This window comes from Diadema antillarum, unplaced genomic scaffold (genome assembly GCF_040938485.1).
Source record: "Diadema antillarum isolate AM-2024a unplaced genomic scaffold, OU_Dant_1.0 scf00000137, whole genome shotgun sequence".
NCBI classification, from domain to species: Eukaryota; Metazoa; Echinodermata; class Echinoidea; order Diadematoida; family Diadematidae; genus Diadema; species Diadema antillarum.
In genome coordinates, this window is record NW_027271026.1 from 2,245,001 (window position 1) to 2,301,702 (window position 56,702).

A 56,702-nucleotide genomic window follows, 5' to 3' on the forward strand; every position below is an offset into this window, starting at 1 on the left:
GACTTATATGCGACCTTATCGACATTTTTTCTAAAATAACGTCATTTGTGAAAGTTAATATGAATGCATCGTGATACTCCCAAACTTGAAGATTTCATGACTTTCTCACAATGCGATTCAATCAACTCACCGTTCACTGGGACATGGTTGACTTTTACCGAGTTTCCTATCACTTTGCTACAGATGGCGCTATACAAAATGAAATACATCACTGGTCACTGAATTTGAACGATGGTAAAGATTTCCCACTTGAATAGTCAATGCCATGTGGTGCTACCGAACTGAGAACAAACAAACCCGAAAAAAATGATCACACACACACACACACACACACACACACACACACACACACACATGCACACACACATGATGTATATATGTATTGTCTATGCATGCATAAACCATGTGCGTTTACTTCTCATTTTTTTCCCCACCCAACGTATTAAACGTACATCGTATTGACCATGAATGTGATTTGTTTTGGTTTTTTTTCGCATCAAGTATGTTTATCATCTGATTATGGACCCTGATAGACGTTTAAATTTCATACGTTGTGTACTCCTGACCAATAGGCCTATACTAGTCTTGTGAAGGTTTGTGAATGATCAATGGGTCTGAGAACCGTGTAACGATGATGGTTCGGCTTCTACGAACTTTAGTCAGGAGATGGCGCTATAGTGTCATTTTTATTATCAGTAGGACAAAGTGAACGTGCCCGAAGTTTTCTATACATTCTTCTATTGCAATGTGTTTTTGAACGTCAATGCTTGCCTCATTATCTTCACCCTATATATTACCAAGAGTACAAGCAAAAAAATTAACGAGCCTTGAAATTAGGACTCAATTCAATGAGAGCGACACCCAAGAATGGGCTATATAGGTCCTGGGGTGTCGGTTTTAAAACATTGTAACTTATCCCGTCGGCTATATAATGCTATAATGAAGGGGGGGGGGGGTGTCTTCAAAATCAAGAAGAAAAGACGTATAAGCGGGTTGTGCAATTCTATAAGTCAGGTGTATTGCTATGCCAGTGCATAAATCAACCATTGTTAGGAGTACTGAAGCCCCCAGTCGGGCTGGAATGGACATTGAAGGCATTATATGCCATTTGCAGATGAAACAAAAACCCAGCTTTAGTGCTTCAAAACAGTTCTAACATTAATGTGAGTTATAGGGATTTAAACGATCAATGTAAAATGTTGATCAGTTTGATCAATGTTAAGTATTGCTAAATAAACAGAATGTAAACAATAGTTATAATAAAACTGTTTTTCACTAAACCGTCTTCAGTTATGGTTTGTTGAGAAAAATGGTGATTTATCTCCTTGTATTTTAGTCTTTATTTCAAAATTATGGTATAAAGGATGTTCTGTGATACAACTGACCTATATACATAATATGCATGAAATGTGATAACTCAAACATTTTTTTTTAAAATCACTGCTCCAAATGGTAAATAGTACCTTTAACATAAAAAAGCAACATCCTAACCGATTGATTCTAGCCCTATATGAATCTCCCTCTCTCATTCACCACCTCCTTTCTGTCTCTCTCTATATTGATGCTGCAGTAAAATAAAGAAAATAACGGAAGACGGGATAGACCAATACAAAACATCCATTCGCTCATCCACATACATACACGTGCGTGGCGACTAGATCAGTTTTTATTCACACACACACACACACACACACACACACACACAAACGAGTATAGACACACACAGGCACCCTCATATCTTACACACAAAGCTCTTGCAGAGATTACGCCTTACAGACACTAGGAATAACAAACAATCTAACAAAAAACAACCACCACACTGACTTTATTCCTTTTGTCTTGTTCCGATGGCCTAAATCGGAACACACGTCGGCGTGCGGAACTTCCGTCAAGCACGAAGCAGTGCAGAGGATGATACGCTTTGTTCACGTCGGACGTACGAACAGCCCAGAACGTACGCCAAAGTGAAAGGTACACCCATCAAAGGAGACAGGCGGAAGATAAAGGACACGGATGGTATACTGGTAGCAGACTATAATTTCACACCAAGCTCAACACGCGCGAGAATACCGGCATATTCGAGACGATGTATACGGACATAAATTAGCTCAAACGAGTCACTACGTCCAAGGATTGGTAACCAGACACTTCATATTGCTGGATAAGCCTTATATCAACTCAGAAGTTCCAAGTAGAATTCTACAAGGAAACGGCCAATGAACAGACACTCCCAGTAAAGGTTCATAGAGCTGTGAAGGTAAGAAAATTGACATGATTAAATACCTGTGCGTGGTTGATGATAACAAATTGTGTACTAAGTATCCGTTTTGAAAGCGTTAATCAAAACTCCCTGACGATGTTGTATACGTTTGGATACATTATGTTAGTGCGAGAGAAATAAAAAAATACCAAAGGAATATTGATTACTATAATTGTCTTCTTATTACATATATTCGTGTATATATTATACTTATATAAAATATAGTCATGTACCACACAAACCATCTATAGATTGTGAAAAAAAAAGAACATACTGAGATGTATATTGTTGGCTTTTGCATTATTATTATTATATATTATAGTATCCACACGTTTTATTCGAAACACACAGGCCGTAAGAAAGGAGGCATGTTTGTGGAATATGCTGACTAAAATGAAATGACTAAACCCGGAACCCCAGAACCAGACTATATTATAGAAGTTTTTACTTGCACCCTACATGTATTGTGTATGTGAATAGGAAAACCTGCAAACCTATTCTGGCAGAATCTTCACGAATAAAAGAAACAAATTATGAAGAAGAAGGAAACTACTTAACCACTTTAACTACTATATTACTTAAAGCGAAAATGAAAATGTGTGCCCTGTCCTTAGTCTTCCCTGTTTTGGTGATGTGCCTCTCACTACAATAAAGATAAACACATTTCTTATAAACATAAATTATGTATATTTTTCTATCTCGTCGTGTTAGATTGATGTACATGTACTGCATTTATTGTGTTAAACCAAATACGTAAAGCGAAACTTCGCGATCATTTTCACTTTATAAAATGCGTGATAGTCCTGAATTAAAATCAGTTTACCACACTGAGTTCAGTCTTTTTTTAAAAACTCGAATATAATCCCGAAGACGCTTTATGTCATCACCGTCTCTGTTAGTCATCAGTGTCTTCTCTTCAAGCTGCTGATTTCGTAAGACTACCAATTCTTCGGCTTTTCTTATATTATAACAGCCGCTTTTGTCATGACACAAATTCAGCCAATAACATGTCAGGATTTTCCGTCACCATTATACAGAATTGGTATCAAATTAAGAAAGGGGGACGCAAGGGATGGGAAGGCTTTGCGCAAATTAGGATAAAACCACGGAGGTGAGCCTCACCTACTCCCCTATAAACGTTCAAACCCCGTTATATACTTCTTACTGTCATCTCTTTCTCGAAACTGCTATAAATACCGTTCCTTAAGTTCAATGAAATCGACGGTATATTGATCAGCTGGAACACCGAGGACAGAAGCTTAGGAAAGACCATGGATTAGAGCAGATACAGTCGCCAGCCTGTTGTAGTGGTCTGTGCGGCCGTGATGCGTTTGATAACTCTACTCATCCTTTGTTATCATGCTCAGCTGATCCGTCCAGCATCCTTTGTTGTTGAATAAAGAAATCGCTGCCCGCATCACACAGCCGTATATAGCGCTATGCATACAAAACTGGAGATTCACACTCGTCTCAGACATCCCATACACTTTTGTACAACGTATATCTCCATGCATACCCAAATGATATTCACTGGTATTCTGTGACTTGATCCTGTATACCACTTGAAATGACAGATAACACTCAGCTGTATACTCGTAAACCGGATTGAGGAGTTCCACCGTATAGCTGCATGCTTTTGTCAGTTGCATTTTATGTTTCTCGTGTATAGTTTGGTCTGGAGAATAATCCTATAGCTTATACATGTAATAGGACACAAACGTACATTATAATATATACCTTTACAATATTGTTGTTGAATAGAAGTGACAATGATGATAGTGATATCAGTAGTACTGGCAGTAATACGTAAGTACAGACAAATATATTATAATCAGATGCACATAATCATGGTTGGTTAGGCCTTCGCACGTGCATGCGTTTTTGCTTTAGATTATTGTATAAGAAGCAATTAGTTGACATCGAGGAAAAAAGAGAGAGAGAGATAAGTTAAAGGGAAGGAAGTCGTCAATACCAGTTTGAACTCACGTCTTGGGGTCATAGATAAGACCAGGCTATTCCAGGATATATAATTATACCACTTATCGTACTCTGAAAGGGGAGCCATGCATTCCCAGTGAGGTCTTGTTCACATCCCGCAACGTGAATTTGCCTGTGGTATAATATATGATACTCGCAGATAATTTGGAACTTGGGAATATCCATTGCATTGTGGCTGCTATGTGTTTTGCTCAGATTTAGTGTGAAAAGATTCGTGCATACACAATGGCTCGATATGAAGACACTGACTTTGCTTGTAGCATCGCATTCGCGCAAACAAATTCGGAGCATTTGATGCATTCAAGCGTCTTTTCACCAAGGAAGTCTGACCAGGCCTCGACCATTAGCCGTCCCCGGGCCATTAAAATAGACGTCGGGCCATCCAATTCCAAAAAAGGCTATCTTTTGGTGGCCCGATTGAGACTCAAATTAGATTGTTCTGTTTCCCTTTATTTCTGGCCTCTTCATTTTTTTCTCGAATCAAAATTTCATATTTACAGATTTTATTGGTCCGCATGGGTCATAAAAATGAAAATGATAAAAAGGAAAGTTAGTGTCGAGTCGTGTCTTATTCCATATTATCCTTCCTTCCTTTCTTCTCTCCCTATCTTCATATTCCATCTATGTCTCTCCTTTTGCCTTTCTGTCGGTTCTTCTCGTATTTCTCTCTTTTATCCGGGACGTGCTATACTTTCGGGTTTTTTCCCTTCTGCATGGGTGAATGTTTCAATATTGTGAGAATCGACTATACGAATTTAACTGACTTCATCGTCAAATTCTCTTTGTTGATGTTGATGTCGATCTGACCCTAACATGAGGATCATCAATTTGTAATCACGTCTGTGTGAACCTGTACAAACATTTTCCCCTAAAAAATAGATATAGAAACTACAGGTTATGTACACAGTACTTTGACCATCAAGAATAATAATACTATGATGTAGGATACCGTTTTGTTGCAGTGGCATGATTTTCTATTTTTGAAAAATCACCTGCTGTATTTCATTGGTTTCGAATTAACCTTTGAATGCACACAATGAAGTAAGGTTATATTCATGTACTGTAGAGAGATTAGTAAATCATAACGATCATTAATATACACAATCGCGCTCTCACAATACGTTTATCCTTTACAACTTTGTATAATGTTATATTTACTGCAGCATATTTTCGCACGCTGAATCCCAGCACTCCACCGCGAGAACTTTTGTGACGGAACTTGCAATTGTGTAATATTTACTCAGGGACAGCTATAAAAATACATGAGGATCCGAAGGCAATATAGAAGATCACTACCCACCATAATACTGCGAATGAAAATACCATCAGATCCACTGCGAAAGCAATGCTGAGTGTTCTGCAAACAGACCACTCAAGACACGATCTCAAGTTTCCATACAAGTCATTTTTTTATCAGTCATGTGCGGGTATACACTTGTAATGTAAGCTTACAAGTTGTGAAGTGAATTAGGCTACCAAGTATGATATCACGGAAGAAACATACAAACGTAGAAAGGGGGGGGGGGGGGGAGGAGGTATGGACAGAGAGGGGGAGAGAACAAGGAATAGACAAAGATTTTGCCATTATACCATAAAAAAAGTACACCTGTATATAGAAAATATCCATGCATCACAACTCGTATACGTGTACATATATGCATGTGTACGATAGGATATACAATCATGTACTTTTACATCATAAAACTAGAAAATATGCTGGTTTAATTTAACGAATTAAGATATTATCACCTTCTCTATGTGTACACTGAAAAGTGTTACGACTTAAAGATGATAATATAAAAAGGAAACGTAAAGTTTATACTTTAAATCTAGATTGTATCCCTTTGCTTTGCGAAAAAATGCCCCGAATGGGCTCTTGAAACTCAGTCCTTTCTTACAAGCTTGCAATGACCTGCGTAGTTTTCGCATTGTTTGACCTTTTATTATTATCATTTTTTACATCTACATGTATACATTGTACATTCGAACCGGGTTGATCCCCGAGTAAAACATCTACTCACTGAAGTGAGTCCTGTGCAGTAATGTAATGTCAGCATCAACCAGGAAACTGAGGGCGAATAAACATGATAAAGGTTAATCGTAAAAGCTCCAACGAATGAAGGCGATAGTTTTTCTGCGATAGTCCATGTCAGCGGTGCCTCGCTCTCTACCAAATCGCGCAATGACCTACATTGTACAATGTAATTTGTATGTTGATTGGGATAATACAGTTTCACAGAAAAAACACACAATAAAGATTTGGGATCTTAAGAACTCACCGGAAGAGACAAATTAATGTAATGGTCATCAGGACAGCTCGAAGCGGAAATGAGTATCTTGGGCTGATTACGCGAGCAAAATGTTCTGATTACGAAGAACTTGAGAGGAACATTGACATTAAGAGGATCAAAACGAATGAAAAGCAATGATTACGAATGCTGTTTCACAGTAAGTGTTGATCGGGACAATAAAATACTGTCGTTTGTCAAGTTCAGATGGGAACTGCAACCCCACTTTTGAAATGACGATACCAGTTGTCTATTAATATTCTGATATCTTTTGATCCATACTCGTAAATGCATTGATTATTTTTGTTTTATCTTGTCTAAAACAAGGAATATCGCATTTCACCTGAAAGAAAACATGGGGGATGAATCTTGCTGCCGATTAGCCAGACAGCGGCGGAGTGAGTCTTATAACAATGCCGGCGCCTGTGCGGTCAGCCTGCTGCAGCTCCTCGGGGCGGCGGCCGTGGTGGGGCTTGGCGTCGCCGCGTACGTCTTGGAGGAACGGCGTCTGAAATACCACGGGATACCCATCTGGATCGGTAACCTGGTAGGATGAACTGGAAGAAGATGATGATGATGAGATGATGATGAAGATGATGATGGTGATGATGGTGGTGGTGGTGGTGGTGCATGGTGGTGATGGTGATGATGATGGTGGTGATGATAATGGGGAGGAGGAGGAAGGGGGGAAGGATAGATAGAGTTGTTATTCAGTTGAAGATAGTGGTAATGTTGATAAAAACAACAGTAATGATAATGATGATATTGAGAAGACATCTTAAGTGCATATCCAAAAAGGTAATCCAACTTTGGAGGGCTACTGTTTCATAATTTTCAGCAATGGAGAGTCACAATGTTAGTTGTGAGGAAAGAAGAACCACTCTTTCTCTATACTGTCTTTTGAAGAAAGTGCAGTTTGTCATTGTTGTCTTTGAAGTTCATGTGCTCAGTCATGCACGTCATTTTGTCAACATAATTATGCATCAATGGAAAGTGGAAGAGTTCTTCTTCCCTCACAACTAACATTGCGCTCTCCATTGCTGGCAATTATGAAATATAGTAGCCCTCCAAAGGTGGATTACCTTTTTATTTTATTTTATTTTATTATACGCACTGTATAGTGATAAGCGCTATCATTATTGTAACGGTGATAAAACGAATACTGACAAAAATAATGATAACGACAAGGACGATACCAACGGTCTTATTTACCGAAGCATAAATCATCTTCAGTGTCGTCAAATTATCTGTATTTAGCATTATCATCGCCCTCCTACATGACAAAAGCTGCGATGATTACGATGGAAACGACCTAAAAATGTTCACTTGCTCTGGAATTGGAAAGAAAACATGAATTCGGATGTGAGGTCATGACGTAGTAAACCTCCACGTCCTTCTTAAAATATTGAGCCATATTTCAGAATGATTGGTAATGGTTAAATAACGTTTATACCGACATGTACATTAACATCACCCAGCTCTGCATGGTCAGTACTGAGAAAACAAACAAATAAACGGAACATGTTGGCACTCGTGACACTTACAATAATACATCTGATCATCTCATTTTCATTATATTCAGAGTTACTTCCGTGTTTACTATTTCAATGCTATGTACGCCACGATCGAGTGCCGCACGCATGAGTGTTAAAGAGGCTGTACAGTACTGGTTGAGGTGGGGATTCATGTTGTTTACATTCCTAAGTGAGATAATGAGTTACCTCTTATGAAATAGGAAAGAGCATGTAATTTTAAGAAGGATTCAACGTTTATTTGATGAAAATTGGTTTTCAAATGGCTGAGATATCCAAAAAAGTGATAATGATAAAAGACTACAGGCCACAACTTTATTAGGATCTCTTTGTTTCACCTTGTTTTTGGATATCTCGGCCACTTCAAAACCGATTTTCATCAAATAAACTTTTTATACCCCTTAGAATATGCATGCTCTATGACAATATCTCATAGAATGGTTTCTGAATATCTCGCAAAATATCAAAAGCTAAATCCTCACCTCAACCACAACTGTACACACCCTTTAAGGAACTCTTCGACAACTGGAAAGTTACCGTTGTCGTTCTACATCGTTCTAAGCCTGTGATATCTTGATAAATCGTCTAAAATGTCACATAACAAGCTCCAGAATACTGCCTTTTGTACTTTTGCTACCAAATCATACTGTAAAGAGTGATGTCCTCTACAGACACAGGCTTGTTTTATGGGCACAAAAATATTGCTGTTACCTTGCACTATAAGTATTTTACCTCACCTATGGCAATCTTCCCGTTGTAAAAAGTGCTTTTATTGATTTTATTTTATCAGACACTCCTCCTCTCATACGGGTTGGCTAGAACCATAACAGCGTGCAGACATTAATTTTACATTGTTTTCTTTTTTCATTTAGCATGCAGAAGTACGTATTATGATGCTTAATCATTTAATTACAAGAAATGTGAGCAAATATCGAGTAATTTTCCCCAAAGAAAATCAATAACGTTTTTTTAAAGTAATGAGAGCGCAAACAGATTATACATGATTATGATATAATATAATATAATATATAAATATATATATATATATATATATATATGTATATATATATATATATACATACATAATATATATATATATATATATATATATATATATATATATATACATATATATATATATGTATATATATATATATATATATATATATATATATATATAATGTCACAAATTCGAATCTTTGTATAGAATGGGACATTCATGGAATTTATATATAAAGTATCCTTTTGAAGAACTGAATTTGCATTGTAAGGAAGTTCTCAAACCACGCAGAAAAATCGATCACCTTGCGAGTATAACTCAAAATATAAGATTTACCGTAGGGGTCTACAGTATAGGTATGTTATCATAGCTTTCACATTATCTATATTAATTAATTTTCTTTCTCGATTTTCTCCAGTTTTTCTTCACAGCAATAACGGGTTTCTTCTCAACAAGAAAGACTTTCTGCGGGGTACGTGCCATGTATAAAAAAAACAAACAAACAAACAAACAAAATTTCCATCTGTCTATCTGTCTGTATCTTTCCCTCTTTCTACCTGTTATGATGTCCTTTCGCTCTTTCTGTCTCTATCAGTAGCAAAATGTTACAAGATTGTATATATTTCTTATGACATATATTTTTGTGCATTTGGACATTGATTGTTATTCGAACTATACACGGGTCGTCATAATATGGACACGCTCTTTGATAACAAAAGATTTTTCTTGACCGCACCCATGAAGATAGCTTATTAGATGCTTGCCGAACATAGCACTAGTGATGCATTCAATTTGGGTTCTAAGTGTCGGAAGTGCTTATTACATGTCCAGGTGCATGGAATAGCTTGTTACTCCGCATGTCCTCAGAGGAAAATATCCATACACTGTGAACGATGTTCAGCTAACCGGTCTATAATACAATGTAGTAATCTTTCTTTTTTTCCCCACGTGCCATATATGTCGTAGATTTCGCTTTACCTGATCATGTCGATCCTGACTACCGTCGCGGCAGCGGGTCTGCTGGTCCTTTTCGCCCGGCTCCTGTCCCTCAGCTCTCGGTACTACTACTGTGATCGATGGGACAACGCCTCTAGAATGTGCCTCGGTTACGCTTCAGAGGTAAAACCATGCAGTCAATTTTTTCGACATAACATACACTTTTTTGTTTAGTATTCTTTAAATTGATTTCGTCCCTAATATTTAATTAAAAAAGAAATACATTGTACTTTAAAGATGATAGCAAGATTATCTATACTCACTATTGCTATTCTTATACTTTATCACATATTAACACACACACACACACACACACACACACACTCAAACACACATAATGCAGGTTGTATTTACGCACACACTTTCCCCTCATGTATTCTTTTTTTATTTATATGTTTTATTGATTTCAACAATTGGCATACAAACTTAAATCATTTCTAATTATTATATATAAATAATACAAGCAAGAAAAATAATTCATTTGAATTTCTGTTAAAAAGAAAACCATACTAAACAAGAAATTCACAAATTTCATTTTTAATGAAAAGTGCACAATATTAATCATTGCACTTGTTGCTGGCATAATCATGTTGACGGTAAAATAATTCTTCCTGCTTTCTGTAAGAAGTGGGTCAAGTGCTCTATCATTATGCCATGAAAGCGAAAATAATTATGTTGAATTCTCTTTATATTTTCTTTGTATCGTTGTACAGTACTTATACATGCACCATGAAATCACGTATTTATTGTTAGTTTTCTTATCCAGCGATGGCGGTACCGAAACTTTTAAATGCATAACTTTTGAATAGATTGTCCGACGGTTTCCTCAAACCTCACCGACGTTTTCTACAAATATTTCTGTATTTACTCATTCAAAAATTTGTTAGGTTTCATTCTCGTTTACTAAGTTGACTGAAATGCAACACCAGAAATGGTTGGAAGTTTCATGAAAATCGCACGTAAGATTATAAAGTTCTAAACTTTTGAAATTTCTTGTAATTATGAAGTCACCACGACGAAAAAATAATCATCAGTCGCAACCACACAGATGCAAATTAGATGAGCCCATATGCAATATGTACCTCACATCTCTGTCATTGGTTTGGTCAAAAATATCACAAAATATTCATATGTTATATGAGTTTACATTGCAACTGTCTCCACCCTTGAATGCCTTCATCTTCAAGAGGCCCAATGTATATACTAAAATTATTATTTATTTTGTTTACTTCACATAGTTTTGATTTGATTGATCTAATTTAGTCTGTACGTGTTATATCATGATTTATCAATCAGGGACACATTATAAAGGAGTTTTGCTTACAGGTCGATCAGTAGGAAACATGATCTTGACTCGGCGAAATCGTCACCTTTCGATATCTGACAAGGACCAGAGAACACTCTTAATTTGTTAAAATGAAAATTCAGGGGAAAAGCAAATCGAACGCAAGAAAACCCCTTTATTCCCAAGGTTTCCGCTTCAATATTCTTCCCATCGAAGGAAGGAAGGAAGGAAGGAAGGAAGGAAGGAATGAAGGAAGGAAGGAAGGAAGGAAGGAAGGAAGGAGGGAGCAATCGACCCTGTACACAACAATGAGCACCCTTATACCCTCCCCCCCCCACGATCCCTGCCTCTCGTGAACTCTGTATATTCTATATCTTTTAAGTCCACAACACCCGTTTTTGCTGAAACATCCACCACTTTATTCATATGACTTTACTCTGATTATCAAAGTAAACCTGGACGGGAACGGATAGTATTGCAAGGTTTTCACTTTATTAGGGCGTTTCTTCCACCGTTCCCGAGTTTTTTTCCCCCTCGTACAGCATTATTGTCTACGTCATCCTTTCTTGTCCTGACTCCCATTCGGCCTTCATGTATAACTTTTTTCCCTCAGTTCATTCTACAACATGCCACTTGATCATTCACTAATCAATTATTTCTTTGTCTCTCCCGTTCTTTGATTTATTGCTTTACAAAATCAGACCACGCTCATGATCGTCGAAGCCGCCACCTTGGGTGTGTTCGCGCTGGAGTTTACCACAGGAGCCGTGGGTCTCGGCCTCTGTGTGTGCGGCCTTTACCGGGGGAGATTTGCGCAAACTTCGGCCGAGGCACAGCGCCCGGCGGTGACACCGAACGACATCTTCCGAACGGAGGCATCGGTAAGTACCATGTTCTCACGTCTCCCAAACAAGGCGGTTTACCACCTATTCCTACTGCGATGGAGAGATAAGACTGTGTCCGTGTGAAGAAGGTGGATGATGAATAGCAAGAGCAGTAGATGGGAAGAACAAAATAAAAATAATCATGATGATGGGGAGATGGAGACGGAGATGGAGATAAAGAAACAGGAAACAAAAAAAAAAAGAAAAAAGAAAAAGGAGAAGTAAGAGAGATTATCATCATATCAGCAGTACAGTAGTAGAAGTTGTAGTCGTAGCTGTGGTAGTAGCAGTGGTTGTGTGGCTAGAGCAATACAATGTCTACCGGACCCTGCAGTTTTGAAGATGATAGTTTGAGACTGCAATTAAGAATGCTTGTACATTGTATTGTGAGCATGCTGGGAAGCAACCACACCGGCAACCCCAACACGTACATGTTGTTGCTGTTACTGTTGCTGCTATTGATGTTGCTGGTTGCAAAGCCCCAAGGGTTAACTGGGAAGCAGCATTCAGTGAACATTGTATATACCTCGATAATCTTTCATTATATCTTCCTTGTGCACAGATGAATCTCAACTATTTCAGCCATGAGCTTGCCACACCATCGGCTCCACCTGAATACGTCGTGGCAGAAGAACAGATAGGTTGGTATAACATTCCCAAGTTTAGATCGGATTTAGCAAGTACTCAAAGATTATGTGAAGCTTTTTTTTTCTTTTTATATGAGCAACCAGAAAGCTTTCCGAAGGATTTGTTATGTAAAATTAATGCTAACCATTGAAATGCATTTAGTAAGATCATGAAACTTAAAGGGATGATAAAGTTTTGATTCAGACCGAACTTCAGGCTTCTAGCATTTTTGGGGTGAGATAATGAGAAACTTCTTATGAAATGTGAAAGATGTAAGTCTAAGAGGAATTCAACATTTATTTGATGAAAATTGGTCTTGAAATGGCCGAGATATCTAAAACAGAGCAATTCTAATTAAAGGTGAGACCCGCCTTTTATTATAATGATTGCTTTGTTTTACTTTGTTTTGGATGTCTCAGCCATATCAAAACCAACTTCATAATAAATGAACCTGCAATTCCTTGCAGAATGTTATGCTCTGTAATATTTGGAGTCAAAAGGGGCCTGACCTATATGTGTACTATTTCACAAGTGGTTTCTTGGTATCTTAGCAAAAGTTGAAGCCCAATCCTCATCTCCACCAATACTATACCATCCCTTTAAATACATTGTAAGAGTCCTCAGAGAAAGTCCATTAAATCCCATTATGTTGATCAAATTGGCCTATTTGACTTGACTTGGGTTAAGAAGAGTTCATATTATGCATGATAACTAAAATCACAATTAGGAAAGCAACATATTAATGAAACTCATAAATCTCTTTAATATTTAAAGTAAATTTCACCCCACGTGCTGAAAATCTTGATTGTTTACATTAAGGTTCCCTTTGCCAATTTTCTTTGCTTGTGTGCAGGTAATTAGATCATTAAACTTCCAAAGGCTGAAAATTGGACAACATTCCATGACCACAACGAGGTCACTTGGAGTTCTTGTGGATGGAACAATAATCAGACGTGCCCAGGCTCTCTTGGTGCGAGCTGTAAATTCTGGTGCTGAAACTACGACTTTTGCGTGTGCGACATTCCTCTTGCCGACGATATGAACAAGGACTGCAGTACTAATTTTTGATCTTGTGATAGAATAGATGTAGACAGATCTTTGGCTGAACAGATCTGTTGTTGTTTTTGTTTTAAATATATGTATATTTTGTTTTGTTTTGACATTTTTTTGTAAGTACAATATGGAAGAGTGCTGATGAAAAAAAGAACAGCTGAACCTGAAGAACCAGTAATATAGTTGTGAAAAACATCACATCATGTGTTTTGTCTTATCCACATAATTGCAAATGAGATAAAAATTACCCGTAAACAAACAACAAAAACAAGTACAAAACAAAAACATTCCCTTTCTTTTTTCAAGTGTGACTTTCATTGGTGTTTGTGACGCTTTGTCACGCTTTTCCAGCACGAATTATGTGCTAAACCATGATGCAGCTCAATTTATACTGAGCATTGCCCATGAAAGGATGCACCAGCATTTCCCTCTTCCACATTCAGGAAGCAGAGCAATGCATGGTGCTGCATGTGAACCAACCACTTCCCACCAATTTCTGTGAATCTATGTCACCTTCCTAATGTTAAAGAGTAGCCAACATGTAGCATTTCCTGAATGCTGAAAAAACGGTGTGGATTAGAATCCATGGAGTTAACTGTAAATGGTGGCTTATAAACCATTCTATTATTTTTTTTCTTTAAATCACTATTATTTCATGCTCTAAGGCACTTGCAACATGAGCTGGCTGAATCCTCAGATCTGTTAAAACAGTTTTTATCTTTCTATATTTAGTTCAGCATACAAGTGCATCAATACATACGTCATGACATTCAATAAAATAATACTTTCCTTGTGATGCTTTTGAGACATTTAACTGAGCACTTATGGTTTGTTTTTCAAAGAGCACCAAGTCACCAATATGTCTTGATTGAACCAGAAAGAGGAGAGAGACAGGGGCGGATCCAGGAATTCCATAAAGGGGGGGGGGGGGGGGGGCGCCTTTACAAATTTTTTCTTTTTATTTCTTTTGTTTGAACGAAAAAAGGGGGCACCTGCCCGGTTCTCCCCCCTCTGGATCCGCCACTGAGAGATTTCACCAGGAACTATCTCATCACCATGGAACTCGTACGTGCGTTTGAGTATGATACAATATTGATGAAATGTGAGTCTGCCTAACTCCGCCTTTATGCAGAACGAAACCGCCAGCTTCTTGGACATTTGAAACTTGATATGGGCGATTCGATATACATGTTGATTTTTTAAGTGCAATATTCCTACAATAGTTACGTACTTTACTTCTACATTTGAAAGTATCCTTGTACATTATGTGTGTCTAATTACAGGTCTTCCTCGATAACTAACAGGGTTGTGTGGCACACACAAAGAGGCTAATGTGGTTTAGGTAAAATCATCACCAATCACAACAATTTACATCAAAATACTAACAATATTTAATGGTTACACATAATCATTCCATTGAGATCTGGCATTATTTTTTTTTTTACATATTATACCCAATGGGGATCAATGTGGCAATTGCAACTCAGAACTTGATTGTTGGTAAACATGTACTATATAGTTGTACTTTACTTCTATTTACTCATATTTATTCTCTTGACACTTTAATAGAAGAATGTAGATGTATGTTGCCTGTAATATAAGCTTTGGTACATGTTGTGTGCTATTATGTTTACATGTTGTCTGGCTACTTCTCTTTTCATGTTTGATGTTCGTGCATACCAGGTAAGTGTCAAGTGTTATTTCTTACAGTCTTGCAGTTTTAAAGCAAGGCTACAAAGTCTCCCATAATCTGTGGCATAAAGTTGGCAGCCACATTACAAAGGTTAGATTCTTGTATGCTCATGCAATGATGCTCTCACCACCATGGACCTACCAACAAGGCAGGTCCATGCTCTCACAAAAACACACAAACTTTGCCTCAGTCACCAATGTGTACAGTCAATGTTTGGTTACTACATGTAAACGTTTCCTTATACAGCTGTATTAGTCACAGTATATTTGTAAAAGACAATACAAAGAAGGTGCATTGTATCATAATATGTTATACATGACAGTAAAAATAAATATTTAACCCAAAATGTCAAAATCCTGTTCACCGTCTTGTCTTTAATGACTAGTTTTATTGTCTCATCGATATTGAATACTGGCATTTCATGAAATTGGCTTGAAATGGTCAAGGACAAATTGACATACCCACACAAATGCATATAGGTCAATAATTCAATACATGTATATTGTAATGCGATAACTCTAGAATATAGAACTAGAATGTAAAATATGAAACATTTTAAAGAGTATTATCTGGTACTCAATCTTCAAGTTTGTTGGCCTCTTTCAATAGCTATACCTATCTGGTATTGCTTGAAAAATAAAATGTTTGAGAGGCACAATGGAGATCTTAAACAAATCTACAGGGAGTGATACAAAACAATGACTTGCAAACATTCACACACAGGTGACTTGTGCATGTTTCTGATGAGGAATTTGTGATTATGACCTGCCATAATGACAGTTTGTAAAAGTCCCCAATGCAGATATCTTTTATTGGTGTGTTAATTTCCAAAATCTCTACACAAATGGTAAACAAGTGTGCGACCATATAAACACAATTATGAGAACATTGGCCATAGGATATGCACGTGGGTGTGCAGGATATGACACCCCCCCCCCCCCCCCACACACACACACACAAAACTCCACACTCCACAAAAGCTATTAAGGTCTTTAATTTCAGGACACACTAACACTTAGACATTCAAAAAGGATTTAGTTATGACACATGATACAGCTTTCACCTCAACTGCTCTGGAACTATGGAACAGTATCCCTTCTCATCTTAAAAATTTTCACCATATAGTCAAACAATTCAGATGCAGTTTAAGGACATATCTATTCTGAAACCCCTTGTAATCATTGAACTCGCAATGCCACTGCCCAGTAGTTTGTTAAAAAACCCAAACAAACCTGTAGTTTGACTCCAATATTGTACTGACCCAGGGATGACATTTCAAAGTGCTCTGCATCCAGTGAAAATGTGTTAACTCTTTGTGTGCCATGGTGGAAACCCCCGTGTGCCACATTATTCTGAGACACCAACATTGTCATGATTTGAAAAAACATTATGTTTTTAAAATCAATGTTACTTCTATAGATTTCTGTTAAGCTGGACATATAGTGAGTAAAGTTGTAGAGAAAATGCCAAGCTTTGCTTTGATGCAAATTGTACAACAAATCTATGATTGTTTTTCTTTTAAATGACTAGAAGCTAAATTACTGTAAAGTCATCACTTTTGCGCACAGAACAGTGACAGAAACTTAAAATTCACAAGCAAATCCAGTAGGGAACGCCGCTTGTTTGTCAAACACAACATAAAATGTGAGGAACGGAAGCGGGAGAAACGCTTCCACTGTACTGCGGCATTTGGCAATTTATCAATTTGTTTTGGTGGGTTTGTGCGTTTGAGCAGAATATGCTAAGTTGGCACGCCGTCGATTGAATCGGACGTGCGAATGTGGCACATAAAGAGTTAAATAAACATTAAAAATTCTTACAATTATATTCACCAAAACTTCAGTTCTTAAAAAAAATGTCTGATTCCGTATTTTTAAGCTGAACAATATACACCCTACAGTTTTCCTGGGTTTGAAGATGTTTGTACTTCAGGAAATTGTGTATCAGGACACTGTGGTCATGTATGAAATTTTGTTCCCAATTTCCTTCCTGGTGCTACAACTGCTCAATGTTGTTGTTTTTTCCTTGACAGACTATCAATGACAAACATATCTCAAGGATAATGACATGTGTAGCTTGTGACCCACAGTGCCCTCATATGCACATTCAAAGAGTTTGTACAACTTTATAAAGCACCAGATGAGGGGACAAATTTGTCCCTTAAGAATCAGAATCTAAATCCTTTCTGAAATCTCTGTCAATCTAATATACACTATGTGCAGACAACACAAATGCTTCAGTGTGCTTATAGATCATAATCACCATGTATTTATCACAATCATTATTCAGTCAAACAATCTTCTCTCCATATTCAAAGTACATGTATACAATGGCAGGTCTAGAGATATTTACCAATGTTGTACGTCATCTATCATTTGCCCAATTATGAAAAACAAACAGGCGACAATGCAAAAAAAAGGACATACTGAGGACAAATGATAAATATACATGCACACTATTGCAAGGAAGCAACAAAGTAACTGAAGAGAATGGTAAAAACCACAAACGAATAAGGAGGCACAGAATTCACAGAAGTGACATTCTACACTAATGTCCTGATGTGCGCTGGTCCATGTATATTGTTCTTACGTGACGTAGATATCGAACGCTTGTTATCTCTCTCGATCGAGTGACTCAGTAATCTTAATGTGTCGATCATTTCCGGAAAAGATGGAGGATGTCGCAATGATGCGCACAATCTTTGTACATGTAGTTATGATTATTATCATTATCGTATCACGTGATCTGTATCCACTCAGATTGCCTATTGATATTGTTAGAATCTGACTTTATTTCTTCATTCCTATATAATCATTTTGCGGAAGAGATGGGGGATGTCGCAATGATGCGCACAATCGTTATACATGCCATTATGATTATTATCATTGCCTTATCACGTGATCTATCTCCACTCAGATTACCTATCAATATCATCAGAATCTGCATTTATTTCTTTACTTTTATATCTATTTTTATTTCTTTTCTGATACATTTTTGTGCAGAGAATATCTCAAGTATCTCTTCGTTGGAAACTTCTGTCACTTATCATTTATGACCTCTTGACGACATGGTTACAATTTCAGTCTGCTCGCTGGTGCGTGATGTCTATATGTCGTCACTTTGTAAATTCACATTATTGTCTATTTATATCTCCATTATAAAACATCATTTTATAATGAAAGCTGTTAAGTACATTCTTTTAATACCGTTGTCGATCTGTTCTTTGATGAACATTACAAAGATTATATGGCCAATCATCCCCAATCATGGATTGAATAGATCACCTAATTTGTCAGTCTTAACAAATTTCCAAGTATCATTACTATCATGATTATTACTACTACACCACTATACCATCACTATACCAAGTACTACATGTACCTAATACTGTATACGGCAAATATTTTGCGAATTTTATATTTTCGTGAATTTTGTGAGTCAAGTGCCAATCCACCAATTTAAACACGCAAAATTATAAACTCTGATCTCGATATCAACACATCCTGCATGCATAAATTTCTCTGATTATTACTGTACTCCGTAATCACGAAATTAACCACTTGCAAAATTGTTGGGAAGTCTCGATTCGCCACAAATTAGACTCGCTAAATATATTAGTGGAAAATTGAGCAAAGAAAATGGGATTCCATCGGGATTTCATTGTGGAATCCCATTTTCTTTGCTCAATTTTCCACTAATAAATAATATTCATTTCTGGTCAGTTTTTCTGTTTACGTTTGTTGCTAAATATATGGCGTATACAGGATATGTACTTGCCCACTGGTAATAGAAAAACGTCAGTGCAAAGGAAATATGACACTTACATGAATAAAAGAGAAGGAAAATACATTGGAACACCAAAGCAAAGGGTGAAAAATGTGGGCTAGGAATGAAAAAGGTCTTGTTCATCACTCTTGTCCTGGAGCATTCAGTAGCACAAATTAGTTCATTGGCCTTGAGGTAGCCATAGTCTGGCAACAACATATCAGTGACAGATCCAGGGGGGTCACACCGGATGTCCCCCCCCCCCCCTTAAATTTTTCTCAAAATAAAAGAAATAAAAAGAAAAAAATGAAAGAGGCCCGTATGTCCTTTAATTTTCGAATGTAGTGCCACCAGAATATTGTGCTGAAGCCCCCCCTTTCTTTTTGCTCGTCTGCTGATCAAACGCGGAAGTGGCACCAGAAATATTTTTGCTCCCCCCCCCCTTTACGGAATTCCTGGATCCGCCCCTGTATATAGCTATGTTCTGTTGATTGCCATTGATCACATTGAGAAACTTTGTACATATACTGTCAAACTAGAAACATTCACAGCATGAAAGGACTGCGAATTGGAGCTGATGGCCTTTTTCTATCCTCCACACTATATGTATGGGGGGGGGGGGGGGATCATTTAATTGCAGTAATATATGTGATTGCCTTCATTCAGAGTGATCAGAGACCCTCTTCTAAGATGTGATCCAGAAGTGGTTACTGGTATATACCTGCACAAGTGTCTTGTATCTCAGTCACCTATTCCATGCTGGGATAGTGTGGTTGTACAAGATACGCATATAGGAATGTAAATGATGAAACTAAAACGCATCTGTACCAACCAATCACTAACAAACTTGCTGCGGTGTCAACAGTATTTCTAACATTGATGGCACTCATCACCTCCTCTGCTACTATTTGAAAAAAAAAATTATAATAATAATAAAAAAAAACCAACCAAACAAATGAACAAAAATACCATAAGACAAACCAAAACAAAATAAGTATGTGGGTTGTAAGTTGGAGAGTGCAATGTCATGATTGGAATTAACCGCGGCATATATCATCTGAATCATGACACAGAACCACACTGTGTCATTGATTCTATTACCACATGGTGACGATTCAGAGTTGATCTCATTCTCCATCCTTGACTTAATTTGAACATTTCATTATAACTTTTTAAAGTTCATTTCTGCCATTTTCTTTCTTTCTTTTTTCTAATGCAATAGATATAAATAGAAGCAGTTGTCTTAAACAGAGTAACCCCGGAATAATAGTATTCCTTGGATTTGTGTCAACACTAGTTCATGTGTGCTCTTATCAACATCCTCAGGAAGTTACACTGTGACATTCTCTTACACTTCCGATTCCACATTTTGACAAATAAAGTTAAAAAAAATGCATTCTATTGCTTTCTGTGTCTGAAAAAGGATTTTTCCACCGAGCAGTCATAAATCCCAAAGCATGGGTATCACAGGGCTACAAAAACTTTGAAAAACACTAGCATTCAGAACTGTTACAATTCTTTTTTTAAAAAACTACTTTAGATATTAGTATTTTGTCACTGTACCTATTTTTTACAGTCTCATGTAACACATAATGCCACATTATGCTAATACTCAGTACAATTGTGTACATCATAAAAATGTACATTCACCATGACCATGTTATTCCTTACAGACTATGACCATGATTTATAGAACATTCTTCACTTGCCATGTACATCTCTGCATGCCTTCTATGACATTCACTGTAAGTGTTCCAACATTATTTGGCAATGCATATGATAATCATTCTGCTTATTCGTGTGACAAGAAATGTAAAATGATCTCCCCTTCTTGTCAGCAAACTGCCTTCTTTACTATTTACCTGTTAAATCATATAGTCCTACAACTGTATGTCATGAAACAGTTGCAAATGGAGCGTATACGATTTACAAAAAAAGAGAGAGAGAGAGAGAAAAAAAAAAATGCAAGCACTTCCTGGTATACAAACGACATCAAACCGATTAAGACCCAACAGTTAGGACTAATCTTTGCTGTTCATCATCCTGGTAAGCACATATTTTCATGTAAAGGCCACAGCTGTGGGGAATGATAAGATTTCTGTGTTTAAAAAAAAAAAAAGAAAGAAAGAGAGAAAAAAGGAATTTTCACATGAGATAAAGCCTTTGGGGACAGGGCAGTGTTTCAAGTTAATGACATATATAACTCTTGCCAGAGCCAAATTTGTTTTCTCTCATAATTGTTGATATTTTATTGCTTGTTCATGATGCAGTTACATGAATGTGGTGTCTGCTTGTACCAACTGCTATTAATGCATGTTCTGGTTGTACGTTGCCGTTCACAGTCTAAATTTTGTCCATGAAGTGCAAGCATTCTCCACAAGCCATGTTGATTGGAAATTTAATGGCAACACAACGTACACTGTACTACACACCCAAAGGAGTTCACACAAATTATTTAATTCTATCCCATACATTAAAATGTGTGTGATGTGCACGTGTGTCACCTTGTATTTTAATCATGGATCATTACGCTTTCTCTTTACAATGCCCATTGTAGACAGTGTGCCACAAACAATGGCCTGTACAGTGGACTCCCGTTATAACGAAGTCCTCGGGACCGGCAGTTTTCTTTTGTTATATCGAAATTTCTTTATAACCGAACAAATAAACAATAAAAATATGTAGAGTATATAATGTTGCGACCTGAATTTTTACTTCGTTGTAACTGGAACTTTGTTATAATCGTGTTCGTTATAATGGGAGTCCACTGTACTAACAAGGCAAGTGCCATATTGTGTCCCGCCCACAAATGTACCACAACACATTAATCTGTAAAAACCTAACTTGGATTGTTATAAAGTGGAATCAAGGCAAAGTGTTAGTACAACAAGAGCTTTGTACAACAAGAATTATTAACAGATACCTGAGGAAATGCTAAATATACTCACGTTGTAATGTTATGGCTTTATCCACAAATATTACTCCTTGCATGACAGCATTATAACATACATCAAATGCTGCCTAAGCCATGCAGCAGGACTGACTTGTCACATACAAACGTAGCATATTGAAATGACACCCCCACAAAAACAAGGAAAATGCAATGTAGCGTTTTGTGTGGTAAACTTGGTGTGACACAAGTTTGTGTTATGAGACTTATTGGCAGACTTTGCTGCTCAAATGTTAAAAGTCACCCAACTACCATAATGCTGAATATTTTGCTACAGTTTTACTTTCACAAATTTTAGGAGTAATAAAAGAAATAGGGAATTCAATAGCCCGCCAAAATATCACCCACCAGTTGAGTACCACGCAGAGAATGATGTATGTACATGCAACACGGGTAGGCAGCTGCTACAAGTGTACATGCACATTGCATGCATAGGTATATGTTTAAAATACCTGTTAAATTCTCTCACAACTCCCGATTCACAATATATTTAGTGTTCATCTAAGCCATCTGGTGAAGCAATATTTGTATTCTGACTATGTGATGGCATTCTTGTGTATTCCAAATTAAGAAAAGCCAAACAAAACACACAAACCAGGAACTCTCCTACAAAGACTTATTCTATATCTGACTTTGCAACTTTAGCTCAGCCAAAGTTTTTTTTTTTTTTTTTTTTTAAATCAAGAATGTGAAGGAATACCCATATTTTTTTTTTTTTTTTTTTGGGGGGGGGGGGGGGGAGGGGGTGTCAAGTGATTTTTTAATGCAGAGTTTACAATACTTTATTAGTTGTTTATCACTGACACTTTGGCCCGAATTCACGAAGGTGGTACAAATGAAACCATGGTCTAAACCATGGACAAAAACCATGGAACGCCAAGTGTCGCACGGAATATTTCGTTACGAAATCAGTCATTTCGTCGATGAAATGATTATTTTGTAACGAAATGACAACATTTTGTAACTAAATGATAATTTCGTTAATGAAACAGTTATTTTGTCGACGAAATAAACAATTTCGTAACGAAATATTCCGTGCGACACTTGGCGCTCCATGGTTTTTGTCCATGGTTTAAACCATGGTTTCATTTGTACCACCTTCGTGAATTCGGGCCTTTGTGTTCAATCTTTGGTACAAATACTCTTTTTAATAGCATATACGTTGTCTGTACGATTTCATTCAGTGGACTCATCCATGACAGAAAACCTGCAGGACTTATGCCAAGTCAGGTTCTTTCACTCTCTTTAATTGGTTCACTATCGGTCTCTTTCAGAATCAGTTCTATCATGTCATAAAAGTTGAAAACTGTGATGCAATGCATGATGTATCAGTTTGAGTGTTTATAGTTTCGACATAAAATGTGTTACGACCACAGACCGAAAGAGTTTCACAAGCTATAAAGGCACTGTAGGCAAACAGAACACAGTCAATGCTTGCCTGGCTTGGCTCAACTTCAACAACTATGGTGAATTACAGTCATCATCAAATCTTTCTTGGATATTACTGCACCTATATCCTGTAATGGCAAAATACTGTAGGAAAATCCCAGCTCAAAATTTGGCCACAACATTTATACTGATTGTCATATTTGTCACGCAATAACGTGAACACTTCTGATATACATGTCATGGTGCTCCCTACTGATTTCAGTCTTGCCCAAGTGCATACTTGTAAGTAGATTATACAGAGAGGTGTAAGAAAAGATATCCTATATCACCTCTTTGAGACCCACTCGAAGTGGTTGCAGCGAGCCTCGGGATTGTTCTTGTGACCCTCTGGGCGTCGACAGACAAAGAATTGCTTGTTGACGTTTGGCCCCGCCTTCTTGACTGTCCTTAGCACACAGGGTTCCTTGTGTCCCTTGCACAGGGGGGCTGCTGGGGGCCCCTTGAGGAGGTTTCGCCACTGGGAAGAGAGCTGCGAGCGAGCCTTCACCTTTGCATCAGATGCTTCTCCTGTTGCGTTCTTGTGGGATCCGGCCTCCGACTCGGGTTCGCTTGTCGAATTGCATGTCGAGCCAGGCTCCTCCCTTGTGTCCCTGCTGGAGTGCAATGGGTCTGTAGACTCTGGAGTTTTGACTGAATCTTGTAAAACAGCTGCATCACTGTCAATGCCACAGCTGACAGCTGAAGTGTGGCACACATCAGGCCCTACTCTTGTAGATGTAGTCACTACATTTCCTACAGAGGGAGTCCTCTGTTTGAAAAAGCTAGCTATATTGCCAGATTTGACACCCTTCTTATCTGTTTTGATTTTCTTGCTTGGCTTTCCGTTCAATGGCTGCGCGCCACGCTTTGCACTATGCATGAAACCTCCACCTTTTTGCTGGTCTGCACTGGCAAGGAGCTTCTCATGAAGTTCAAATTTCTTGGATGGGGAAACCTTCTGGAAAAAGCTGGACAGCTTCTGCTGCTTCCCGGAAAACTCGGGCATGAGCTTTGCACACAGGGGATGAAGCTGCTTGGCCGGGGAGCAGCGTCCTGCCAGGGTTGCCTTCACTGGGCAGTGGTCAGATCCTTCAAACTCCGGCATGATGTCGCAGTCTGTGAATTCCTCCACACAGAGCTTCTCGTCGGCAATGATGTAGTCGATCCTTGTCCCGTAGTTTGTCTGCCTGGCGCTGGTGACGGTGGACCAGCAGGTAAAGGCATCCTTCCGCTTCGGATGAAAGAAGCGGAAGGTGTCCACAAAGAGTTTACTCTCCTCCGGTCTCACTGCATCCCCTTCCAATAAACTGTCATCACCTCCAACAAAACTTTTATCTTCCTCATCTTTCTCTGCATCACCTTTACTCCTGGAGCACTCGCCATTCAGATGCTCTATTTCTCCTTCATCTTCCTCACCGGAGGGTGATGCGGAACCGTTCTCCTGAGAGGACTCTGGTGTTTCTTCATCTGCGATGGCTGTGGGAGAATGGACATCTTTGAGAAAGCCATCTAGCCACCTTCTGCTTGGGTGAGACTCAAAGTGGCCCTGTTAGTTTGTTTATTTGTTTTTAAAGACAGAGAGAGAGATAGAGAGAAATACAAAACAAGATAAAGCATATAAAGGATACAATGTTACATCCAACTTTGGAGGGATAATGTTTATTAACATTTTACACTAGCTTTGTGTCACGATTACACTGCAGGGCATGTTAGGATGGGGTTGACGATGTGGGCTCTCATGAAAAATTAAAGACAAAGAAAACTAAAAAACAACAACAACAAACAAACAATCGTTGAACAAGGGGACAATGTATTTTTACTAGCCCATTGCCATACAGATACTGTACCTTTTACAAAAGTGAGAAATATCAAATTACGTTTGCATAGGTATCACAAAATCTGACTTGCATGCACCAATGCAGCAAACAATTTTTATCAGTTCCACAAGGAAGTGATTATTGTAATTCCCAAATATGATAATCTAACAAAACATGCAGGGGAAAACAAAGAAATATTAACCATATAAAATTAACAAAAGATCTCCGTTTTGCAAGAAGCCCATTAGTTCTTCCTGTATTCTAAGCACACAGGATTGTGTTAAGAATTGAGAGATACATGTATCTGAGACAACTTGTAAAATGTACATATATCATACACTGTTGAAAAGAAAAATACAATTTGTAGGCTAGCATGAAGGAAATGATGATGTTGAATAATATTCAAACAGCCAAGCATATTGCTGATGATTATGATAAGCGTCAACCATACCGAATATTGAATAAATCTGACACTAGAAGATTAGCACACTGGCACTAGCTGAAAACTCAGATGGCAAATCAAGGGTGAAAAGAAAGAGATACGGTGGACAGAGCAGTTTAAAAAAGGAAGATCCAGGCAGTTAACCCCATGTGATGAGATTGATTATGATAAAGTGATATCAGTAATCATAATTCTTAGCTAATTTTTCATAGTAATCATAGCATTACTACAATTCCATAAAATCAAAAATTTGCTGAAGTAATGGACAGAAAAGTTCTCACACATACACATACACTCAGTCCTAAAAGAAATAGAGAATAATCTGAAACATTTACTTCCCCATGAAAATAAATCAGTAAAACCAATACAACATGAAGCATAACCTACCTTACTCTCATCTGGATTGCAGTGGTCTATGCGTCTGTGAGAAGCATTTACATCACCAACAATAATCACTGACCTACAATGTAAATTGAGAAATGAAAGCAAAATAAAACCACAAATGGATCATCAACAGCAAGTTTTCATGACATGGGTAACAAATTAAATTTTCAGTTAGAACACTAGAAAGGTTGTCATATTATATTGGATTGCCTTGGTTTCATGAAGTCATATTTCAGTTTATAATCCTGCAGCAAACTGGACAATGGTAATAAATGAAATGGACGGTCTCATAGTGAGTACTGTTTGTCGGTACAAGTGTACCCATTATCATGAACAAGAATACAACTCAATTTCATTGAACATTACAAGAATATTTTTACCCAAAAGATTTTTCAACATTACTGATGTGGTACAACTCACTCGATATAGTGAGCTAATTTCAGAAGCTTGTAATGAAATTTCTTAAGTATGAGAGGACTTGATCACTAAAACTGCTTTTATTACTAATATCATTTGCTTTATCTGTTGTGAGATTGATACAATGGGAAAGAATGTGTGACTTTTTCATACAAACTAAAATATTCATGGTCAGACTCACATTTTGTGCGTATCACACACATAAAAAACATGTGGTGCGTGTCGCAACTCATGTTTACAAATTTACTTTTACTTTCTGTGTTACTTTGTATTTGACACAAAAATGTCAAAAGGAGAACTTGATCAGTTGCAAGCGGGGCTCAATGTGTCATGACCATACTGGCAGCTGTAGTCCTACTTGTGTGTATTCAGGTATGGAAGCAACCTCTGAGTATCCGTTCCAGTGGGATTTTGTTGCAGCAAGAAAAGTCTTATGGTCCTGATAATCTTGTTAAAATGGGGTTTGCCTACAGGTATCAGCACATGAATTCTAGACTCTGAAATTTTGTTCTGCACACTGTAAAGTAAAGATTTGCAAACAGAAACTCACTTCCCAGCTTTGCACAATGCCTCTGCTCTAAGCTGTAAGGCCCGATAGAATCCAAGCTTGTAGCTCACCCTCTCCTGGTTCTCAAAGTCAGCACGAGGGCAGTAGACATTGATGATGACGAGATCAAACACTTTGTCTGCTTGGTCCCTGTGAATCAGATATAAAGAGCATGTGCACTGCTAAACCTCTAGAGGGAGCTCTTCACAATAATTTTGAATTATACTACAGGAAGTGGTGCACCAATAAACTCATATTCAAGCTATCTGTGGAAATGCATTCTCTTCACAGTCTTTCATCTAATCCTTTTTTTTTAAACAGAAAATTATTACAAACACTTTCTCTCATTCTCTCATTCATTGTAAATACTTTAGAATTCGATTTTTCTTATTTTTCTCAAAGATGAATTGAAATCATCTTGCCACTGATGAAGACACGGTGAAGGCACATTAAAGCCAATGTATATATAATGACATATTTTCTTATGCTTTTACATTATATGTACATATTGGCCATGAGTGTATGCATTCACCTTTTCTTTATTTGTGCAAGGAGAAAAGTTTTCACTGCCAGAGCAGATAGCCATAATCATCTTCTTCTGAATTTGCAAATATACCAACAATATACCAACAATGGGTACATACAACATAATGAAAAGGTAGGAGGGGATATAGAGAAAGGGAAGGGAGAGAACAATTTATTCACATCCTACAATGACTTACATGTAACGATGCTCCGTTATGATAGTTCGACCCTCTGCATCAAGGGCTTTGAGCTCTTCCTCCGTGAATGATGACTGGTCACCATAGTGACCGACAACATCATGTGACAGTTGTTTGGACTTGGAAGACAAAAGTCCAGTGATGCCTTCTTCTGCCAGAACCGGGGTGTAGTCATTACGACAGTATGTGACCACCCCTAGGTACAGTGATATAAAATAGACAAGTCATTGCCTCATTATCTGATATCAAATTGAGATGCTCACACATTTATAGTGCACTAAGAATTCAGAACTCTTGGTTTGGAAAGCTGCAATAAGTTTGGTAAATGTGGTTCTGTGGGGAACCACTTTGCTGAATCATATTACAATATGATATCACTGACATCAAATATGAAAATGGTTGCCCACAGATTACAAGGTGAAGATCGGGTGGGGTGGGGGTAGGGGGAAGGAGTTTATGAAACAGATGGAAGAGGATCAAGAGATAAAACAAAACAAAACAAAACAAAACAAAACAAAACAAAAATAAAACAAAACAAACATAACAAAAGTACGAGGAAGACCTACAAAGAGGAGGGAAAAACAAAAAGAAACACATGATATAAGATACTAGTATCAAAAGAGAAAGACACCTAAGCAACTACCTAGAATATAAGGTCTTACCTGAGTATCCACTTCTTTTCTTGGAAAAGCTGAAGTAGGCATTGTAGTTCTCAACATTCACTATGTCATCATCTAGTTGATCACCTGTGATAAAATGAAACAGAGGAATCTCAGTCACTCATATTGCCTTGATATTTCTAGACTGTTCACTATCTACAAATTCAAGAAGCTATTCAATCCTGGAGATGAGTAAATGATGGTTATGGAGAGAATATTTTTCATACAAAATGCTTGTAAGCAGGAACTACACGTATAAGTGTAACTGCACGGATGAATATTTGCTGACATTCACTGAGAGGGCAGGCCCTTCTTGGAAAGAGACAAAATGTACAACAATCCTCAGACTAAAAAATGCAGATCTTCCACTAAACACAAGTTTTGTGCTCTAACACTGTTACTGCTCTGATGGACTTCACACAGACTGAATGATTAAAATCAGTCATAACATTCTTAAAATTTGATTATTATTACATCCTTTTCTGCAACAGTTTTTTTTTTTTTTTTACATGAAGAACATGTGTAATTTATCTTGTCCTGTTTTCCGAGGTTGATGATCTATCCGCAAAAAAAACAAAACAAAAATATTCCTTTTTACATTTACACATCACACATGTAAATAGCATACCGTACCATAAGATAGAATACTGCCTTTTTACTGGGGGAGATATAATTGAAAGGGTTGAATGATGTAGTGTATCCTCACGATTGGACTTGTGGAAGAATGCATTTATATGGAAAGTTGGAGATGATATGCATGGTTGAAAGTTAAGGAGCACTTTACAGCCAATACAGAGATGAACTTGTCGAAGAGCCTCCAAGACAATGTTGTGTTTACCTGTGTTTACTCCTGCAGGCTTTCAGGCTCTGACTTACAGCTACAAATTGTTGGAATTCTCCACATGTTATTTCTCTTTTGTGTACATTTAAACTTAACTCACATTTGCTTCAATACTGTATGGCTCTCTGTATGACTATGATTCCTTCATGAACAAGGAAAAAGAATTCAGGATGCGAATATTAAAACAAGACCCTGATGTGAAAGCCTAAACTGAGATATATTGAAAAAAAAAAAGAAGAAGAAGAAGAGAGAAAAAAAAGGTTCAATCAAAAATCAGTTTTTAGTGAGTTGGAGTTGCAGGGTTATCAACTGTTCCTACTAAATGAGTTTGATCGTTCTCAGCATGGAGTGGCTATTTATATGAGGAACCAAAGCACATGTTATCTGGTAGACATGAATACCTGTCGATTTAAGGAATCGGTGAGGGTACAGATGGAGATCAAGAACAAGATTCTCGTCATTGGATGTACAGATCCCATTCAAGTAGTAGGGAGAATGACCAGGAACTTTGAAAATTGCTGAACAAAGTCTATGTAAGAGGATTAGATCCCGTAAGTGTGGGAGACTTTAATTACAAGGACATTGACCAGAGCACAAACAAGACCACAGGGTGGGAGTGAGGACTCTTCCAGTTTTCTTGACTGTGTAAATGCTCTTTACTTGTCTCAGCATGTGCAGTCACCAACTATATACAGGAGAGGGTGCACCCCTCAGCTTACTTGATTTGGTCTTAAAAAACGAGAAAGAGTTGTTCGCTCTTTTAACCCGTTGAGGACGAGTCCCGAGTATACTCGGGAAGGTGTCTGTGGGAAATGCGTATTGTAGCAAAAATCAGTCCGTCCTCAACGGGTTAAGCTATGATGCACCTGTTGGACAAAGTGACCATATTTCTCTATATTTACAGCTGCTGATTGGGTCAAATGAGGAAGAAGGAGAATCACTCAGTAGAAGTTACTACCATGCAGATTATGACAACACAAGAAAATCACTGAATGGGAATATATCGGGATTAACTGGAAGAAGACACTTGGTGATCTTAACAATCTTTCAGGAGAGGAGACCTGGAATTTCTTTGAGAAGTCACACCAGAAATGCACTAAGACCTACAATAGAGGCAGTGGGAAAACAACCTGAATGGTTAAATCATCACTGTAAGAAAGCAACTGATCTGAAACACAAATCTAGGAATTAGCATCAGAAGAGCAGATCTGTCACTGATTGGACCACTTGTGTTTAACACAGGAATATTGCTTCATCAGAAGTTAAGAAAGCCAAGTTGGACTTCGAAAACAAATTAATAAGTAGCTGATGAAGTCAGAGTCAACTTGAAGAGCTTTTGAAGATATGTGATGAGTCAAACCAAAGTTAAATGTGGAATTCAAGAACTGTTGAAAACAGATGGATAATGGGCTAAAGATGATCAGGAGAAAACTGACACACTTAATTCCTTCTTTGGCAGCGTTTTCACTGAAGACGATGTGGCATTAATCCATGATATGCCCAGGAGAACTGCTGCAATGCTCGACAATGTGGAATTTACCATAATGTTAATGCTCTGCTTTCCAACTTGGACATCAACAAATCCTCAGCACCTGATGAGATACATTCTACAGTCTTGAAAAAGCTGCATGGCACAGGCTGGCTGAACCTCTCTAAGTTATCTTAACTCTAAACTGATGAGAGGAGGAAAAGTTCCAGGTGTTTGGATAAAAGGCTCATGTTGTGCTACTTCTTATGAAAGGAGAGAGAAGCGACCCCTCAAGCTGCAGACCTGTTAGTCTAACATCAATAGTGTGCAAGGTCAGAAAAGAATTGTGAGAAAAGTCCTGTTGGAACATTTAGAAGAAAACCTACTCACTGATAATCAACATGGATTTCATTCTGCAAGGTCATGTGGGAAGCAACTCCTTAAGGTTCTGGAAAAGTAGACTTCAGAGATAGATAATGGTCATGGTAATGAATGTGTCTACTTGGACTGTAAGAAAGCATTTGACACTGTTTCTGATAAATGCCTGCTTTGCAAGTTATAAGCCTACGGCATAACAAGGCATGTCCTTCGCTGGATAGAAGTATCTACTTGACAGGAAGGTCACAGAGAGTCAATCATCAATGGCAAGCTGTTGTCACCACAACCAGTATCCAGTGGGATCCCCCAGGAACAAGTAGGTGTGTTGGGGCCAGTGCTCTTTCTCTGCTTCATAAATGATCTGCCAGAAGAAGTGACATCTGAAATTAAATTGTTCGTTGACAATGCCAAAGTATACCATGCTGTTGATACTTAAGTCAAACTGTCAAAGTGAAGCAGAACGCTTGTAATACAAAATGACATTCATGCTGTCTCAGCCTGGGCTGAAAAATTATGAAAATTGCAGTTCAACATCACAAAATGCAAGGTTGTTCACTATAGAAGACAAAATCAACAGTGTGACTACACAATATCATGAACTGGAGATAAAAGACAAAGTAAGAATACCTGTAGCTGAACAAGAGAAAGACTTCAAGTACAATAACCTTTGATTCTGCACTTACACAGTTTGTACGTTCTCTGGCCATGTACGTGTAGCTGAGATTATCATGAGATTATCCTTTGCCAGCTTGAATGAAAGAGGATGGCTTTTAAAAGCTCTACAAGTCTATCATCAGACCCACACTGACACTAGAATATTGCAATGCAGACTGGTGTAAAATTGAAAAAAAAGGAGATGAGGACTTATCAAAGAAAGTGCAGCAAAGAGCCACAAGACAGCTTCCACATCTTCACTACCTGGAGTATCCAGAAAGATTGAAAGCTGTGACAAAGAGCAGAGATTCTCTGAATCTACAACCTCATGGAGTCATGCATGGGATTGATCATCTTGATGTACGTTTTTTTTTTTCTCAATTGGTAGAGGGATCCAGAACCAGAGTCCACAGCATGGAAGTTTATAGAAGACCAAGATCCAGATAATTATATGTCACATCACAAGTCCTTCTCTGTTTATGGTTGCAACAATTGAAAGTCCTTGTCAGACACAGCAATCGTGCAATTAGAGAATCAAGTGTACATCAGTTCAAAACTTATTGTAAAAGTGCATATTTTCGCAACTAATTTTTTGCCCTCAGCCCAGTAAGAAGAGTTACGCGTGTTTAAGTATGGGAACATATGGCCAGCAAAAATTTTTCATGTGCTTTTATTTTCATAATGCTTTTTGCTTGTTGCACGAAATGCGAGAAAATTTCCACTTTTATAGTATCATATATCCTGGAACAACCATCTCCTATAACGAGGCTAAAGTACAGCCCATATCAGAGGAATGACAAAACCTGGAGAGGAAAATAAGCAAACTAGTGCTTTACATCTACATCAAGTGAACAAGTAACGTTACATTGCAAGTACAAGCTCCAAGATCTTGATGAGCTGGAAGTGAATTTTTATAAATTAGGTTGTCAGAGCAGGGGCGGATCCAGAATTCCATAAAGGGGAGGCGCCTTTACAAAATTAAAGGGGGGGGGGGGTGCAAGCCCCCCCCATTTTTTTCTTTTTATTTCTTTTGTTTTGACAATAGAGGGGGCACGTGCCAGGTGTGCCCCCCCCCCCCCCCCCCCCCCCTCTGCCTGGATCTGCCACTGCAGAGCTCTAGAATTTCACTATCTTCAATAACGTGAGCTTAACAACACTGCATTTATTCACCACCATTGTACTAGTAACACTAATTTTAATTAACAGTGCAGTGACATAGACAGTCCTGCTCCTACATACACTTATTATGCTTGGAGAGGGTTTGAAAGAGCAGGGCTATCAACTAAACACTATAAACAGTAAACTGTCTGTCTTGTTGTTTGTTGACATGATTCACTCACGTGTAAGTTTAGTCTCCTGCAAGCAAATCACTTCAGCGTCCAAGGAATCAAATAGCTGTCTGAGTGGTATCTTGCATGCTCTTATTCCGTTGATATTCCATGTTAGCACTTTCATGTTGAAATATAACTGTTGAGATTTTACAGTTCAGCATAACCGAAAGATAAAACAGCGAGGGCCTCCGGTCTGCCTGATTGATGCCTTGTTGAGGCTCTACTGCGCAGCTAGGTTCGATCACACGGGACGCTACGGCGCGGCGGCGTCTGGTCAGGCCGTAGCTGAAGACTGGCCGTATGCTTGCTAGGCGCTGCCAGTGGGAAAATCCCTATCTCGTGCGTGGTAGAAGGAAGACGCAGGCACTAGGCACTGTTACAATGGATTCTGCGAGAGATCGCGCACTCTGCGCTCTCGTTTGCTGTTTTCTTTATACTATGTGCCTGATTGGACCGAACAGAAGTCGGCCGTTCTTTGTAGCCAATCGCGTACGGCGTTTTAATTCCGTGATACTGGCGTCCCCAAGCTTCGCGCGGGCCGCTCAATATTACTGCTAAGCATCCAGGTAGATTTCGGGTTTTATCTGTCATTATTTTAGAGCGATATTCAACTTGGTCACAACAGTCTCAACGCCATCCCGGCCAGAATAGAAGAATGCCACCAATCAATCGTGATCCATCAAAGCTGACGATTAGCCAGCTGAAAGCAGAGCTAAAGAAGCTAGGAGTTGAGCCTCCTGTAAACGTCAGAAAAGCTGAATATGTTCGGCTGTACACTGCCAGCATCCAAGACTCACGCAGCCAGAGAGTCGGCAGGGCCACACCGAGGATACCGATCAAAACCCAGCAGCGGTCAGAGTTTTCGAGTGATGATGACGAGCCGCAGTCCACCTCTAAAATGCAAAAGGTGAGAATGCATCACTGGCAGGGATGTATACCCTAGAATACAACTTACAGACGAATATTTCAGAAAGAAAAATTATGACGAAGTTATTGTAATTTGAAGTGAAAACAGCAGTGAGTGAGCATTGCCTTTACAGTGCAGTGCAGTGTCACTTTGAGTGTGTGTGTGCATGCGAGTGGTAGAAGTCTAGTAATGTGTCACACTTTATAGTGGTGTGTATCGGTCCTGTGTTATGTTGCAATGTTGGTAACTGTCTCTGTTGTTGTTGTTGCCCATTGTTGGTGCTTAAAGGCACTTCATTCAGTTTTGAATATTTACGGCTTTATTTAATTCTAATCTGTAGAGATTCACACTCAATTATTTTCGGAACAAAAGAATAAACAAGATCCTCTTTTCCATTGTTTAATACTAATAATACATAGACAATTGAGCTGATCTAAAATACGTAAATAATAATGATAATAATTTGGTGCGGGGAGCAATATCTGCACGCCTAACGTTAGACGCTTGATGTTCGGTTGAGACAGAGAAGAACGTGAACACCTCCTACAAAACTAGCAAAATCTGGTCAGCCCGGCTCGGTGTATGTTGAGCAGGGCTTCTCGGTCGCGGTCGTGTACACTGTAATGAATGACCTAGACCACTCATTTACCAACGAGGGCGCTATACCCAACACATTATTTGCGAAGCAGTTTCCTGATACATGTATCATAATACACCAGAACAAAACTAACTAGGCCTATTGTATTTGTAGATACTTTGTACAAACAGATAAACCTAATACTCTATAGCGGGTAAGTGCCGTGCAGTGCAGTGCATCAAGTGATATGTACAAATTCTCCTGAGCCAACCCTCTTACCAACTCGGGGGTTGTTTCACAAAGAATTGAAGTCAATTTTTATGGTAGGCTGTCTGTGTCTTTTCAATGATATAAACTTCCTTAAAAGAATAAAATTTTTGGCAACTTTTTCAAACATATCTACATCAATTAATAAAAAGTAAGGGACCATTTTGGATTTTTTTTCTGTAAATTTTGATAACAATTTGAAGTGGATTCTGAAAACATTAGATAAAGCTGAAAAGAGAAACCAACGGCATACCATAGTTTTAAGTCGATCTTAACTTTTAAGTTCGACTTTGTACACCCCCCTCAGCAACTTTCCAATACTTACATGTACATGTTTGGGCAAGTGTTCTACAACAATTTGAAAATCTGCTTGCCCAACTGGGCAAGTGGTAAAATAAATGTAGCACCTTGCTGTTGGACCAGTAACTTTTTCAGGAATGGACTCAGTAAAAAATAGAAAAACTGGGTACCTACTGGTCTAACAGACGGGTCGAACCAGTAAACAAATGGGTTAGTGTGCAGCCCTGTCTTGAGGGATTATGAAAGAAATTAGATATTTCAGCTGTTCTTAAAACAGAGGGCTGAATTTGAGACATGTGCTTCAGGGTAATTATGGCCCCCTATGAGGCTATAGAAAAGCATTATTTTACTGTGAATATCTATGGAAGAAAGATAGAAGATGTAGTTTAAAATCACAGTTAGCATGGTTCATTACCAGGATTTATCAAATAAACATACAGTATAATCAATATTACAATGTATAATTTTAGCTTTGTTTTGGATATTACATGCTCTCATTCATAGCACTTGTATGGATTTTCTTCTCATACCTTTCTATAAAAGGTGGCCACAAATACCCCAACCACAAGTTTATACTTTCTTTTTGTATATAATTCAACTGTAGGTTTATTCATTGACTGTGTATTCAAATAATTAGAATATTATTTACCTTTTTGTAATATAATGGTAGCAAAGAAAACATGAAAAAGGGTGATGTAATTACCCCAATCTTTCTTATATTTTGTGTGTCATTTGTCTCTTCTTTGTGATAGGCTTCAAAGTCCTAATATTGCCATCATATGTTACAAAGTCTAAGAAAGAATTGAAGAAACCCAGATCAGAATGAAGTCTGCTGACATCACATGGCCTTTTGACACTTGTCAGCCATGATTGAATAGCAAAGTCAAAGCAATTTAGGGGATCCACGTAGACCAGATCTACAGGGTTTCCCAGACTCTCAAGTTCAGTATCTAACTGTTAGAATACCAAATGTATCTTGCACTTCTAATAGAGAAATCTCTATCCTGGAAATGTGGAGTCTAAGCTATGTCAAAAAAAAAAAAAAAGTTTTTATGTTCCTTTCCATGCTCCATTATGAGAAGCACTGTCTAAGCTCAAGCTCTGTGGGATCTAAGTCTATTCTTGAACAAGACTTTCATTCATGTGTATTTAAGTTAATTTCAAATTTGAGGGATACCAGTAGATAAAATATTGGTGCTTCAAGAAGAAAAGTAAGCAAAAATGCTTTTAATCAAGTTTATACAATATTAAAGTACAAGTACTGTATTTAACAGAAGGGAAAGCTAATATTCAAATTGGGGGGGGGGGGGGTAAGATTTGTTACACTTCAAAGTGATTGTCTTCATTCTCTGTGACTAGCTGGCATTGTTGGATATGATACCACATTATGTTCCCATTTTCAATGTATGTAAATAATGCATTCAGGCCTTCATAGTACATTGAGGAAACATCATTGCAATTAAACTATTGGACATCAGCTGACACAAACTATAATGGATGACTTGCCTGTAAAGAGTGATTCTAATTGATCTGTACAGGAGTGTGAATCACACATACATCATGATTTAATGCAATTGTGAAAGAATCTAATATTTTTCAGAGTCCATTGTTCATTCAGAGAAGATTAAGTACAACTGTAAGCCTTGTACATGCATGGCAAAGTAATAATTTGAGTTTCCTTTACAGACCATCCTAGTACTGTATTCAAGAAAAAAGTGGTTCAGAAAAAAACAAATGTCAAGGCAGGGCAATGCCTCTGAAATTCATGTAACATTAGGTGCCTATATGTGTTTTCTCCTATTTCCTTCATAATTTGTTCATACTGTTGCCATTGGTCGTAGTCATGGGCATTTGATTTGACTACAGTAGAACTCAAACAGTTGTCGAAATATTAGCCTTGCTTCCATTGAATTACGTCATGTACAAGTGCTGTAGTTACAGTGTATCAGCTGTAATTACTGGCAGTTGCTGTTCATAACAAGTAACACTGTACTTGTTTCATTACAGTACCGGTATTTTTTTCCCCCGTAGTTATCCAAGAAAGAATATCAAAATCTGGTATAAAGTGTTGGGAGCTTGACATATCAAATGTTGAACATGAAATTCAAGCAATAATAAAGTTCCATCTTACTCTCTTGTGTCATGTTAACACACGATAATGTCTGAATCATGAGTTTAGTTCAACCCCCTCCCCCCCCCAAAAAAAAAAACACCCAACAACAACAAAAACAAACAAAAACAAAAAGCAATGAAATCTGAAGCTGAAAAATAAAATGAGATGTACAATCTTTTTTTCTTTCTTTCTAGGAGCAAATATTCATCCCCTATTTTTAGCTCACCTGAGCCAAAGGCTCAAGTGAGCTATTGCGATCGCTCTTCGTGCGGCGTCTGTCGTGCATCGTCCGGCGTCCGGTGTCCGTCGTGCGTAAACTTTTTACATTTTCATCTTCTTCTTGAGAACCCCATGACCGATTTTCACCAAACTTGGCAGGTAGCATCCCTAGGGGGATAGGATGTAAATTTGTTCAAATGGGCACCATGGCCTACCTGGGGGGGGGGGGGGGGGGGCCCAGGGGGGCCCAAACACCCTAAAAACACCCTTAAATTAAGGAATCTTTAAAAATCTTCTTCTCTAGAACCAGAAGTGATAGGGCTTAGATGATACTACATGTATGAGTTAGTACATTGATGACTGTAGTTTCAAGTTTGTTCATGGGGTTGGCGGAATCAGGGGTGCCCCCCCCCCCCCCCCCCCTTGGGACCCTGGAGAGGGGATGGGGAGAAGTCCTACAGTTGTAATGGAGCCTGAACTGTACATGTTCATCTTCTTCTTGAAAACCTCATGATGAATTTTGACCAAACTTAGCAGATAGCATCCCTAGGGGGATAGAATCTCAATTCCTTCAAATGGGCACCATGTCCCTCTTGGGGGCCCCCTAGGCCCCCCCTCCTTCACATTACGGAATATTTAAAATCTGCTCTAGAACCAGAAATGATAAAGCAAAGTTAATACCATGAGTTTGTACATTGATAACTTTAGTTCCAAGTTTGTTCATTGCAGATCCAGGGCTGCCTGCCCCCTCCCCCCCCCCCTCCCCCCGGAGTTGAAGGGGGGGGGGGGATCCATATGCAGACCTAAGTTTCCAATGTTCTCAGGTAAGAGTGTGCAAGAATGCATGGAAGGTGAAATTGCGATACTCAGGTGAGCGCGTGACCCCCAGGTCTCTTGTTTTCATTTCAAAATAATATCTCACCCATAAGATTAAAGTTTTCTTAATTTGATATTCAGTGTATCACTAGAATCTGTTCACTTCTTGAATTTCTCTTTCTATATGAAATAACCAAATGGCGGATCAATCCTGACAATGCAGTTTGATTTCAGACCTTGAATTTTACAAATCTGAAATTAAGTTCACATTCTATCATTCTTATGTCAATTCTTTTAATGTATTCATTATAATACACTGCTACACGTGCATGTACATTAAATATCAAGAAAATTTGATTTTTACCCTTGCCTTCACAATTAGGCCAGACAACTTGGGCAAAAAAGTGTATTTCATGTATTGTAAATTGAGACTTGTGATATTAAAGGGGCATAGTCCCGGTAGTGTAGAGGGCGCTGTTGATGATACTGCCGATCACCGTTAGCATTGATATGAAGATTACCGAAGTTGAGCTGTCATCAAGAGTAAAGTGCGAGGTGTTGCTAAGTAACGTTGCCTTCGTTGTCTTCTCTGCGCATCGCGCAGTCTGTAGTAATGCCAGGGTGCGTGCATATATGTGCTTCTTATTATGACATCACAAAAGAAGTTTGCTGAAGCTGTCTTCCCCCTCAGCCGAATCATGAGCCGAACTGTGATCGGACCACTGACTACAGTGAATTGGACTTCTTCGGACTCGGGGAAGTGGGCCAAAGTGTAAGCGCCAAAGAGGAGTCGATAGCGTACATGTAGGTCTCTATAGGAAACGTGCGCCGTACGCCCGCGTACGCATTTGACTAAAACACCGGGACCATGCACCTTTAAAGTGATAGTGTGATGCTGAGGTTGGACTGTAGTATACAAAATGCTTTACCTTTGTGGTTAAAACTATGGGCAGAAGTGGCTCCTAAATAATACTATTCACTGAGGGGAGCAGCCAGTATAGTGATTAGTACTTTTGGAGGCTTATAGTTTTAACCAGAAACTAGAAATTAGCCAGAGTATGCTTGTTTTATATTTCTTATTAAAAATTAAAACAAAACAAGGAGAAAACATGCATTGAGAAATCATGTGGTAGATGCAATGTTGTGGAGGGATCCTACACTGACCGTATGAAGCACGGCATGATGTCAGAAATGCTTTGTGGCATAATTTTACATAATTATAATACAATACGTAGTTTACTACGTGTATTTGGAAAATGTTGTCTTAAAAAGTGACATCATTTTGCAAATACATGTAGTATGCCATGGAGGCTCAAACATGCCAACATTAGGATATACGCATAGCTGAAAATACCTATAATCACATGAAGCTTTTTTAACCAATCTGTAGTGGGTAAATTTTTGGTCAAAAATATAAAAATAAATACTTACAATTTAAACCGACTTTCACAAGATCACCATTTGATGTTACTGAGTAGTGTCAGGGGTGATGGTCGTGCTCATACATGACAACAAATGTATTAGAAGTGACAGTAGGGCCTACTTTTTTTTGTTGTTCCATATTAATTATTTGCTCTTCATGCTGTTATGGGACATTCCCACTACACTGAAGCTTGATTATTCATTTGAGCTCACAACATGTGTATCATTGTGCATGGGATTTACTGTATTTGATAAATTTTCCAAATTTACAGTCATTTTTTGTTGTTTTTTATTCTTTCATTTTACAATGTTGCATGTACACACATGTTTACTTCATATCATCATTTATTACTGCAGAGTGCAGAGTTTGTTTGTTTGGTTTTTTTTTAAAGGGATGGGTGTGTATGCACCTCCCAAACTTGTTGAGAAGAGTTTTAGCAATTGTATTTACCTTTTCTGCAAAATGCAATGTAAGATCTTGTATTCGCTAAAGACCTCTATACTTACTTGAGTTCGGACATTTCTGAATCAGTAGAATTTTAAATGAATTGCGTGTGAAATAATGAAGCTACAGCCTTTTGATAGAAAAAAAAATAAAGCAGTTAAAAAATACAATATATGCAGGGCTCAACATTGATCTCTTTCTCTTGTGGCTTGTTCAGGACCTTTAGACCTTTAGATTCAAAATTTTGGTGGCCAAAAATAAAAGGAAATCAAAATATCCATTTCCAATCATACAAACTGTACAACGTGTAGTTGCCCTTTCAGACTGCCAAAAGATATAACTGTTTTGGTGGCCCGACATCAATTTTTTAGTGGCCCTGGGCCACCAGGCCGCCACTAATGTTGAGCCCTGGCACTTTAAGTGTCTCAGGTTTGAAGAATTCAAACAATAGATATTTAGTGAAAACATTTTTAAAGCATTTTTTACCTGTGCACAGCTGGGTAAGATGAATTTTGCATATTCTTGATTCCACAGAATCAGGACATTGATTACTGGAACGTATTGCATGCAAATTTATTTGTTTGCTTTTGTTTTTGTGCTTGCTTCTGTTACTCGAAATGTGCAAAAATTTCCACGGTGTCATAGACAGTGGTGTTGCCATGCCGTTCATTCTCCTTCTACTCCATACAAAAACACAATTTTTTTTTGCCTTTCTTGCCATCAATAAATCACTATTGCCATCATCAGAATCACAATTATTGTTAGAAAATACTTTCCAGCAAAATTGAATATTAGAATATGGATAATACTGATTAGAAGAAAGCACCGCAAATTTGTTACTAAAAGAAATTACAAAGGCAAGCAGAAGGTAACTTACCAGTAATGGGCCCCGTTGCAAGAAAATTGCAATCAATTGCAAATAATTGCTAATTTTGAAACAACCATTCTGATTGGCTCAGGGCCTGCCCTATTAGGGAAACATGCATGCAACAATGATTTTGATTGGCCAGTGACAATCAGTTGCAAGTTGCGTTTAAACGCAAAGTTTCTAGCAACGGGTCCCAGAAATGAATATGATTTATTAGTGGAAAATGAGCAAAGAAATGGGATCCCGTTTTCTTTACTCATTTTTCCACTAAACGAAATTCCATCATCTGATGGTATATTCAGAATTATGATATTGTAGTGTGTGTGTGTGTGTGTGTGTGTGTGTGATTGATTGTATGAGGGGCTGATTTGAAGGGCTTTGGCATTTCAGCCTACTGTACCAAGTTTGTAGTGATAGTAGTCTAGTTACGATTTCATGCACAGATTTAAAACTTTACATGCCAACTTGCACATTCTAATTGCACTCTCACAAATATAGGCCTACAACAAATACATACCGGTAATAACCAGACGAAATTTGTACAGATGATTATGAAAACAGAGATGTATGAAGAAGCTTGAGGATATCCCCATGGCATGAATATATGCAGTGTACATACTTTTTTTGTGTAGCCTTTGACAGGTTGTTTGCATTGAACGTAGTAAATGGCTGTACATACACTTGTAATGCAACAGAGCCTATGGTGGAAGATTCATCTATGGTGTCTAGTTTTGTAGACTATTAAAATAATCACTGGGTTTTCCCTCTTCCTGTGCGGCTGGGTTTGGAGTTTCCCCACTGAAGGGCAGAGCACCATTGGTTGGCTGTAGGTCCATTGGTTTGAGAGACCTGCTTTCATTTTCTTTTCTACGTACGCTCTGAGCAGTCGCTGGCAGCCATGTGGGGAGTATCGTCTTAATATTTTTAATATCCTAGGCACTCTCGGTCTGCCTCTTCTCAGTAAAGGGAAACACAGATACTGGAGTCCGTATTCACAAAGAACAAATTTCTGTCGGTGTGATTTGTGACTTGACACTTCAGTGCAATGTAAGTACGATATTAAGTACTTTGTATAGTGGGACGTTTCATTCTTGCCTCATGGTATGATTCGCATTACATGCAGAAACACAAATGTTGGGTACCGTGCATCAGAGTTTTAAAGAGCAAGTTACATTGTTAGTGTTTTTGTTTTGATTTTTTTAGATGTGTACTTTTGTCACAGGAGCTTAGACCATTTCTGTATGTCCTTCATGATTGTAGCAAAAATAAAAATACAAAAATTAGATGACAAGGAAGCATTTAAGTGACTGATGCTCCCAGAGAACCATGTCACATGCACACGTTTAATGTATACCAAGGGTATTTGGTTTATGGGATGTAGGGTGCAAAATGAATTTTCACAACCATATACCTGGGTAAGTGATTATGGATTGATAAACTACTGTATCTACTCATATCCTTACATTGCACTGTACACATATTTGTTTCTGTTTTCCCATTGACACGATGTCTCTCTCAAGTGCTTTCGCACTCCAATAGTCTCATCCTACTTGTATACCTCACCATTCACACTGCACACTCTAGATACTGATGTGTGATAGCTGTAAACAGCAGAAGACATTCCAGAGAAGTTTTGATACCAATCACACATACCCGTACGGTACAAAGACTGCGCGAAACAGAACACAAGCCCTGTTTCGTTCTGTTCACGTTCAAGGATAGTGAACCGTGATAATTCTCAATGGCACACATTCATATGCCACATGGTACAGAGAGAAAGAGAGGGAAAGAGAGAGAGAGAAGATACAGAGTGTGAGCCTGTGAATTATATTGGGACCACAGTACAATGTATATTGAAGATATTCTTAGTACGATATGTTGACAATTAAGATTGCGTCGGTGAAGTTTTGTGTAAATTTGCGCCAAATGATAGTCCTCAAAAAAGGACTGTCAGGATTAGGAAAGGAAAACTGAGCAGGATTTGGGTGGTGAGAAAAGTGTTATCTTATTGCCGAAAATTATTTTCGAGTTGATCTAACATAAGTGAATGGGGGGGGGGGGGGGGGGTGGGGGATGGGAGATCAGCTAGAGTTCCCTCTGTATTCTTTTCTGTCTCTCCACCTCCTTCCATCATATTAGTTCTTTTGCAGAACTGATTTCCAGCTCTAAAGAATAACCCTGTTATTAATCTTATCCCCCAACTAATTGATCCTCTTCCCATAAGACCAGCTGTACTTTTGAAGATTACTACTGCATGATGATGTGACTAGAATTTCTCAGATGCAGAGCCATTTTCAATTTCAAAGTACACCATGACAAATTCTGACAGTTGTTGTAACATTGTATGTATGCTATTTTTACTCTTTGTGCATTTTCATCATGTCCCCTGCAATTCATAATCAGATTTTTACCAAACTTGGCTTGTACAATTTGTGATCAGAGGAAAGGGATACAAAGTTGTTATAACTGCTTCAGTTGGGGCCCCATTAGGGTAAAGGGGCAGAGCCTGAAAGGCCCAATAGGGTCAGACATACATTATGTACAATTGTACATTCTTTCTCAAATTCAAAAGTACAACGTATGTGTAGGTTTGCAAAACAACCAAGTCATTGCAGATGTAGATATATATTGTCTGGAAGAAAGAGATCATTACTGGAATAGCAGTGCACTGGTGACCCAGTTTTGCCACAGAGGATTAACTTGTTTGGAGAGAGAAAAAAAATATTTGTTATTTATTTTATTTTCATCTCAGAAGAAATGAAAAACAGCAACAAAGACGTACATGGTTACTGTAAAACGAGGAATGTTCGCGTGTATTTTGATTTCTCAAATTTTCCGAGAGCCAAGATTCATGAAATTAAAATGTATGCAAAAGTTCTTGTCTACACTTTAATGCATTGAATGGGAGAGGCAACTTGCGAAAATTTCATGCCGCAAAAATATCATGCTTTACAGTAATACGTACAAGGGATCATGTTTATCAATAGGTGTTTGCAAACATACAAACGTATAAAAGGACAGTAACCAAGTACTTGAATTGTAAGTGTCAAGCATGAGTATTTCAGCGCAAAAGTGGAAGAGCCAGTAGATACAGTTCGGTTGAGATCCTGTGGTGAGTATAAAGTGATAAGACCATCAATCACAGGATGGTGGGTTTGAGCCTCATGGGCAATTAAGGCATGTCATCCTCATTCCTTTGACCTTGTGAAACGATCATAAGCCACCAGTCTAGTAGCTGCTGGATTGCAAGCATCCATTGCTCATTAGGAAACGAATCAAATCAATTCAAATTCATTATAAAAAGCAAACCATCAAGGGGTGCTACAGAGAAGTTGCATAAAGGTTAAAGGGTGTGTACAGTTCTGGTCGAGGTGAAGATTTAGCTTTTAACGTTTTGTGAGATATTCAGAAACCACTCTATGAGATGTCAAAGAGCATGCAGTTCTAAGGGGTATCAAAAGTTTATTCGATGAAAATCGGTTTTGAAATGGCTGAGATATCCAAAAACAAGGTGAAACAAAGAGATACTAATAAAGTTGGGGCATGTCGCCTTTTATTATTAGCACTTTTGTGGATATCTCAGCCATTTGAAAACCAATTTTCATCAAATAAACGTTGAATCCTTCTTGAAATTACATGCTCTTTCATATTTCATAAGAGGCTTTTCATTATCTCACTTAGGAATGTTCAAAACATAAATCCCTACCTCAACCAGTACTGTACAGTCCCTTTAAATCTGTCTCATAAGGATGATTGTCAAGCCTCACGGTCTCATGTGCTTATCTCAAGGGCTTTTTACACTTGTGTTTCTTAACCCCGGACTTTCTCTGACCCAGGACTATCGTTAGTCCCGTACCAATTTTTTCAGCTTTTTGCACTCGCCAATTAGTCCCGTACTATCTCTTGTCCGGGGCTAAGGAGAAAACTGACCTTTTTACACTCGTATTTCTTAGCCCCGGACTTTACAAACCACATGAATATTCATAATTACGCTGTGTACTGTACACGTACATGCACGCACCGGCAGCACTTGATTACCTCGTTTCTGATTGGTCAGTGAGGGTCGGACTTCGTCTCCGTCGCTTAGCCCAGGATTATTTTTTCGTTCTGTTTACACTCACTTGCTTGGCACCGCAATTGCGGTGCTAACCCCTGCTATTTTGCAGGGCCAGATAGTACCGTACTATCGGTGGGGCTAGCCCACTTTGGCAAAAACGAGTGTAAACAGAAAGTGGGCTAAGGATAGTCCCGTACCAACGGTGGGGCTAAGGCCCCCCCTTAGCCCCACCGTTGGTCCGGGGCTAAGCAAAAATTTACAAGTGTAAAAAGCCCTTTAGTGGCCAGTAGCCAAGCCTCTCACTCTCCCCTTACCTGCTGAGGATGAGTCCTGAGTATACTCCGGCAAGTTTCTAGATGGGAAATGCATGTTGTAGCAAAATCAGCCCGTCCTCAACGGGTTAATGTGTTCAGGGGGTTGCACTTGTTTACAGCATGATTCTTTTTGTAATTGACAGATGCCCAGCCGAGGGAAAGGAAAAGTCGAAGACAAGCAGCTGGCGTTTGTGAGAACTCTCACAGACAGCGAGCTACGAGAGGAGTTGAAGTGCTACAAGGTGTCTGCTGCCATCATGGGTGAGTAATAGAGAACATCAGAAAAGAAAAAAAAATATAGATATGGATTGAGTGAAGGCAGCGATATTAGTAGGATGCATCAATGAAAGTTTTAGAAAAATCATACAATTGACCAAACAGTTACAAATTTTTAAAGTTTCAGTGTCACCACCGCTAGACAAGGAGACTAATACAGTTCACAGGGATGCCAGTTTTCCGGCAATAGCCGGAATTCCGGCTTTTTCATATTTTGGTGTCCAATTTCCGGCTTCGTGATATTATTTCCGTCTGTGTGGGAAAGCCGGAAAACACGAGAAAGAAACAAAGAAAGAAAGAAAGAAAAACGAAAAAATATGATCATCTAAACTTACGGGACATTCACTTTCACGATTTCCGTAGTATGTTTCGCATATACTTGGGCATGAGAATATCACAAAACGACTGTCATGCAAAACTAGCGTGATGTTGCTGCTGCTAGCTAGGACTTGCAACACGTGCGATGATAGCGATCGAACAGTGTGTGGTGTTTCTATGCGATGTACTATGTGCAGTCGCGGCCGCGGTGCATGAATCATACTACGCTCTTGCTATAGCTACAGCGCTGAGACGGTGTGGTGAGTCGATTGAGTCAGCTGAACAAAGCAAAACTACGGATTTTACGGCACTAGGACTTCTTTATTTTTGCTACAAATTCCTTTTTTTTTTTCTAGAATACGACCACATTATTATCTGGAAAGCGTTATACCAGCACGTGCGATCGCGATCAAACAATATGTGGTGTTTCTAGGCGATGTACTATAGTATATGTGCGGTGCATGGATCATGCTGCGCTCTCGCTATTGAGCTACAGCGCTGAGAGAGTATGGTGAGTTGATCGAGTCAGCTGAACGAAGTAAAACTACGGAGTTTAGGGCACTAGGACTTCTTTATTTTTGCTACAAATTCATTTCTCTGGATTAGATTGAGGGAAGAAGAGCCCTCAGAAATGCTCAGATTGCACCAGAGAGCATCTAAGAACCCCAGAGCTTCCAGGGCCCTTGAGCGGGCCCTGGACCCCGGCCAAAGGGACTTCGCGCTTTGCGCTCGTGATGTGCGCTTCGCGCACATCAATTTCGTTCACAAAAAAAATTTCCGGCCCAAGAGCAATTTGCCACTGGCATCCCTGAGTTCATGATGCCATCTGGACAACAATGTAAAACAAATTTTAAGAAAATTCAACATACGTTCAGTTTTCTAGCATTATGAAAGAGCTGTTGACCTTCCTCTTTCACAAAGCATGGGGAATGATATTCTCTTGTAATATGTATGTCAGTAACAATTGATGAAAGTTAACTTTTTATAAAAGATAAAGTTTGTGGCATTTTGCTTATATTTTTGTTAAATTGTCCAGAATGACATCGTGAACTGCGGCAGTCTTCTTATCCAGCAATGACAGCACCAAAACTCATGTCTTTTGAATCGATTGTCCGATTTTCCTCAAACTTTCACTAATGCATTCTTCTAAGATGGCTGCTTTCATTCAATCCACATTTATATTTAGGCTTTGGTTTCCTTTAAAGGCATCGCATCTAAATATGCTTGAGTTCTAATGGTTTTTGTGGTGAATGCATGGTTTACATTCTATCTCCAATTTCTTTGCTGCCCTGTCGATTCACAGAATTCAAATAATTCTTGCATGACCCATCTTTGATGGTGGAAGCTGAAATGCAAATTGTATGTTCATGGATATTGTTCAGGTATGCTGTATGTTGTTCCGTCGATGAATATCTTTCTTCTTTCAGTGATTCTATTAAAGATGATAACATTCAGGCAAATTATCCTTCTTTGCACCTCTTCAGGCATACTGGGGAAATTTATGATTGTGGAATTAATAGCCAATCAAGCTTTTTGACTCAGCCCAAATTTTGGACAGACAGGTCATGAAAATAAAAGACCTAAAAAGCTGGTTCCCTCACCTTATACAAAGAGAAGAACAACTCGCTCTTGTGTATCAACTCCGAGTCATGCTCTCATGGAACCCAAATCCAGAACACACTCAACTGGCAGGAGCTTTGTACACACTGCAGTCAGAGTCTGGAACAGCTTACTGGAAGACATTGTAGGCATGATCAGTGACAGAGTCACAGAGGTGGTCAGTCCTTCAAGATTCACATCCATAACCACCTTCTGCAGATTGTAAATTGTATATTTATCAGGCCCCACTATTTTCTTTTTGTTATTATTCCTCTCTTAAGCTGCTGTGAACCCTTGATTAGGCCATGAGGTTGTCATGTATAGTGCACAGCATTGTATGCATGATTTTGATACTTTAATAGTGTCATGCCTTGTGGACTATTGTTCACAATAGCATTATATATGTATTTGCATATAAATGGGCTCCCATGATGCAATATCCTTCCAAGTTGAGTGGCAGACTGCAAAGTGTAATCAGGATTAGATTGAGAACTGATGGAAATATGTCATAAGATAATTAGTATTCATGAATATCCCATGTTAAACATAGTTTAATGTATGCCATATACAAATGTATGAAATATATAGAAATATGTAAAACATATATTTCTTATGTCATTTATGTCAGGTACAACAAGGGGAGCATATGAAAAGAAACTGGTAGCTCTGATGAGAAATCCACCACCAGCAGAAGAGGACACGGAGGAAGAAGAAGAAGAGGAGGAGGAGGAGGAAGAGGAGGAGGAAGAGGAGGAGGAGGAGGAACCAGAAGACGATGCTGGAGAGTACAGCGCATCAGATTATGAAGGTAGTGGAGTGTGGAGTGTAAAAGATTGTCTTTATATGGTTACATACATGTGTCTAGAAGTGATTGGATACTGCAGACCTGCAAAGTCTCCCTGACTTTTGAAGGAGGCTCTCCACCTCCCCCCCACCCCCACCCCCACCTCCCCTCCCCCCCCCCCCCCAATACTTCCCTTCACATCCTGACAAAAGGATAGAAATACCTCTTTGATTTTGGATACATTGCCTGTTAAAATGCATGTAACACACTAATGTCTCCCAGATTTTGATCTGTAAATGTTGGCAACCTTGGGATCGTCTTACAAGATGATGATGATGCAAGATTAAAACAAGTCTTCTACAAACATGGCCAATGGCGGTTGCTTGGGTCGCTTGAAATTTTAGCTATTTAAGTGACTCTTTTTTGTGGTAAAAGTCTTTATTCATTACTGCCACAGCAGCCCATAGCATAGCAGAATTGAAACAATAGGAAGCAGCATAAGACATGTACACAAATGTAGACAGTGGCAAATGCAAATTAGGTCACATGGTTGTGTGTTCAATTTCTTGCGGCATGCGCTCATTGCATTTGTAGGACAAAATACGAAACAGTGAAATTGTCAGCATGCTTGGTAATGAGCACATCAGAGTGTGCAAGTTGATCAGAACATGTTGCCTGGGCTTAGAGGTATGTTCAATTTTCTTCCAACAAGTGGAAAGATGATTATAAAGTATTTTGTGTTAGCACTGAGCAAACTTCTCTTCAAGAAAGTGAAGGATTTTGATAATTCTTACAGTACTATGGTAACAAATGATTTTCAGAGTGGTTCAAATAATTTCCCCTCCATAAGGATGTCTGTTATACCAGTATGTCAGGTGTTTGTGATGAGTTAAAAGTGCAGTAACTGCTTAAAGAGTTCATTTTACCATCTGTTGGTCCTTTTCGTTCAGATAATGTGACACCAAGGATATCGGCTCGAGGAGATGCCACCAGCAGGTGAGTTATTGTGTAGCTAGCATTCTAGTTGCCATAACAACAGAAGTCATGGATTCATGCGGGGGGAGTGTTGGCAAGTGCTCACATGGTGGCTTTGATTGTATGAATTGTGTGAGTCAGCTGATGTTCATAAGATGCCAACTTACCAAAATGCCTCCTCCCGTAACCTGTTAAAAACAATTCCCAAGTATACTCAGGCAGGTGTGTATGGGAAATGTGTGTTGTAGCAAAATCAGTCCATCCTCGACGGGTTACCAGAAACACAATGTTTTTTTTTTTTTTCCCAGGGTGGGAAATCGCTAACTTTTCTCCTTGAAAAAGAATGATGCTCATTTCTCATTGTGTTACTGATGTTCTTGCAAAGATTCTTCTTTATTCTATGCTGAAGTGACTAGAATGTGCTACTTCTTTAGTTTCTTTAGCACAGAATCAGTGAATCAATCAATCTGTCTTTTATGTTGTGTTCTGATATGGATCCTACAACTGTATTCTGTAAGCCATTTATAGGGTCACAAGGAAGGAATTCCACTTTGTGGTATTACGTAAATTAATAGGACACTCATGATATTATGTGGCTCAGTCAGTGAAATGTGATACACTGTAGTTTCTGAAAAAGAGCTGTTGCAATGTATAACAGTTCCTTTGTTCGAGACAGGACCCATTACCCCTGTTGCCTGTTTCTCACCCTCCTAATTTCCCCCCCTCCCTCTCTCCCGGCAGGTCACAACTGCGTCGTCGACCGCAGGCCGTGGAGCTGACAAACCAGGAGCAGCAGACGAGTCCAAGGAAGGTGGTGGTGGAGGATGCAGACAGGGATGGCATCCCATTCTGGGTCCAGGTCCTCATCATCCTCCTCGTCGGTCTCATCATCTTCGCCGTCTGGTACTTCAACCAACAGCAGGATGTTGCAGAGAAACCAAAGCTGACCCAAAATGTATAATATCCAACACATGCAAAAAAGATTATTATCATTATTTTTTGCATTCCTTCACATTCTGTTATCATTAATATCATTACTGTTGTAAATATCTCAGGTGATTCATCTTACAACTTAATGTTGGATATCAAAGGTCAAAGGTATTCCTTCTTGTGACTGTAAGTGACTGGTGCCTCTTGAGAGACTTTCTAGTGATGAAAACACTTGGTTTGCTTATGCAGACTGAAAGTATTAAATCCCATAACCCCCAAAATTGCTTTGACCATTAAGAGAACTGACATTACATGTCCATTAACATTGACAAGCCCCTCTATGAATCACAGGGCTCTTTCCATGATACGGACACTTATTTTTAGGGATGGAGTTCTGCATGAGAAATCTCATCCAGTATGTCCTGTGATTCCGAAAGAGGCATGAGATTGCTATCATAACTTGTCACACCAATGTTGAGTACTTCTGCTTGAATTTGAACACTTAGGAGGTAAAGTGCCAATGTGTAGTTGATTAGTGCTGAATACATCACCTAGATTTTTAAGAGTAAATCAAAATTGGCATATGACATCAACTTTTTACAATTTTAATAGCTGTACATAACATTGGAGAGAAGAGATTCGGTGATTGTATCTTTTTGTCACTGGGACGTACTGTATTATTTGTGTATCAAACAAATTACGACAAATAGCAAACGTGATATCATTGATGATCACTGGAAGCAGGGAAATGTTTTGAGGCAACAGTTGCTCCACAAGGTTTTTGTATATATTCTTAATCGACGGTTCATTGGTAGGTGATCTGCAATAAAAATTCTGCTGTTGAGATAGAGTTTTCTCTTTTTTTTTTTTTAAATGTACTGTTTGAGAATTTTTCTTGTACAATGAATTTTGAATATCCATTTTTATCACAATCTTTATTTATCAGTTTTATGCAGTGCTGTGTTTTGTTTTGTTTTTGTGAACGTTTAATTTTGGGGGCATTTTTTTGTAAGTTTAGTTCATCACCCAATATGTACATTGTGCTGAATACGTTTGGGCACTCTGCTCAATGTCTTAATGAATTTTAGAGCTTCCTTGCTAAGAGACAAGATCAGAACATATAGGCTTTGTTTGTGAAGGGAGTTAGTGGCAAGGAGTGTTGTTAGATATTTTTATTTTAGATTTTCTTTTCAGAAGTCATCATTTTTAGGGCTTTCTTGTCCCCCCCCCCCCAAGTAGTTACTCTTGGTTTAACTGGCTTGTAGACAGGTGCTGAATTGCAATGAGCCTGTGTTTCCATACTGAGTATCAACTTAACTCCACTGCCAACTATGTAGTGAGACATTCAATTCATGGGAAGAATTTTGAAATGGGACTAATTTCTACAAGGCACGGCTATGTTATAAAAACAGAGAGAATTAAGTTTGATGTTTGAGAACAAGGTAAAAGTTTTTGTACAAGGCATTTGTTTTAAAACCTCGTCATCAAACTTCAAAGTAAAAAGTTCATTATGTACCTGTTCCTGCTCATTCAATGAAATGTCTTTATAAAGAAATAGAGCAGATTTATGGTGCGTCGTCACATTACCCGTATAAAGTGGGAGATCATGCCAGGAAGAAAAATGCTTGCAAAGACTACTTTGGCAATATAATCGTCACAGTTTTCTGATTTTCAATTCTTTAACAAGTATCTTAAGTATAATGAAGTAGGGCAAATTATATATCAATTTAAAGCTTAGCATCTAAGGAATTCAGATTTCCCAAGAACCAAAAAATATTTTCCCAACATTATGGCATTTGTGATGATGCATCACATATGACCTTTGATTCCAAATGGTCGTGACTCATTGACAGATAAGTGACAGTGTGAATTAGTTATGATACCTGTTACATCATAGCATGACTTCATATGATTAAATTAATTGTTTCTGATTGTGTTTCCATTGCTGAACCAGAATCCCCCGCAGTAAGAAAACAGAATTGATTTGAGACATGTTCGAAGATATATGAAATGGACCAAGAGAGTTGGAATGTCCACAATAGCCACTGGGAATCTATCAAAAGCAGAACGTTGTGTAGTGTGCTTTGAAGACATTTGGGCATCTATGTTGTCATCATTTAGGCTTGGATAATAGTTAAGTATTCAAGGCTTGCCGAAAATAGTGTAAGCTTGCCTCACGTATATGGCAGTAAATTCTATAATTGTCATGTTTGCCAAATTTGTGAATATGAAGTATTACTTTTCCAGTCAGCGGTAACTATGGCAAAATGGCAACGTACAAGAACATCGTGAGACAGCTACCATGTCCTGGTAATGGTAAAATCTTATCATTTTATCACTTCACAGCACTGTGCATGCATGTTTTTGGTTAAGCTGGGGAAACTGGTTACCTAGCTGACTCATGGGCGACTTGTGCTGTTTGTGCAGTGTATCAATCTCCTGTCTTTATCATTGATATCACAGCTAAAGAATGTGTACATTTACATGAAGTAATTTCTGTCAGATTAACATGTTCATTTTTATTCAAGGGACCAGTAAAATTTTAGCACTACATTGCCAAGTACTGAATGCTTCACAGCCATTCAGATTGATTAGCGGTACAAGTGCAGTCCCACCTATGCATATATCTGTGGGTGTGCTTGATTAAAAAACTAGAGAATTGGAAGACTGCAAAACTTTCCCCAAGGATGTACCAAAATATTCAATACCGGTAGTGGGGGTGGGAAGTGGGGGGGGGGGGGGGAGGGGAGTATTGAGCTTGCTTCAAGCTCTGAGTATATGGTTAAATATCTGGTGGTCATGAAAGCGGGCTTGTATTCGCAGCTTTGGCTCACAAGCATAGTGCGACATTTGGTGCGTTCCAGTGTGCTGTTCAAATTGTGCTGTTAAAATCAGATGAAAATCAGATTCTTTATTGTGTTGTCAGGTTGCAGAGCATTCCAGACATTGTTCTATTTTGTTTATTTTGTCTCTGCCTCCTCAATCACTCATTAAAGACCTTGATAATGAGAATTTAATTGAACAGAACTTTCCGAATGTACATTGTACAGTCCTACCTCTCTTATCCAGCCTTTCTCTATACGGATCTTTCTATTATCCGGACATGATCTTGCCGTGATTGAAAAAAATAATAAATGAATAAATAAAAATGTTCAATCTAATAATAACAGGGAAAGGGGGGGGGGGGTTTCAAAAAAAAAAATCCTACAAAGACTCACATGAATTTAAGTATTGTTCCCAATTATTAGTGTATATGATAGGAGTTGATGTGTGAAGCTTTTGTGCTGGAGCAAATACTAGATGCCAATAAAAATACAGTACTGTGTAATAGTTGCCTAACTAAGTATATAAATTGGAATGTCGTGCCAGTATTCAGTCACAATTTATGATTCGATAAAAACTCAATGAATTGGAAAAAGTTTGATTTCAGTCACAGTTGGTAATATTCAGGTGGCTGTCATATTGTGGAAAGAGCATAGCTTTCAATTTGATTAATGTCCAAAATGAAAATGTCAAGTGAGATCCAAGACTTGGGAGATCTGAAATATGCAATAAATCACCTTGGATGTGATTTTAATCATACTTTTTTTTTTTAATGCAGTAATTATATGTAATTTTCATAGTGGTAGTAGTTATGGTCTCTTTTTAAATCTTTATATCAAGCAATTTTCATAGCATTTGGCAATCAGTGATTATCTCTCCGCAGTATGCCGTACTGCACAGTTTAGGTTGACCGTCACATTGTTTTGAGACTGTGTTTTGGCAGTGCAATGTTTTGTATCTTGGCAAAAGTTTTCACAAGCCAAATATGGGGGAGCTCAACTTGGGCCCCTGTGAAAATGCCATTCCAGAAGTTAACCTTCCCAGAAACAATTGCCACAAGGTTCCATTGCTGGCGCACATTACAGCTGTCCCTTGAAACTTGATAGGACTTTAATATGACACTGTGGACTGCATGTTGACTTTCAGCTCAAGCCAAATTGCACAATCCATATCGGTAGCATTTCTGCAGTTGATATAATTTATTACCTGTTGTGCCTCCAGTACGAAAATTTGCCAGTTTGAACTGTCAGTATGTGTTACGTGGCTGATGGAAGGTGCATGGGACAAGTTACAAGGAAACGTTTCAGATTTTGAATTACGGTGTTAGAGTACCTTGATTGTTCTGTGATTGTTCCTTCCCCATTCTCCAAGAAACATGTAATCATTACACATTATTTGTCTGTTTTGAATGATGTGAATAGACAGGATATATTAATAAAACTGTACATACTGCTTGTTTTTTCTGAAACCTCATCTTCATTGCATGTGCTATTTGTGTATAGATTTGATAGTCACCACATTAGCTTTATCTTCAAGTGTTGTATCTTAAAGATGTTTAATTGATCAAATTCAAATGTTCCTACTTTTTATACCCCCACCCACACATAGTGTGTAGGGGGATATACAGGAATCATCCTGAGGTCGGGTGGCCGGTCGGTCGGTCGGTCGGTCGGTCGGTCGGGCGGTCGGGCGGTCGGTCCGTTGCAAAATCTTGTGGGTCGAACTCCTCTCTCATTTTTTGAGCAATTGACCCCAAATTTGGCATTTGTGACCGCTATCAAAGGTAGATGTGCAAGACACCTTTTTCGGTAGTATCGCATAATGCGTTGCCATGGAAACGGCATATTTTCGTAAAAAACTTGTGGATCGAACTCCTCTCTCATTTTTTGAGCAATTGACCCCAAATTTGGCATGTGTGACTGCTATCAAAGGTAGATGTGCAAGACACCTTTTTCATTAGTATCGCATAATGCGTTGCCATGGCAACGGCATATTTTCATAAAAACTTGTGGATCGAACAACTTTCTCATTTTTTGAGCAATCAACTTCAAATTTGGCATGTGTGACCGCTATCACAGGCAGATGTGCAAGAGACCTTTTTCATGAGTATTTCGTAATGCGTTGTCATGGCAACAGAAGATTTGCATATAAATCTTACAAAATGTTGTGGATTGCTCTAATCTCTTAGTTTTGTAGCAATTCAGTTTGAAGTTGGGATATGCGATCAATGTAATGTATATTTGTGCAAAACACATTTGATGTGTGTGGTGATGAATCTGTTGCCATGGCAACAGATTTTTTTTTAAACCAATCATACAAAAATGTGTGGATTAGCCTAACTCCTTCAGTTTTCAAGCATTTGGCTTAAAAATTGGCACATGTCACCACTATTGTCACCACTAATGTGTGGATTAGCCTAACTCCTTCAGTTTTCAAGCATTTGGCTTAAAAATTGGCACATGTCACCACTATTGTATGTAGATGTGCATACTTACTCTTTCATCATTTTTTATCTTTGTGTTGCCATGGTAACAGCATAGTTTGAATGAAAGTCATACGAAAATATTGTGGATTCAGTTGACTCCCTCAGTCTTAGAGCATTTGACTTGAAATTTGGCACACATGACCACTATAGTATATAGATGTGCAAACTTAATCTTTTGTCAGTGATGAACAATGCGTTGCCATGGTAACAGCTTTTTTGAACCAAAAAACATACAAAAATATTGTGGATTCAGATAACTTTCTTTAGTCTTCAAGCGTTAAGCTAGAAATTTGGCACACATTACCACTGTGGTACGTAGATGTGCAAAGGTAATCTTTCGTCAGTGGTGATCAATGCGTTGCCATGGTAACGGCATATTTTGAATGAAAATCATACAAAAATATCGTGGATTCAGTTAAATCCCTCACTTTTTGAGCATTTGGCTTGAAATTTGGCACATGCAACCACTATAGCATATGGATGTGCAAACTTAATCTTTCGTCAGTGGTGAACAATGGGTTGCCATGGTAACAACAGCTTTTCACTAAAATGCATACAAAAATATTCTGAATTCAGGTAACTACCTCAGTCTTTGAGCATTTAGCTTGAAATTTGGCACACCTGACCATTATGGTATGTAGATGTGCAAACTTAACCTTTCGTCATTGTTGATCATTGTGTTGCCATGGTAACAGCATAGTTTGAATGAAAATCAACATAAAATATTGTGGATTCAGGTAACTCCCTCAGTCTTTGAGCATTTGGCTTGAAATTTGGCACATGCAACC

General features: G+C 38.4%; 3 protein-coding genes across 3 annotated transcripts; 2 read left to right on the forward strand and 1 right to left on the reverse strand.

Annotated features, from left to right (window-relative positions):
• Positions 1–6,883: 6,883 nt before the first annotated feature.
• LOC139721082 (uncharacterized) lies at positions 6,884–13,731 on the forward strand. Its single transcript, XM_071632412.1, has 6 exons — positions 6,884–7,093; positions 9,497–9,550; positions 10,045–10,197; positions 12,061–12,240; positions 12,806–12,884; positions 13,724–13,731. Exons 1-6 carry the CDS (start codon positions 6,902–6,904, stop codon positions 13,729–13,731), a joined length of 666 nt encoding a protein of 221 aa, XP_071488513.1. The 5' UTR covers positions 6,884–6,901.
• A 9,774-nt stretch (positions 13,732–23,505) lies between these two features.
• On the reverse strand, positions 23,506–33,631 carry LOC139721044 (DNA-(apurinic or apyrimidinic site) endonuclease 2-like). Its single transcript, XM_071632374.1, has 6 exons — positions 33,429–33,631; positions 28,751–28,834; positions 28,089–28,284; positions 27,370–27,516; positions 26,406–26,478; positions 23,506–25,305 (listed from the first exon to the last, which is right to left on the reverse strand). Exons 1-6 carry the CDS (start codon positions 33,541–33,543, stop codon positions 24,046–24,048), a joined length of 1,875 nt encoding a protein of 624 aa, XP_071488475.1. The 5' UTR covers positions 33,544–33,631; the 3' UTR covers positions 23,506–24,045.
• Positions 33,632–33,966: 335 nt separating this feature from the next.
• On the forward strand, positions 33,967–50,637 carry LOC139721083 (uncharacterized). Its single transcript, XM_071632413.1, has 5 exons — positions 33,967–34,326; positions 45,868–45,985; positions 48,546–48,725; positions 49,652–49,697; positions 50,418–50,637. The coding sequence occupies exons 1-5, from the start codon at positions 34,075–34,077 to the stop codon at positions 50,635–50,637; spliced, it is 816 nt and encodes a 271-aa protein (XP_071488514.1). The 5' UTR covers positions 33,967–34,074.
• Positions 50,638–56,702: the final 6,065 nt, after the last annotated feature.

Coding starts and splice junctions, on each gene's coding strand:
- LOC139721083 (XM_071632413.1), top strand. CDS start 34,075: ATGCCACCAATCAATCGTGATCCATCAAAGCTGACGATTAGCCAGCTG. Junction 45,986..48,545: donor GGTGTCTGCTGCCATCATGG/GTGAGTAATAGA, acceptor CATTTATGTCAG/GTACAACAAGGGGAGCATAT. Junction 48,726..49,651: donor CAGCGCATCAGATTATGAAG/GTAGTGGAGTGT, acceptor CTTTTCGTTCAG/ATAATGTGACACCAAGGATA.
- LOC139721082 (XM_071632412.1), top strand. CDS start 6,902: ATGGGGGATGAATCTTGCTGCCGATTAGCCAGACAGCGGCGGAGTGAG. Junction 7,094..9,496: donor CCATCTGGATCGGTAACCTG/GTAGGATGAACT, acceptor GATTTTCTCCAG/TTTTTCTTCACAGCAATAAC. Junction 12,241..12,805: donor TCTTCCGAACGGAGGCATCG/GTAAGTACCATG, acceptor CCTTGTGCACAG/ATGAATCTCAACTATTTCAG.
- LOC139721044 (XM_071632374.1), bottom strand. CDS start 33,543: ATGAAAGTGCTAACATGGAATATCAACGGAATAAGAGCATGCAAGATA. Junction 28,285..28,750: donor GAAAAGAAGTGGATACTCAG/GTAAGACCTTAT, acceptor CACTGTACCTAG/GGGTGGTCACATACTGTCGT. Junction 25,306..26,405: donor GCAATCCAGATGAGAGTAAG/GTAGGTTATGCT, acceptor ACAAACTAACAG/GGCCACTTTGAGTCTCACCC.